The sequence below is a fragment of the Mauremys mutica genome, chromosome 21, assembly GCF_020497125.1.
Source record: "Mauremys mutica isolate MM-2020 ecotype Southern chromosome 21, ASM2049712v1, whole genome shotgun sequence".
Classification (NCBI taxonomy): domain Eukaryota; kingdom Metazoa; phylum Chordata; order Testudines; family Geoemydidae; genus Mauremys; species Mauremys mutica.
Genome location: NC_059092.1, coordinates 22,167,753 through 22,238,886, shown reverse-complemented (window position 1 = coordinate 22,238,886; position 71,134 = coordinate 22,167,753). Strand labels below are relative to the sequence as shown.

Here is a 71,134-nt window from a genome sequence, read left to right as displayed (position 1 = left end):
CTATGGGAAAGGAGGGTGCTGCAGTTTAAAACCATTCCCACATGTTATGAACGCAGAAGCCAACCCCACGTACCCTTTGGCTTACCATGGCTGCCTGGAAACTGAACTCTGTTGCCCAGCCGTGAGTGATGTGTCACCATACCAGCAGGCGCTCAATATAAAAGGCAAAATGCGACCTTGTACCTAAAACATGTGCTGTCTGCTGTGAATTGCTTGATTCACTGTGAAAGAGTCTCCCTTTTGTTCTCAGAAATGTATCATCTTAAATTCTACTCTCCCTTTTTCCCCCTCTGCAGCTGCAAATGTTTCTGTGCTCCCCGTATCAACTCCGTCCCTGAGGTTATCGCAGATTAGAAAAAACGCACTCGTGATGACATGTTTTCAGAGCTCATGCAGTCCTCCCGCACTGATAGGGCACAGCTGAATGCATGGAGGCATTCGGTGGCAGAGGCCAGGAAAGCATACAGTGAGTGTGATCGGAACACGCAGGAGGAGATGCTGAGGCCAATGGGGAAGCAAACGGACATGATGAGGCATCCGGTGGAGCTGCAGGAAAGGCAACTAGAGTACAGACCCCCACTGCATCCATTGTGTAACTGCCTACCCTCCTTGCCAAGTTCCATAGCCTCCTCACCCAGACGCCCAAGAATGTGTGTATGTGTGGGTGGGGGGGCTCCAGGCACCCAGCCCTCAACTCCAGGGGATGGCCCAAGCAACAGAAGGGTGTCATTCAAACAACTTTGATTTGTAGTATGGCTAGAATAAGCAATGTGGCCTTGTCCTTCCCATCTCCCCCACCAGGGCAGGACTCAACTTGGTATTCCTGTGCTTCAGGGCGGGGGACAGCAAGTCACAAAGTTCCATGAAAGTGGCCTTACACATGCGAAAGTTTCACAGCCATTGGGAATCATCCCAGACCTGCAACACTATGCGGTCCCACCAGTCTGTGCTTGTTTGCCGGGCCCAGAATCGGCGTTCCACTGTATCAACATGCCCCAATGCCACCATGATATCCCAGTCACTACATCCCATGCTTTCAGGAACATCTGTGTCCATGTCCTCCTCACAATCTTCCTCATGCTGCCAGCGCCTAGCTAGGCTCTGCACAGGATAGTGCGCGAGGTGTTTACAATGCTCACAAAAGCAGTGTGCAGCTGAGCGGGCTCCATGCTTGCCGTGCTATGGCGTCTGCAGGGGTAACCCAGGAAAAAAGGTGTGAAACGATTGTTTGCCGTTGCTTTCAAGGAGGGAGAGAGAGGAAACTGACGACATGTACTCAAACCCACCCGCAACAATGTTTTTGCCCCATCAGACACTGGGAGCTTAACCCAGAATTCCAAGGGGCAGGAGGCCTGTGGGATAGCTACCCACAGTGCACCACTCTGTGAGTCAGTGCTAGCCACGGTATTGAGGATGGACTCCGCCGACCTAATGCGCTCGGTGAGGACACGCACGATTGACTGTATAAAATCGGTTGCTAAAGATCGAATTCTATAAAATCAACCTAATTTCATCGTGTAGACATGCCCTAAAATGAAGCTCCCACCATGTAACACCCCCACTACACCAACTTAATTCCAACTCTGTGAGGCCTTGTCTACACTACAAGACTATTTCGAATCAACTTAGTTCGAATTTGTGGATTCGAGCTTATGAAGTCGAATTTGTGTATCCATACTAAATACACTAATTCGAATTTCTGAGTCCACATTCACGGGGCCAGCGTCGACTTTGGAAGCGGTGCACTGTGGGAAGCTATCCCACAGTTCCCGCAGTCCCCGCTGTCCATTGGAATGCTGGGTAGAGCCCCCAATGCCTGCTGGGGGGAGAAATGTGTCGAGGGTGGTTTTGGGTAACTGTCATCATAGAACCGTCAATCACGCCCTCCCTCCCTCCCTCCTTGAAAGCGCCTGCGGGCAATCTGTTCGTGCACTTTTCTGGTCAGTGACAGCGCGAACGCCACAGCACTGCAAGCATGGAGCCCGCTGCGATCATCGCCGTTTTCTCCTCCTCGCACTTTATCGTCCACCTCTTCCACAGTCAGCTGCTGAGAAATTGGGCTACTTTTCAATGGTGCTGCAAGCACTGGGGGACCATAGGGGACGTTTTACAAACATCAACGTCGGGTGGCCGGGCAAGGTTCATGATGCGTGTGTTTTCAGGAACTGTGGGCTGCTCAGACGCCTGCAGGAAGGTAGTTTCTTCCCGGACCACGAAATAACTGTTGTGGATGTGCAGATGCCTATAGTCATCCTCGGGGACCCAGCCTGCCCGCTAATGCACTTGCTCATGAAGCCCTATACAGGCGCCTGGGACAGCGACAAGGAACTCTTCAAATACCAGCAAGCAGCGAGCAGCGTGACCTGTGACTGTTCAGTTTCTTTACAGAGAAGCTGAACCTGCCCCTGTTTCTTTACCCAGTTACTGTTGACTCTCCTCTTCGGTTACATACCCCGTTCACCCCGTTTCCCCCAGTTCCAACACACGTGTAAAAATAAAATACATGTCCCATTGTTACTTAAGAAAGGTTTCTTTATTCATGACTTTGCATTAAAGGGTTGAAACTGGGAGGCAGACTGTGCTGGGTAGGGTGTGCGGTGATGTAAAGACCGCCTCTAAACTCAAGGAATGACAGGCTCCTGCTCCTAGAGCGGTCCGCAGTGCCGGAATGCTTCTTTCAACGGAGCCTGCCATCCCTCTTTATGTAATTCTGTGTGCGGGCGGATATGTGACCTTGTGGTGGAGGAGGACGGATACAGATTCCTCAGCTGCGTGACTCAGCGGTCCAGGACAAGGACCGCTGTATAAGATCTGTAACCGCCCTCCCCCGCTACAAAGTCACATCTCCCCCGCCCACACAGATCCTGGAAACCACCTCCCATACCGACCAGGGTGCCTACTGACTGCACCGTGTGTGTGACCCGCTGCTGATCCTGCCCCCGTGTCTGTACCCTGGGAAAGGTGACTGTCCTATGCAATTAACCACCCCCTTCCCCACGCCCCCCATTCAAACACAGTCTTCTTTGAAAAAACATAACGGAAACAGTAATTAACAGCAAAGCATTTTTATTAATTAAGTAGACAGTTAGGGGATGGGACTGGGATTGGGACTACTGTGAGTCTGGAAGTGAAGGACTTCGGCAAATGTAGGGTATGAGAGCTTTTGGGTACTTGAGCACTGTGCTGTGGTGCAGTGACAGTATTCACGTCCCCGGCCGCCCCTCCTCCTGATTATTTTCGGTGAGGGGGGTATGGGACTTTGTGGCGGGGGAGTGCGGTTGCAGATACACTGCAGGGTGTCTCTGTCCTCCTGCGGTCCTGCAGAACATCCACAAGGCGCCTGAGCATGTCCGTTTGCTCCCTCACTAGTCCAAGCAGCGTTTCAGTCGCCTGCTTGTCTTCCTCACGCCACCTCTCCTCCCGTTCGCTGTGTGAGCGCTGGCACAGAGAGACGGTCTCCCTCCACTGGCTCTGCTGGTCCGCCTCTGCTAGGTAGCAGCCCATACGTTCCTCGAACATCTTGTCCCTTGTCTTTTTCTTTCGCCGCCTAATCTTTTCCAGCCTCTGCGAGGGGGATGCTGTGGCAGGTCTGGAGACAGTGGAAGCTGTGAGATGGGAAACAGGGAGTGAATTCCTTGCAAAGATACATTTTTGCGAACAATTAACTGAGTCTAGGCTGTCTCTGTGAATTCTGGGTTGAGACCCTTGTGCCTGCTGGGGCAGAAATCATTTTCGCGGTGGATTCTGGGTAAATGTCGCCAGTCATTACTTCCTCCGGGAAAGCAACGGCAGACAACCATTTCAAGCCCGTTTTCCCAGAATTGCCCTGGCATACGCCATAGCGTGGCAACCATGGACACTGTTTTGCCTTTTGTGTATGTCACCGTATGTGTACTAGATGCCGCTGACAGAGGCGGGCCAGCAGCGCTACACAGCAGCATGCTTTTGCTTTTGCATGACAGCAGAGATGGTTACCAGCCATATTGTACCATCTACCATACCATAAATTGGTAATAAGATGGTAATAAGATGGGCATGGTTACCTGTCCTTTTGCACTGCACCATTTGGTGCTGTCATAAGTGCCCCTGGCCAAGCAGCCAGGGGCGCAAAAGCAAAAATTGGGAATGACTCCCTGAGTCAATGCCTCCTTTTTGGTATCTAAAAATAGAATCAGTCCTGCCTAGATTATGGGCAAGTGTACTAGAGAACCACTGTATCATAGAACCAGAGAGCACAGCTGCTCTGTGTCCGATCCTGCATAAATTTGGAGCTGTATGCTATTCACAGGGGGTGCTCCTGCAACAACACCACCTGTTCATTCCGTTCTTACCCCAGCCTTCCTGGGCTACCATACCATTGTCCCACCACTTGTGTGATGAAGTAATAAAGAATGCAGGAATAAGACACAGTGACTTGTTTGTGAGAAATGAGTGGAAGGAAGCCTCCAGCTGCAATGATAGTCCAGGCAGGACATTAAGGAGTGTGGATGAAGGAGCCCATCATCCCTATGCTAGTCCAGGGGCAATCAAATCTTTTATTTACAATGAAGGGTTGGGGCTGATGGAGCTCAGCCCCCTGTTGCAATGATGAGGACGGTTACCAGCCATACTGCACCATCTACCATGAAAAATTAGGGCCAGGCGCCCTTGATCGACCTCACAGATGCTAGTCGGCATGGTTACCAGTCCTTTTGCACTGCCCCATGTGCCAATAGGCTGATGATGAGGACGGATACCAGTCTTTTTGTACCATCAGCCATCCATAGCGTGGGGGGAGCAAGGATGTTGGTGTTGAGTGCTGCACCATCGCGTCTATCTGCAGCATTCAGTAAAGATAGGGTGACATGTAAAAGAGTCAACAGAGGATTGTTTTCACTTCTGGTGGTGGGTGGGGTGTGTGCGCAAATTGCCGAACTATGCCCTGACCCACCGCAGACACTGTGTTTGACCCTAGAAGCATTTGGAGCTCATCCAAGAATGCAAATACTTTTCGGAGACAGCAGGAACTGTGGGATACCTTGCGTCCTCATTCCCCCCCCCTCCTCCATGAGCGTCCATTATATTCTTTGGCTTTCCGTTACGCTCGTCACGCAGCTGCGTGCTGAGTCTGTGCTATGCCGTCTGTCCGTAGATTTTTTAAAAATACTTTGGACCAGGCATAAAATTACAGTAATTACCCTAATTAGATGCAGGAGTCTCCGAGCGAGATCACCCTGAGGACGGTCACTGAAGGAGATAGAGAGCGCATGCTGCGTGAAAGCTAGCACGAACCAGGGCCCGATGCAGCCGTGCTCGGGGAGGCAGTGCTCCCTGAGTACCTCATGAAAGCCTTGCGCGGAAAAGTGTGCTACCACGGAGCACCCAATAAGGCAGCTCTCCCCAGGAACCTCCTGCTGATGCTTTTCGATTAACGCAAGGAGAGCTTCGTGGAGATCTCCCAGGAGGATTTCTGTTCTATCCCCATATATAGAGAGCCCTCCTTTTCACACAGTTAAGATTCCTGTTATATTAAGAATAAAAGTTAACATGGTTAAAGCACTTACCGACTGCTCCTTCCCCTGATTCAGGGTCCGGGTTAATGGCCGGGGAGGGTTGTTGGGGGATCTCCGTGACGGTGATGAATAGATCCTGGCTGTCGGGGAAACCAGCGTTGTAAGCGCTCTCGCCTGCCTCGTCCTCCACAAACCCTTCCTCATCTTCCCCGTCCGCGAACATCGCCGAGGAACTGTCCGTCGACACTGTCCCATCGTCAGAGTCCACGGTCACTGGTGGGGCAGTGGTGGCAGGCTCCGTAGTGTCCGTTTGCCGCTTTGATTTTTTGGTAGCCTTGTCTGGGGTCCTTGATTTTCACGCGGCGCTGCGTTGCATCCCGCCTGTATCCTCTGTCTCTCATGGCTTTGGAGACCTTCTCGTAGGTCTTCGCATTCCCTGTTTTGGAGCACAGCTCTGAAAGCACAGACTCCTCGCCCCACACACCGATCAGATCGAAGAGTTCCCAGTCAGTCTATGCTGGGTCCCTCTTTCTATTCACAGATAACATGAACTCCTCTGCTGGAGAGCTCTGCATCGTTGCAGGTGCTGCGGAGCTCGCCCCGATGTCCAGCCAGGACGTCAGATTCAAAGTGCCCAGACAGGAAAATGAATTCAAATTTTCCCGGGTCATTTCCTGTGTGGCTGGTCAGAGAATCCAAGCTCCGACTGCTGCCCAGAGCGTCAACAGAGTGGTGCAGTGTGGGATAGCTCCCGGAGCTACTAAGTTCGATTTGCATCCACACCAAGCCTAATTCGAGCTAGCCGTGTCGAATTTAGCGTTACTCCACCTGTCGGGGTGGAGTACCGAATTCGAACTAAAGAGCCCTCTAGGTCGAATTAAATGGCTTCCTGGTGTGGACGGTTGAGCGGTTAGTTCGAATTAACGCTGCTAAATTCGAATTAAAGTCCTAGTGTAGACCAGGCCTGAGAGGTGCAGCACTTAGGTCGATGTAGTGAGGTTGATGCAGTGTCAGGGCTAGTCTACACTGGCTGCTGCGGCAGCGCTTTAATGTGCCTTGTGTGGTCGTGGTGCAACACTGGGAGAGCTCTCCCCACCTCAACGAGGGGGCGCAGCTCCCAGCGCTGGGGCACTGTCTACACTGGCTGCCGTGGCAGCGCTTTAATGTGCCTTGTGTGGTCGTGGTGCAGCGCTGGGAGAGCTCTCCCCACCTCAACGAGGGGCGCAGCTCCCAGCGCTGGGGCACTGTCTACACTGGCTGCCGTGGCAGCGCTTTAATGTGCCTTGTGTGGTCGTGGTGCAGCGCTGGGAGAGCTCTCCCCACCTCAACGAGGGGCGCAGCTCCCAGCGCTGGGGCACTGTCTACACTGGCTGCCGTGGCAGCGCTTTAATGTGCCTTGTGTGGTCGTGGTGCAACACTGGGAGAGCTCTCCCCACCTCAACGAGGGGCGCAGCTCCCAGCGCTGGGGCACTGTCTACACTGGCGCTTTACAGCGCTGCAACTTGCTGCGCTCGGTGGGGGGGGTTAATTGCCAGTGTAGACAAGCCCTCAGTGTCAACACTGCGTTGCTTACATCGACTGGTGCTGCCTTTCAGAGGCCGTCCCACAATACCCCCTGCTGACAGTTCAATCGGTGCAAGTTTGTAGTGTAGACTTGCCCTGGGGTCTGTCAGTACTTACAATTCTTCCTACCTAGCACTGTCTATATGGGGACTTAGCTCGGCTTAGCAACACCACTGCGGGATGTGGATTTTTCACATCTCTGACCGACGTAGTTTAAACGGAGCTAACTTGCTAGTGTAGACTAGGTCTGAGATGGAAGCGTGAACGGTGGGTTCACTGTTCCCCTGGCTGGGCCCTGGGCTGGGCTGACCAGCATGGGCTGTGCTTTCACCTTCAGGTCTCTGGGCTAACCTGGGGCTTCCTATGCTGGGCTCCAGCTGCTGAATAAACCCGACTGATGTGACAGCGCTGGCTGAGGGACGTTAATGCCTGCACAGCGCACAAGTCTCCACGGGAGTCTGGCTCAGTGGGACTCGCTGCACAGAGCTCCCAGTGTGAGGCAGGGGGGCTGCAGCCCCAGAAGTCCAGTCTAGGAGGTGATCAGGCAGCGGGCCCTGCCCTGGAGGAAGAGTGAGACCCCTGGGGGGGGTCTAGCCCACCGAACGGTTCCTCCTAGAGACTGTTCCAAAGCTGGGTCTGTAGCACCGATCCTCTGGATCCATGACACTCCCAGCTCTGTCATTTTTTTTTTAACACTGCATTATATTTTCCTTAAAGCCCCAGCTCCAGGAGTCACATGAATACATCAGAATCTCAGCCCCTCCCCCTCCCCTCCTTTAAAGCAAGTTGCTAGCTCACTTGGCTGTGAGGAAAGCTTGAAAATGTGATTCCTAAAGGCTCAAAACCAGAAGGTAAACAAAGAGAATCTAACACTGATTCTCTTAAAAAAAAATCTCATGATTTTGGGGAGCCTGACTCGTGATTTTTGAATGCTGATTTTTTTCTATACTGTTCCTACTGGGAGCCACATGGCGGAGATGGCGCTGCCTGTATTTTCGCTGTAATTTTAAAATTCACTAATGCTTTGCCCTCCCTCTTTCCCCTTGCAGAGTTCTGACCTCCCGGGGATGCTGTTCCCAAGCGGAGGTGCTAGCTCTGAGCCGTGCCCGAGGTGGGTTAGGGCTAATAAGAGCCGTACATGGCTTTTAAGTGATAAATTACCTACTCGTGTTTTTTCTTTGCATTTGTTCTGGGAGGGCTGAGTTAGTCCAGCCAGACTTGTCTTCTGGTTCTTGTGCACTGCTTGTCCTGGCCTTTGTTCCTATTAGTACCGGTAATTAGTGCATTAGTGTGTCAGGCCCAGTGGTGAGCTGGAGCCGGTTCGCAAGAACCGGTTGTTAAATTTAGAAGCCAGTGTAGAACCGGTTATTAAAGGGGCCGGCGGGTTGGCAAACTCCGGTCTACGGGCCACATCCGGCCCGCGGGACCGTCCTGTCCGGCCCGCCTGAGCTGCCAGCGGAGGAGGCTCCCCCGGCTTCTCCCCCACTTCCCTTCCCCACCTTGCAGAGCCCCAGTGCGCCACACCGCCGGCGCCAGCGCTCTGGGCAGCTCTGCAGCTCCTGCCGCTTTGAGCGGCATGGTAAGGGGATGTGGCTGCGAGCTCCAGCGGGTCATGCGGCATCCATACACGCTGCCCTGAGCAGCATGGTAAGGGGGCTGGGCCGGGGCTGGGAGGAGAGGTTGGATAATGGGCAGGGAGCGATTGGAAGGGGCGAAGGTTCTGGGGAGGCGGTCAGGGGATGGGGAACAGGGGGGTTGGGTAGGCGTGGGAGTTCCAGGGGTCTGACAGGGTGGTGGTGGATGGGGTCAGGGCAGTCAGGGGACAGGTAGCGGGGTGAGTTAGGTTGGGGGTGGGCTCCTGGGGGGCAGTTAGGGTGGGAGGTCTTGGGGGTGGTGGTCAGGGGACAAGGAACGGGGGGGGGTTGATGGGTTGCAGGTTCTGAGGGGGGCAGTTGGAGGCAGGACGTGGGTTGGGGTCGGATGTGGGGGAGACAGGCACGTGGGGCTTGTACTCACCGCACGGTTCCCTACCGGGTCTTCGGCGGCGGGGAGTGGGTGGGGTGTCTTCACTTGCTCCGGGTGAAGGACCCGCCACCAAAATGCCGCCGAAAACCCAGAGCGAGTGAAGACACTCCCCCCCCCCCCCCGCCCGCCCGCGCAAAGTGCCGCTGAGGACCCGGTAGGGAACCGGTTATTAGGATTTTGGGAGCTCATCACTGGTCAGGCCTGTTGCTGGAAGACCCTCTGCAGACAGCTGGGCGACACTTCAGCTGCTATGGGGCCTGCTGGAACCCAGGATGGGTAGTTACGCCAAGCCACGCCTCTGCTGCTGTTAGGCCCACTAGACACGCACACTGCCTGACGCGGGCTGGTGAGCAAGTGAGGACAGGAGAGGACCTGGAGCCTGGAAAGTGTCATCTGAAAAGGTGAATGTCGCAGTGAGTTAAAGCTGGTTAATTATTACTGTAGCACCAAGGAGCCCCAGTCATGGGCCACGCTGCCACTGTGCTGGGGGCTGTACAAGCACAGAACAAAAAGACCATTCCTGCCCCCGAGCTGCCACGCTCAGGACCGCTTTCCCCGTGGCTAGCACTGGGGAGCTGCCGCAGTCGAGGATTCTGGGTTCCAGTTTCCCAGGGCAGGCCTGGCCTGCATCACCAACATTATTTCTCTGCGTCAGGGGCTGGCAGCAGCGGCCTAGGTGCTAGCACAGGCAGGGCCTGGGCGTTTTACCATGACAGGGTAGCTGTGTGTGAGACCGCGGTAGCAATGCCTGCACCGGGCCTACCTAGTGCTTACTGTGTTGCTAGCACTGGAGCAGTGCATAGTTGCTGGCAGTTACTGAAATACGAGCAGTGGCTTTGCTAGGGCAGATGCTGCTTTTCAAACTCACCTTGTATCTCACTCAAGTTAAAGCCCAAGTCCACAGAGGAGCATCAGATCAACAAGTTCAGCCTGGGGTGGATCGACAAGTGTCCTCTGCCAGGAACCTCCTGCTTCAGGGCTATTTAAAAGCCAAGGACAAAGCATTTACTGTGTGTTCTGTTGCAATGTGCATGACTGGTGCATTTAGTCCCCTCATAAACCATGAATCAATCTGGGTTTGGCTGGATTGGACACTCGTTATGGTATTTACCTGGGAGCTGGAGGTACAGCTTTATTACCCTGGCAGGCTAGCGAGTGGCCAGAGCAATCTAGTACGTACGTGTGTCCTGTACAGCGAGCGGCCTGCCAGCTCATGCTCTGCTGAAGCCATGGCAAGACACTAGGCCGATTCCCGGTTGTTGGGTCACCCGTGTTGTGCCATTTGCAGCTGCACAAAGTGGATGTAGAGCACTGCCATTCTGCCAGGCTGGTAGCGGTGTGACACAAGGTGCAGGGGCGCAGAACTGGGCCCACTGGCTGCCGTGAGAGCAGGAATGGGGACAGCTGGAGAGGCTGACAGGACTGCATGAGATATTTGACACCACGTTCAAAAAGCCTCAGCATGATTTATTTTAATATAGAAATATTTGGTCCAGTTTAAAAATAAAAACAAAAACCTCCCAAAGGCCCTGCTGTTTTGCTGCTTGGGGTCGTGTTTGAGAATAGCAATGAGACACTTTTCACCCAGTAAAAACCATGCCGTATAAGAGCTGGTGGGAAAATGTTTTTGTTTGGTTCTTCCCCTGGGGGGAAATTGTGACAAATGGAGGAGGGGGGGAATCCCACTGAAAACCCCCATACTCATTTGTGGGTTTTGGTTTTTTTTTAAACTTTTGAGCCACAAACAGAATAATTGTCAAGTTTGAGATAAAATTTTTCAGCTTTGAGGTATTTTTTTTTTTAATGAAAATGTCAAAGGGAAGGAGACATTGTCTGTGGGAGACCTTTTATTTACCTGAAATCTCAAGTTTCTATTTTTTTTTAAAAGGACAGTTTTTTTATCAGCTTTACAAGCCCCGTGTACAGTGGGGTTTTGCCCCAGTTCCAGGTATGATTGTAACCACACAGATACGAGCCCTGAGTGCAGACAAAGGGCTGCTCCACCATGAACACTTTTTGCTGGCATAGCTGTTAGCCAGGGTGTGAATTATTTTACCAACAGAGCTGCACTGGCAAAATCCCTAGTGTAGACACAGTTATGTGAGCACAGACTCCTTCAGCCAGTATAGCTCATTTCATCTGGGGAACCCTTTTCCCAGAATAAGCTACGTCTAATTAGCTGTACCAGCAAGCCTGTCTGATATAGACAAGGCTAAAGGAAACCACCGATAGTCACCATTTGCATCAATGCCCTGATTCTCCACACCCTGCATCCAGTGTTGTCATTGAGACCAGTGCAAAGTGAGTAGCAGTGGCACCACTTTCTACTCAGTTTACACTCAGCACAGGTGTCAACGTGGATACAGTTGGCTGACTCTGCAAGGCAGGGCAGGTCAAGACTGGGGCAGTTTTTGCCATTCACACATTGCAATGTGAAAAGGGCCTTTTAACAAAAATGCCTCCAAGTGAAAGTGTGGTGGACTGCACAATTACAAATCTGTGGAAGTTAGTGGCACAAACATTGCCTGTGTTCTGGTAGTCTAGAACTTACTGTAACCAGGGACCTGTCCAAAGCCCCAAAGCGGGACTTGGGCACCTAACGCTGGAGTTTAGGCTCTGATGTCGCATCGCGGATAGCACCCTAGTGATTAGCATGCCCTAGTGCCACACAGATCCAAGGGAACATGAGATCAGCTAAGTGCCTGGATAGCGCAGGCCATTACATTTCACCCAGCTACCCTAGTGTTGAGCTCAATAGCTTGTGTTCAGCTAAAGCACATTCCAGAAAGCCAGTCTGGAGTGAAAGCCATCAAGAGATGGAGAATCCATTGCTTCCCTGGGGAATTTGTTCCAGGGGTTAATCCCTAGGGGTCTGCTTAAATCACAGAGAAATACACATTTTTCTAGGTGTTGGGAATAGCATAAATAGCACATTTTGCTGATCACATCAATGACATTTGCTATTTATGCTGTGACCAACCCATGAAAAATACGTGATTTCGCCACAGTGTTTCTCAAACTGGGTGCCCTGACCCAAAAGGGGGTCGCAAGCCTATTGTGGGAGGGTCACAGTATTGCCACCCTTATCATAGAATCATAGAATCTCAGGGTTGGAAGGGACCTCAGGAGGTCATCTAGTCCAACCCCCTGCTCAAAGCAGGATCAAACCCAACTAAATCATCCCAGCCAGGGCTTTGTCAAGCCTGACCTTAAAAACCTCTAAGGAAGGAGATTCCACTACCTCCCTAGGTAACCCATTCCAGTTCTTCACCACCCTACTAGTGAAAAAGTTTTTCCTAATGTCCAACCTAAACCTCCCCCTCTGCAACTTGAGACCATTACTCCTTGTTCTGTCATCTTCTACCACTGAGAACAGTCTAGATCCATCCTCTTTGGAACCCCCTTTCAGGTAGTTGAAAGCAGCTATCAAATCCCCCCTTATTCTTCTCTTCTGCAGACTAAACAATCCCAGTTCCCTCAGCCTCTCCTCATAAGTCATGTGCTCCAGCCCCCTAATCATTTTTGTTGCCCTCCGCTGGACTCTCTCCAATTTATCCACATCCTTCTTGTAGTGTGGGGCCCAAAACTGGACACAGTACTCCAAATGAGGCCTCACCAGTGCTGAGTAGAGGGGAATGATCACATCCCTCGATCTGCTGGAAATGCCCCTACTTATACAACCCAAAATGCCATTAGCCTTCTTGGCAACAAGGGCACACTGTTGACTCATATTCAGCTTTTCGTCCACCGTAACCCCTAGGTCCTTTTCTGCAGAACTGCTGCCCAGCCATTCGGTCCCTAGTCTGTAACAGTGCATGGGATTCTTCCGTCCTAACAGTCTAGAACAGTCTAGATCCATCCTCTTTGGAACCCCCTTTCAGGTAGTTGAAAGCAGCTATCAAATCCCCCCTCATTCTTCTCTTCTGCAGACTAAACAATCCCAGTTCCTGATCTTATTACATGGGGTTATGTCAGATTTACAGAAATTGAAATCATTGAGTTACTCCAGCAGGTTGACACCAGAGTAATGAGATCAGAATCTGGCCCAGGACATTTGTAAAGGCAGAGAGAAAACAGTCACTGTTCTACTCAATTTTGCAATTTCAGGTGGCTGCGTTTCATCCTGATGATGTTTAATGTAATCATTTTACAGTTCCTCTTTCTCTCTTGTTGGCCAAAGGCCTGCGGCCCCAAACATTGTTTTATGCATCATTATAGTGCTTACTATAGAAATAAACGAGCTCTAAACCCCTGTTACATTCCAAGTGCTTACATGGTTTAAAAACAAGACTCTACTTCCATTACTCATCTGCTTTTTATAGGTGCTGTTAGTGCCAAGAGATTCTGGAGTGATGACGTTTCAGTGGCCACCACCTTTTCAGCAAAGAACGAGGCATGTCACTGCTGCTGTTAAAGGCCTGGCAGTGACAGTGCTTGCCAGGCAGTGCCCCGAGCTCTGGGCAATATCTTAGCAGGCTGTGACGCAGGTGAGGTTTCACCCAGCTAACCGTGCCACTTCATGCTGGGACTGGAGAGCACTAGAAAAGGTTCAGAAAAGGGCAACTAAAATGATTAGGGGTTTGGAGAGGGTCCCATACGAGGAAAGATTAAAGAGGCTAGGACTCTTCAGCTTGGAAAAGAGGAGACTAAGGGGGGATATGATAGAGGTATATAAAATCATGAGTGGTGTGAAGAAAGTGGATAAGGAAAAGTTATTTACTTATTCCCATAATACAAGAACTAGGGGTCACCAAATGAAATTAATAGGCAGCAGGTTTAAAACAAATAAAAGGAAGTTCTTCTTCACGCAGCCCACAGTCAACTTGTGGAACTCCTTGCCTGAGGAGGTTGTGAAGGCTAGGACTATAACAATGTTTAAAACGGGACTGGATAAATTCATGGTGGCTAAGTCCATAAATGGCTATTAGCCAGGTTGGGTAAGAATGGTGTCCCTAGCCTCTGTTTGTCAGAGGATGGAGATGGATGGCAGGAGAGAGATCACTTGATCATTGCCTGTTAGGTTCACTCCCTCTGGGGCACCTGGCATTGGCCACTGTCGGTAGACAGATACTGGGCTAGATGGACCTTTGGTCTGACCCGGTACGGCCGTTCTTATGTTCTTAAACTGAAAACAGGCAAATCAAGTGGCAAGACACTTTTCTTGCGAAATCAGCTGGCCTGGGACTAAGGCTATGTCTGCACTTGGAGCTCGCACTGCGAGCCCCAGCTCGAGGAAACATCCACACCGACTCTGAGCGAGCTCGCGCACCAACCCCGGGGGGTAGCCACAGCAGGGCGAGCAGCAGGAGGGGTGTCTGTGGTCTCTGGCTCAGGGTGGCTAGCACCTCCTACCACTCACGCTGCCATGGCTAATTTCCACTTGTAGAGCAAGTGAGATGGGAGTCGCACCCCCAGCTCCAGGCCTGACGTACTCTCAGGCTGGGCCATCTCTTCCAGGGCCGGTGCAAGGATGTTTCGCACCGTAGGCAAAACTTCCACCTTGCGCCCGCCCCCGTCCCCGAGCCCCCGCCCTGAAGCGCCCCCCCCGTGGCAGCTCCCCCCCTCCGCCCTCAGGCACCCCCCTGCAGCAGCTCCCCACCCCCCACCCTCAGGCACCCCTCCACGCCCCAGCTCACCCCTGCTCCGCCTCCACCCCAAGCACGCCATCGCTACTTCACTTCTCCCGCCTCCCAGGCTTGCAGCGCCAATCAGCTTAAGCATCGCAAGCCTGGGAGGCAGGAGAAGTGAAGCAGCCGGGGGGCGGGGGTTAGCTGTATCCCCCAGCCCTGCTGTAGTCCCAAGTTGATCAGAATCCACCATACATAATTGCCAGTGCAGGTCCCCAGTGCTACCAAAGGTGGGAGCACTCAGCTAGAACGGGCCGTGACATGTTTACCACTGTCCCATCCAGACCTAGACACCAAGGGCCAGCCTACACGGGCGGTTCCACCTGCTAACACCGGACCGTAACCCTGCCCTTACCTCCGGAGCTTTGCCAGCCTGTCAGTGGATGATACGGCTCTTTACGCATGGGCTCTGGGCACACCAGGGCTGCTGTTTAGTCAGATGGTGTCCCCCATTGCTGCAGGAGTGGAAGGGAAATATCACCTATATGGATGGCCCCAAAAGGCTGCATTGCCTTGCAGTGCGTGTGCTAAAAGAGAGCACAACCTTTGCCTGCAATTCTTTTATCTCATCTGTAGATCAGCTTGCAATGCACTGCAAAGCAAATACATCTTTGCAGGAACTGGTTTGCAGTAAAAAGTTAACAGCACTGAGGCACTGATTAAAAATGCCATGTGCAATTCCTGTGCCTAATTTTGGCAATTTACCTCATAAAATGTAATTGTAGCTGGAATTGCTCCAGCGATGGCGCAAGGTGCCCTTTTCTGTCTCTGTTCTGCTGCCGCAGGACACCTGCTTGCCAAGCAACCTGTCTGTGATGCCCTCCACTTGTGTCTGGGGAGGGTGGGGGGCACAGTCCAGGCTGTTTGCAAAAGGGGTGTGGACGTGACACAGGTGGCCTATGGTTGTTGGGTTTTGAGGAAAATCAAATCCTTATAGTTTTCTGTCGCCAGTGCACACAGCATGACGAGCGCAGGTGGGGGTTATAAGCCGGGCAGGTGGAGAGGGGTTCCTGGCTCCGCTGGCATGGCAGCAGGCAGCCAGCACCTGGAAAAAAGTTGTTAGACTCCTGCTATGCAGCTGTATTGCCGTACAGCACGTCATGCTGACGGGCAGAGCCTTTTGGCTGCCTGCATTGGGTTCTTGTGTAATCGCCGAGTGCCATGTCGTTCAGGCTGGCTCTTGGGGCCCATGCCGTGCGGAGCAGGGAGCTTTGTGGAAAACCATCCAGCACATCATTGTTGGGTGGAGTGGTGGCACCGCCTCTGAAGTGTGGTCCAGGTGTTCAGGGTAAGGGCAGGAGGCAGTGGAAGCATTACCAGAGGCCCTCAGGTACCTCTGCTGGAGCTCTTTTGATTTTCCTCGGCCCTGGGACCGTGGCCATCGTCTCCATGTGCTCTCACGGCGTCTTGTCGACGTCAGTATTTCAGTGACTCTTTGGTAGGTGGGACTGGACAGGCAGAAATCCAAAGAGGGCATTCGAGTCCAGGAGCTCCGCCGGGCTCCATGCAGATGTGGGGTGGGGATGGCTGCTATAATGGGTATATGACTCCGGCTGTCTGTAAACCATTCCCCGGTATTGAAAAGGGGCACACATGGCTGCATGTCAGCCTTTAAACAGTGAGCTGACATCCAGTCAAGATGACCCCAAAGCAGTGGAGGGCACCCAGCTGGACAGACAGGCCAACCCAGGTGGGATAGCAGTGGGAGGATTAAGAACATAAGAACAGCCATACGGGTTCAGACCAAAGGTCTGTCCAGCCCAGTATCCTGTCTTCTGACAGTAGCCAATTCCAGGTGCCCCAGAGGCCCCTGTCCCCCATTTCCAGCTTCTGGCAAACAGAGGCTCGGGACACCATCCCTGCCAGCCTGGCAAATAGCCATTGATGGACCTGTCCTCCATGAACGTACCTAGTTCTTCTTTGACCCCTGTTTTCGTCTTGGCACAAGTGGAGTAGATAGGAGTGCCACCCCACACACTTTACCGGGAACAAACCCCCGTGCAGGGGAGTTTCTCCTCTCCTGATCCTGAAGGGGATTCATTACTGCGACCTAAAATGCCAAATAATTCAGTGTAAAACGTGTGCGTGGCTGCAAGGCACGTTAATCCAATCTGGAACATCCCGTAGACATTTAGCCAGCCACACCTTAGTACTTGTGGCATTTCCTCAGAAGTCAGCCATTCGGCTCAGCAGCCAGTGAGGCCAGGAACCCAGCAGGGAGTCGTCCAGCCAGCCAGCCCTCCCAGAATGACCTGGCTTTTGGATGGAGACAGTAGCTCTGGGCTCAGATCTCAGGCTCTTCCCACATCCCTACTCAAACCTGGCTTTCCACGTGGCTCTCAGACATTTTTGCCCAAGCTCGACGTCCTGCCGGCCACAAGGGCCCATGTCCCAAGCTGCTGGGTGGTGGGCAGGAGTGGAAGGGAAAGCTGGCAAGCTGGGAGCTGCAGCCGGCTGTCGGGGGACACAGTGGCAAACAGCGGGGAGCTGCAGAGGAGCCTCTGCTTTTCCAGCTGCCTCTCCCCAAGGAGCTAAAGCAGAGTCCCCTCCCTGCTGCTGCCAGCTGTTAGCTGTGTGGAGAGGCAGCAGCAAACACCTGGGAGCGCTGGGAGGGTCTGCTGAGGATAAGAAGGGGTGTGTGCCTGGGGGGGGGGGTGATTCAAGCTATTGGGGTGCCCAAACCTTTACATTGTGCCCCCCCCACACTTTAGCAGGCACCAGTTGTCTCTGGCAGAAGCCCCTAACCCCACCACCCCACTGCAGGGCAGAAGCCCCAAGTTCCCCCCCACCCCCGCCCAGTCTGGTAGGCAGAGAATGGGGGGGTTGCTTGGGGGCTCAGAGAGCCGCAGTTTCACTGTAAAAAGCAACAAAGAGTCCTGTGGCACCTTATAGACTGACAGACATATTGGAGCATGAGCTTTCGTGGGTGAATATCCACTTTGTCAGACACAAGACGTCAAAGGGCTGCAGTTTGGCCACCTCATCATAGACTGTAAGGCCAGAAGGGACCATCGTGATCATCTAGTCTGACCCCCTGCACGTTGCAGGCCACAGAACCCCACCCACCCACTCCTGTAATAGACCCCTAACCTCCGGCTGAGTTACTGACATCCTCAAGTCATGGTTTAAAGATGTCAAGTTACAAGAGAATCCACCATCATGATTTAGTTGGGGCTTGGTCCTGCTTTGAGCAGGGGGTTGGACTAGATGACCTCCTGAGGTCCCTTCCAACCCTGAGATTCTATGATTCTATTCACCATTTACACTAGTTTAAACCTGCAAGTGACCTGTGCCCCATGCTGTAGAGGAAGCGACCCCCCCCCCGGATCTCTGCCAACCTGACCCAGAGGGAAATTCCTTCCTGACCCTAAATATGGCGATCAATTAGACCCTAAGCATGTCAGCAAGACACCCGGGAAAGAATTTTCTGTAGTAACTCAGAGCCTGCCCCACCTAGTGTCCTCACTGGCTGTTTGGATTTTTGCTACTGGCCACGTGCCATCGTAGGTATAATGAGGATGTTTTCCTTTTGGAGAGCCTAGTCACAAATTATGGCACTCTGGGGAGGGAGAGGCAAAGGGTGGCTCAGGATGGAGGGAGGGGCTCTCAGGAACTCAAGGTGAAGGAAAGGAGACAGAGAGGAAAAGGGCAAGAGGCACAGATGTGGGGCATTAGCCGCAAATATGCAAATCATATGCAAATATCAAACATTAGTTCTCCAGTATTTTCATGGGGCAGTGCAGGCAGGTCTGGTGCCAGCATTCCCAGCCACCAGTGAAGGAGCCAGGAAAGGAAGCTGCCAGTCCATGCTGGAACCCAGCAATCCTGCCACTGGCGCTGGAGCCAATGAAGCTTGGGGCTGAGCCATCCATTTAGGTAGGAATTGCAGCTGGCCAGCCCCAGAGCCAGTGAGCCCCTCAGCCAGCCCATCGTCAAGGTTTCAAGAGGCAGGGTGAAGCCTTTGTACATTCACTCTGAGATGGGAGGTCAGAGCTGTCGTGGTGAAAGAAGAGGAGCTCGCAATGTAAAGCCCACCCCAGGCAAGGCATGCTTGTGGGTGAAGACGGCTGTGAGCTCTGAACAGGAGCATGGTGATGAGGAGCAGCCCAGTGATAATGGGTCCGCCCGTGTAGAACTGGATGTGAAGGTTAGACACAGCAGAGGATCTGTGACTTGAGCGAGCAGCTGAACTGACAAGGCATTGTTCCAGACCCCAAGCTTGCGTGTCCTTTAAAGCCAAGGGCAGCTGCTTATGCTCAGCACCTCTGAAAATCAGGCCCTAAACCCCCAGATCCGTGGCCACTTTGGAAAATGTAGCTACATGTGACCCAGCAAAAGCTGCAGGGAGAGTCTGTGTCCGAGCTGGTGTCAGGATACCCAGCCCTCTTCTGGAGGCTGCCAAGGCCAAGCCAGACAGGCTCCAAGCGGACAGTTTGTCATCAGCTGTAGGTGTGATCAGAACATGCCTCTGAACAGAACGGAGCGTGAAACCCGAGTCCCGTCACAAACGCTGAGCTCATGCAGTCATTATGCAAACAACTGCCTCCCTCCATTTAGTGTTGTGAACCCAGCCCGGGGGAGTGACTCTGCGTGTCGATGGTGGAGCCCCCAGCCATGTAAATACCCAACAGGAGCCATTTTTAGACATGATTTAAGTGCCCACATAACCTGAATGCCCAGGCCAGTGTGTACGGTCTGTGATACTTCTCAAACAGAACATGAGGCCTTCATGTTACTGCCTGAGCGCTCCATCCAGAGGGGTGTGGAAGAGCAGTGCGGGGCTGCCTTGCTGGTCTTCTTGCTAGTCTGCAACTAATCTGTCAGATTCTGCCCCTTCTGTGGGAGATCACAAAGCCAAGGAGGTGAAAGGGGCCCACCTGATGTTGCACTGCTAGGACTCCCTAGGGAAGTCCAAGTCCCCATATTTCCTGTATCAATCACTGTCCCTTTTTAATACACCCTTAGTATGTGGTGAATAAACCTTCATCCCCAGAGTGCTCCAAGGACAGTCCCATTTAATGGAAGCAGCTCCTGACTCCTTGGGCCAGGATCCTGCCTGCCTTGTCTGAGTGATTCCCAGCATCTAATTATCTCCAGCATGGTCCCTAGGTTAGCTTCACAGTCACTCATGTGCAGCTTTCTATATGTGCTGCATGCTCTTAGCCATGAGACTGACGCACTTATCGGGGGCCCTCAAAGCTGTGAGCCACCTCGAGATGCTGCCTGGCTCGTGGCAGGTGTTCACACACATTGCCCCGAGTAGGGCTGGGGGTTTTCCCAGGACATTTTGAAATTTCAAACTTTTATTTCCAAATTTCCTTTGAAAAATTGTCTGCAACTATCTGGGGCTTCCCCTCCCTTTCCGAGATGGAGGGAAAAGGGTTTGAAAAACCCAAATGATGCCCATTCCTATGCATGTTGATAGAACAAGGAGTAATGGTCTCAAGTTGCAGTGGGGGAGGTCTAGGTTGGATATTAGGAAACACTATTTCACTAGGAGGATGGTGAAGCGCTGGAAGGGAGGTGATGGAATCTCCTTCCTCAGAGGTTTTTAAGACCCAGCTTGACAAAGCCCTGGCTGGGATGATTTAGTTGGGTTTGGTCCTGCTTTGAGCAGGGGGTGGGACTAGATACCTCCTGAGGTCCCTTCCAACCCTGATATTCTATGCTTCTGGGTTTTAAAAGTGATACATAATTTTTCAATAGGAAACAATCTGAAATTTTTCCTTTAGTTGAAAAACTGAAAATCTTGAAATACATCAAATTTGTCCTTGAAAATTTTGTTTCTTTCAAAAACCATTTTGCATTGGAAGAAAACATTTTGACAAAAGTTCTCCACTAGCTCTGACCCGATGCCATAAGCTGGGCATCCTCTGCACTGAATGAACTGCAGCTGGCTAGCTCTGTTAGCCTCTTCCAGCTCCATGTGTCATTTCTCACACGCTTCTTTGCTGCAGGACTAACTAGTCACACCAGTGTTGACTTAGAGACACCAAGGAAATCACAACATCCGAACAAGAACAGGCAATACCATTGGGACGTCTGGATTTTACTTATGCTCTGTAAGCGCCCCCGCCACTGTCAACACTTCTATTCTGCCAAAAGGGCCAAAATAGCACAGGGCTCTAGCTTGTATAGCAGATCTTAACGTTTCAGGGGGAGCCGTGTTAGTCTGTATCCACAAAAACAACAAGGCGGCCGGTGCAGGGCCGCCCAGAGGATTCCGGGGGCCCGGGGTCTTCGGCAGCGGGGGGGCCTTCCGTTCCGGGACCCGCCGCTGAAGTGCCCCGAAGACCCGCGGCGGGGACCCCCTTCCACCGAATTACCGCCGAAGCGGGACCCGAGCTGAACTTCGGCGGCGGGTCCCGCTCCGTCTTCGGCGGTAATTCGCCAGTGGTGGGTCCTTCCGCCCCGGAGCGGAAGGACCACCCCCCCGCCCCGCCGGCGAAGACCGGGAGCGGAAGAAGCTCCCGGGGCCCGGGCCATACAAGAGTTTTCCGGGCCCCCCGGAGCGAGTGAAGGACCCCACTCCAGGGGCCCCAAAAAACTCTCGTGGGGGCCCCTGTGGGGCCCGGGGTAAATTGCCCCTCTTCCCCTCCCCCTGGGTGGCCCTGGGCCGGTGGCACCTTAGAGACTAACAGATTTATTTGGGCATAACTTGTCATGGGTAAAAAATGCATGGAGTGAAAATTACAGATGCAGGCATAAATATACTGACACCTGAAGAGAAGGGAGTTACCTCACAAGTGGCGAATCAGCTTGACAGGGCCAATTCGATCAGGGTGGATGTGGTCCACTCCCAATAATAGATGAGGAGGTGTCAATTCCAGGAGAGGCAAAGCTGCTTTTGTAGTGAGCCAGCCACTCCCAGTCCCTATTCAAGCCCCAATTAATGGTGTTAAATTTGCAAATGACTTGTAGCTCTGCAGTTTCTCTTTGAAGTCTGTTTTTGAAGGGTTATTGTTGAAATATGGCTACTTTAAAATCTGTTATAGAATGTCCAGGAAGATTGAAGTGTCCTCCGACTGGCTTTTGTATGTTACCATTCCTGATGTCCAATTTGTGTCCATTTATTCTTTTACGTAGAGACTGTCCGGTTTGGCCAATGTACATGGCAGAGGGGCATTGCTGGCACATGATGGCATAGATCACATTAGTAGATGTGCAGGTGAATGAGCCTCTGATAGTGTGGCTCATGTGGTTGGGTCCTCTGATGTGCCGCTAGAGTAGATGTGGGGACAGAGTAGGCAATGAGGTTTGCTACAGGGATTGGTTCCTGGGTTAGTGTTTCTGTGGTGTGGTGTATAGTTGCTGGTGAGTATTTGCTTCAGGTTGGGGAGCTGTCTGTAAGCAAAGACTGGCCTGTCTCCCAAGGTCTGTGAAAGTGAGGGATCATTTTCCAGGATAGGTTGTAGATTGTTGATGATGTGCTGGAGAGGTTTTAGCTGGGGGTTGTATGTGATGGCCAGTGGTTTTCTGTTATTTTCCTTGTTTGGCCTGTCCTGTAATAGGTGACTTCTGGTTACCCGTCTTGCTCAGTCTGTTTCCTCACTTCCCCAGGGGGTATTGTAGTTTTAAGAATGCTGGATAAAATAGGCCCACACAAATTAGGCCCATACTTAAGGGGGTGCTTCTTCTCAGACTGGCCCCACATCAACAGCTACCTAGTAGCAGGAGTTGCCAGGTACCAGCACTGTCTTCACCCAGGACTGCTAGCTCCCCGAGGCAATGAGGAATCAAGATGAACTCACCTGTGCATAACATTGCAAGTCCCGCACTTTGTCCAAACTGCCTTAAGCTCCTTGCCCATCATTTACCAGCTCAGCTACGGTTCACTGCTGGCGGTATTTTTCGGTTCCTCTGAGATTCCAGGTCTGTGATTAGCACTACACAAGAGGTAGGTGGTGGTATTATTATTACATAGCTACAGTTACAGAAACTCACCCAAGGATCCCAACAGCAATCAATAGGAATCCACTCACTCCTGGGCTTTGTTTAGTAAAGCTCTTGATAAACACACAGGACAAGGTGGCAGAACCTCGGCCTTTTGTGTTCAGGGAGCTAAGGCCTCACCAGCTCAGTTTAACATCTACACACTCCACAAACCTCACCAGATGGTCTCAGCCTGCCATCAGCAGGAATGTACTCAGGCAATCACAGTCAGCAAAAGGCAGCTGCTCACAGGTGGTCCCAATTCAGAGTCAATTTACATTCTCTCACTGGGGAGATGGTCCCAGCTGGGAGTCAATAGGCTTCCATTTATTTACAGGTTTGGTTTGGTAAAGTGCTCTGGTGAATGCTTAGCCGGGTGTTGCAGTCCTGCAAAATGGGGACATTCCCAGTAAGACTCATTGCCCTTGAAGCTGACATACCTTTTGGAGTCAAATAATTGTACAAGCTGTTTCAGTTCTCAAGAGCAAGTGATCCATCTGGGTCCAGCAGCACTCCTTGCACTGGAACTCTACAAGGGAAGGGCCATTTTGTCCTGCTAAAACTGCAACAGAAAGGGGTCTGGGAAGCAGAGTAAATTCTGGGGTCTCTTGAGTGATTCCTAAGATGAACCACCCATCCAGCAGACAGCTGGCACTAAGCGAGGCAGACGGTTGTGTTCAGCACAACATACCCCTGTAGGAGAAGGGGAAATTTTGCCTAAGGACACTGTGGCAAACACATGCCCTTACAAAAAGGGCCAGGAGAGCTTTAATATCCATGCAGAGCAGCCAGTTTTTCAAGATCTCACTCAAAAGAGCTCCACAGAATAAATTGCATGGAGATCAGTTTTCCTGCTTCAGAAAGATGAAGGGCTTAGTTAGCCCTGCCACATAACAGCCTGTCTATGTATTTTCAGACCTGAAGCTTTGGTCCCTAAGTTGTCCCCTATGGCTTAATAATCTAAAATACTTTCATTTTCCTAGCTGTATTGGCAAGGACTCTCCGGGTGCATTTAAAAAACAATCTGGCTGATATTTTGGGGTTCAGAGAAAGAAATTTCCCCATCTTGGTAAAGGCACATTATGTTAGCTGATAAAAAAAAACCTGTGAAGAATGGAAACACTGACTGTTCCTGGTGGATGGAATGAATAATGGAGATGGTTTGGGAAGTTCACCATCCATTTTTGAAGTGGCTCAGACATCACCAATCCAGATCTCAGAAGTTACATAGGGTTTAGAGAAAAGGAAGTGAGGTCTCCTCAGGAAGTGACCATGACATGGTCGAGTTCAGGATCCTGACACAAGGGAAAAAGGAGAGCAGCAGAATATGGACCCTGGACTTCAGAAAAGCAGACTTTGACTCTCTCAGGGAACTGATGGGCAGGATCTCCTGGGAAAATAACATGAGGGGGAAAGGAGTCCAGGAGAGCTGGCTGTATTTTAAAGAATCCTTATTGAGGGCACAGGAACAAACCATCCTGATGTGTAGGAATAGTAAATATGGCAGGCAACCAGCTTGGCTTAACAGTGAAATCCCTGCTGATCTTAAACGCAAAAAAGAAGCTTACAAGAAGTGGAAGATTGGACAAATGACCAGGGAGGAGTATAAAAATATTGCTCAGGCATGCAGGAGTGAAATCAGGAAGGCCAAATCACACTTGGAGTTGCAGCTAGCAAGAGATGTTAAGAGTAACAAGAAGGGTTTCTTCAGGTATGTTAGCAACAAGAAGAAAGTCAAGGAAAATGTGGGCCCCTTACTGAATGAGGGAGGCAACCTAGTGACAGACGATGTGGAAAAAGCTAATGTACTCAGTGCTTTTTTTGCCTCTGTCTTCACAAACAAGGTCAGCTCCCAGACTGCTGCACTGGGCAGCACAGTATGGAGAGGAGGTGACCAGCCCTCTGTGGAGAAAGAAGTTGTTCGGGACTATTTAGAAAAACTGGACGAGCACAAGTCCATGGGGCCGGATGCGCTACATACAAGGGTGCTAAAGGAGTTGGCGGATGTGATTGCAGAACCATTGGCCATTATCTTTGAAATCTCATGGCGAACGGTGGAGGTCCTGGATGACTGGAAAAAGGCTAATGTAGTGCCCATCTTTTAAAAAAGGGAAGAAGGAGGATCCGGGGAACTACAGGCCAGTCAGCCTCACCTCAGTCCCTGGAAAAATCATGGAGCAGGTCCTCAAGGAATCAATTCTGAACCACTTAAAGGAGGGGAAAGTGATCAGGAACAGACAGCATGGATTCACCAAGGGCAAGTCATGCCTGACTAACCTAATTGCCTTCTATGAGGAGATAACTGGGTCTGTGGATGAGGGGAAAGCAGTGGACGTGTTATTCCTTGACTTTAGCAAAGCTTTTGATACGGTCTCCCACAGTATTCTTGCCAGCAAGTTAAAGAAGAATGGGCTGGATGATTGGACTATAAGGTGGATAGAAAGCTGGCTAGATCGTCGGGCTCAATGGGTAGTGATCAATGGCTCCATGTCTAGCTGGCAACCAGTATCAAGTGGAGTGCCCCAAGGGTCGGTCCTGGGACCGGTTTTGTTCAATATCTTCATTAATGATCTGGAGGATGGCGTGGACTGCACTCTCAGCAAGTTTGCAGATGACACTAAACTGGGAGGAGTGGTAGATACGCTGGAGGGTAGGGATAGGATACAGAGGGACCTAGACAAATTAGAGGACTGGGCCAAAAGAAACCTGATGAGGTTCAACAAGGACAAGTGCAGAGTCCTGCACTTAGGACGGAAGAATCCCATTCACTGTTACAGACTAGGGACCAAATGGCTAGGAAGCAGTTCTGCAGAAAAGGACCTAGGGGTTACAGTGGATGAGAAGCTGGATATGAGTCAACAGTGCGCCCTTGTTGCCAAGAAGGCTAACGGCTCCTCAAGCAAACTCATAGACTCACAGACTTTAAGGTCAGAAGGGACCATTATGATCATCTAGTCTGACCTCCTGCACAATGCAGGCCACAGAATCTCACCCATCCACTTCTATAACAAACCCCTAGTCTATGTCTGAGTTATTGAAGTCCCCAAATTGTGGTTTGAAGACCTCAAGCTGCAGAGAATCCTCCAGCAAGTGACCCCTGCCCCATGCTGCAGAGGAAGACGAAAAACCTCCAGGGCCTCTGCCAATCTGCCCTGGAGGAAAATTCCCTCCCGACCCCAAATATGGCGATCAGTTAAACCCTGAGCATGTGGGCAAGACTCACCAGCCAGCACCCAGGAAAGAATTCTCTGTAGTAACTCAGATCCCAACCCATCTAACATCCCATTACAGACCACTGGGCATACTTACCTGCTGATAATCAAAGATCAATTGCCAAATTAATTGCCAAAATTAGGCTACCTCATCATACCATCCCCTCCATAAACTTATCAAGCTTAGTCTTAAAGCCAGATATGTCTTTTGCCCCCACTGCTCCCCTTGGGAGGCTGTTCCAGAACGTCACTCCTCTAATGGTTAGAAACCTTCGTCTAATTTCAAGTCTAAACTTCCTAGTGTCCAGTTTATATCCATTTGTTCTTGTGTCCACATTGTTACTAAGCTTAAATAATTCCTCTCCCTCCCTGATATTTATCCCTGTGATATATTTATAAAGAGCAATCATATCCCCCCTCAACCTTCTTTTGGTTAAGCTAAACAAGCCAAGCTCTTTGAGTCTCCTTTCATAAGACAGGTTTTCCATTCCTCAGATCATCCTAGTAGCCTGTCTCTGAACCTGTTCCAGTTTGAATTCATCCTTCTCAAACATGGGAGACCAGAACTGCACACAGTATTCTAGATGAGGTCTCACCAGTGCCTTGTATAATCCCTTAATCCTATCAATGAGGGGAGACGCGTGGAGGGGCCCCTGAAGGGTGACATGCCCCTCCCCAATCGCCTGGGGGGGAGGGGCAGCGAAAGGCCCAGCAGCACCCAGAAGTCAGAGCTGGGGAGTTTCTTTATAAACAGAGGCAGGGTGATTAAGATAACAAAAGGCTTGTCATTAAATTAAATGAAGGACAGTTAGATGATCCTGAAAGCATCACCAGGCTTTCCAGTTAAAAGACAGGAAACAAAAGGCAGGAATAAATGGCCCAATTTCAGAATTTTCAGTAAATAGAGGTGTCCCCAGAGGTCTATACTGGTTTGGGACCAGTGCTGTTCAACATATTCATAAATGATCTGCAAAAAGGGGTAAACAGGGAGGTGGTAAAGTTTGCAGATGATACAAAATTACTCAAGATAGTTAAGTCAAAAACAGACTGCAAAAAGTTATAAAAGGATCTCACAAAACTGGGTGACTTGGCAACAAAATGGCAGATGAAATTCAATGTTAAATGCAAAGTGATGCACATGGCAAAATATAATCCCAACTATACATACAAAATGATGGTGCCTAAATGAGCTGTTACCCATCAAGAAAGAGATCTTGGACTCATTTTCAGTACTCTGGAAGCACTATGTTTCCAGGGTACTGCAAATGTATAAGAATCCTTCTCACTGTGCCTGTATCATCTGAACTCATTCTCCAGCTTCAGAAGACTTAAAAATTATCTCCAGTCATCAATGGGACAGACGCAACTGACCTGTAGCTGTCCTTAACGTGCAGGTCATGTGCCCCCCCCCCCCGTTAGCTGGTGCCCCCCTTTGTGTCTCTCCAACATGTCACCACTGATGGAGTATTGTACTGAATGAAAATGAGGAAGGGGCTCAGGAGTTGGTCCAATATGAATGGACATATACCAAGGGTCAGATAGAGAAGCCAAAATGGATATACATCTCCATAGTAACCTCAGAACAGAGGCTACTGGTGAGCAGTCCATGAGAACAACAAGCCTCTGTAGCACTCCATGGGAGCAGATCTGACTGCAGCAGAAGATCATGAGGTGTTGGTGAGAGAAAGTGGTGAAGACACAAGGACCTTAATATGATAGTCCCATGATGCTGAAGTAGTCAGCACAGATTTCTCCCAATACTGAACCCAGAGAGCTAGGATGTGATGCTCTAACTTATCCTGAGTAGTAGCAAACTTCTCAAATAGTCCAGGTGATATTCATGAGATTTCTTGAGAAGTAAACTGTGTAAGGTAACAGTTTCAGAGGGGCAGCCGGGTTAGTCTGTATCAGCAAAAACAAGGCTAGATGAAGTGGGTTCTAGCCCACGAAAGCTTATGCCCAAATAAATGTGTTGGTCTCTAAGGTGCCACAAGGACTCCTCATTGGTCTGCTCCACAGGAAGGACTTATGCTGGAGACTTCACTGTGCTGTGAAACTACTAGAAACCAAAGATTCATTACCTTCATTTCAGCTCATCATCACCCACTTTTCAAGACCCATGGAGACAAAAGGATCTCACTGTCATTTTACAGTTTGTCTAAAATCCCCATTCCCAGGTTACATTTAAAATACACAAGGTCTGATTCTCCCCTTGTGTACGTTGTTCTGTATTAGGAGTAATTCCATTTAAATCAACAAGCCCAATTTCCCTGCCTTGCAACCCAGGTAGCTACTTATATCTGTGCCAAATGAGTGTAAAATCCTACCGCTGATGTGCATGGAGAGTTCTGAGGTGGTAGCATTTTACACAACACCTTTATACAGGTATAAATGATAACACAAGATGCCAGGCATGGGGAACCAAGCTAGCCGAGTTACGCTGCTGCAAACCTGTGTAAAATACACAGAGAATCAGGCCCAGAGCTTTATCAAAAAGCCAATGTACTCTGTCTGCCTCTGTCTTCACGAACAAGGTCAGCTCCCAGACTGCTGCACTGGGCAGCACAGCATGGGGAGGAGGTGACCAGCCCTCTGTGGAGAAAGAAGTGGTTCAGGACTATTTAGAAAAGCTGGACGAGCACAAGTCCATGGGGGCTGATGCGCTGCATCCAAAGGTGCTAGAGGATTTGGCGGCTGTGATTGCAGAGCCATTGGCCATTATCTTTGAAAACTCATGACGATCGGGGCAGGTCCTGGATGACTGGAAAAAGGCTAATGTAGTGCACATCTTTAAAAAGGGGAAGAAGGAGGATCTGGGGAACTACAGGCCAGTCAGCCTCACCTCAGTTCCTGGAAAAATCATGGAGCAGGTCCTCAAGGAATCAATTCTGAAGCACTTAGAGGAGAGGAGAGTGATCAGGAACAGACAGCATGGATTCACCAAGGGCAAGTCAGGCCTGTCTAACCTAATTGCCTTCTGTGAGGAGATAACTGGCTCTGTGGATGAGGGCAAAGCAGTGGATGTGTTATTCCTTGACTTTAGCAAAGCTTTTGATACAGTCTCCCACAGTATTCTTGACGGCAAGTTAAAGAAGTATGGGATGGATGAATGGACTATAAATGGATAGAAAGCTGGCTAGATCGTTGGGCTCAACGAGTAGTGATCAACGGCTCCATGTCTAGTTGGCAGCCGGTATCAAGTGGAGTGCCCCAAGGGTCGGTCCTGGGGCCGGTTTTGTTCAATATCTTCATTAATGATCTGCAGGATGGCGTGGACTGCACCCTCAGCAAGTTTGCAGATGACACTAAACTGGGAAGAGTGGTAGATACGCTGGAGGGTAGGGACAGGATACAGAGGGACCTAGACAAATTAGAGGATCGGGCCAAAAGAAACCTGATGAGGTTCAACAAGGACAAGTGCAGAGTTCTGCACTTAGGACGGAAGAATCCCAGGCACTGCTACAGACTAGGTTTCGAATGGCTGGGCAGCAGTTCTGCAGAAAAGGACCTAGGGGTTACAATGGATGAGAAGCTGGATATGAGTCGACAGTGTACCCTTGTTGCCAAGAAGGCTAACGGCATTTTGGGCTATATAAGTAGGGGCTTTGCCAGCAGATCAAGGGACGTGATCATTCCCCTCTATTCGACATTGGTGAGGCCTCATCTGGAGTACTGTGTCCAGTTTTGGGCCCCACACTACAAGAAGGAGGTGCAAAAATTGGAAAGAGTCCAGCGGAGGGCAACAAAAATGATTAGGGGGCTGGAGCACATGACTTATGAGGAGAGGCTGAGGGAACCGGGATTGTATAGTCTGCAGAAGAGAAGAATGAGGGGGGATTTGATAGCTGCTTTCAACTACCTGAAAGGGGGTTCCAAAGAGGATGGAGCTAGACTGTTCTCAGTGGTGGCAGATGACAGAACAAGGAGCAATGGTCTCAAGTTGCAGTGGGGGAGGTTTAGGTTGGATATTAGGAAAAACTTTTTCACTAGGAGGGTGGTGAAGCACTGGAATGGGTTCCCTAAGGAGGTGGTGGAATCCCCTTCCTTAGAGGTTTTTAAGGTCAGGCTTGACAAAGCCCTGGCTGGGATGATTTAGTTGGGGTTGGTCCTGCTTTGAGCAGGGGGTTGGACTAGATACCTCCTGAGGTCCCTTCCAACCCTGATAGTCTATGATTCTATGAAGACAACTGAGTCTTGATAGTGCTTTTCTCAGGAAAAACTGTCAACCATGAAGAGAAGCCATGAAACAAAGCACAGGGAAGAAGAGCTGGACGAACCTGGCAAACTGGTGTACAAAGAAAACGAAACAAAGGGATACAAGACAAAGCTGTATATAATGTCACCAAAAACTATGATTATGAGAATGAAATTTTAGCCTGTGAAGAAATGTCAGCCTCTCAATAGCCAGCAAACAGAAAAATATGTATGGGCCTTAATTACACACTGAACTACAACCAGGATGAACTGCATCAGGAACTAATGAATAACAAAACAGATTGCTTGCATCATCATAAAGCGTGGAACAGGTAAGAAGATGAAGTAGCTTGTTCTGATTACCAGTTTATTTCACATCAGGCAATTGAAATGCCAAAGAATTGTACTGAATGTGGCAAATCTGGGAAGAATCAGTGTGGCACCAACATAGATTCTGTACCGCTTTGATCAATCCTAGCAAAATATGACTTCTAAAAGACTAATGATACTGAAGTCCTTACTGGCAACATTCTCATGGACTTTGACTTCAGCAGGGATCTTTGATTAAGGACTTCCGCAATGGGATCTTAATTTCTGATGAGTTTAAGCAATTAAAACCTGAAGCCATATACATATTTTCACTGATTCATCTTCACAGTGCATTATCAACCAGCAGAATTAAGAGAAATTACCAAGACCTGAAGTGGAGGAGAACATCCACTCTTCATAGAATATCATAGAATATCAGGGTTGGAAGGGACCTCAGGAGGTCATCTAGTCCAACCCCCTGCTCAGAAGTAGTGACTGTGGAATAGTGATCTCAATAGCACTGGTCAATAGGCAAACTTGGTTCACAACATCAGAAGGGGAGATCCACCTGGTTCTGATGAAAAATAGAACATTTCCAAAATATGAGTGGATGTTTCTCTGGCTACCTGCTCAAAGATCAATCAAACAGACACTTGGATTCAGATTTTCAAAGGAGTCAAAGGGAGTTAGGTGTCCAATTCTCATTAATTTGGGCAGCTAACTCTCTGGCTTCCTTGAAAATCCCAGACTAGCATTTTAACCAGGGTTCCTGAAGCAGTCCTGAAAACCCTTCAGGCTAACAAATTTTAGTTGCACAACATGGATGGGGCCAAAGGAAGTTAAAACCCTTTTGACTTGAAGTATTTTTTAAATTATGTTTAATAGCCACTGCAGAAAACATGAATTAAGCATAGATGGGGCCTTAAATAGTCCATAGTAATTTGAGCTTTACACCTCTCATCCCTCAATAGTCAATGTATTTGGGCTAGAGTCACAAAAGAACGTCAGCCCCACTGAGATCCTCAAAAACCCTGCTCAACTGGTACCTAAGGTTCCAAGGTGCTGACATTCAGCCATTAAAGTCTCATAGGTACCTACATTTCTGCTAGTGAACAGGTGGACAGCTGCCTTGGTCTAGGCACTCTCCTCACTCCTAAACCCCAGCATGATCCTCAAACTAGGCCTATCTCATTCACAATGGTGGGGGTAGGGGCGTGTACTAAACCCACACAAAGCCACCAGAGGAGGAAGCTCCCTGTTAGAAGAATGTGAAGTAAATAGGGTAAAGTCTAAACAACCATAATCTTGCTTCTGGCCTTGCTTTTAATTTAAACAGGCTGAATAAGCAAGCAAGAGAATGTAAGTGAAAGCACAAGGCTGCACACACACACCCCCCCACTACCAGCAAACGAGCTAATAGCCTTGTCTTTCAGTAATAAGAGAAGATAAGGGGACCCAATCGAGCAAGGGGCTGCTATGGTAACCAAGCAGTTGGAAGGTGTAAGGAAGAGACATTGAGTCTGCGAGATAGTGACCATGGCCAAAAGTAACCCCGCTCCTTTCCCCTCCTGTCAAGTACGAAAGAGATGGTCTTATTGCCCCTAGACTCAAGACTCCCCAGAACAGAACATGACCATCTACTGAAAGGGGTGGTACCAGGGCAGGGGCATTACACGTGTCATCCAGTTTGCCAAGAAGAGGGAGCTCCGTCGGGTACGGAGCTAGCGGTCAGGAGAAGAAGGGGCTCTATCGGCGTATAGAACTGTAGTTGGGGGAGGGGAAGAGGAAAACTCTATCGGCATATACAGATAAGCCCTACTGGTGTGAAGGGCTTTGGAATATGCTTGCTTGTTTAGCCCCAGTAAACCCATCGCATTGCCGCAGACTGGACTCTGGACTGTTATTTACTGGCGAACCGTGTCTGGGAACTGAGAGGGAGGAGGGAGCTGGACCCCAGCCAACACCCCCCTTTATAATGTTTAGCTCAGTGGTTAGTGCTCTCACCCAGGACCTGGGTTCATTTCCTGCCTCTGCCTGCTGTGGAGAAGGGATTTGAAGGTGGGTCTCCCACCTCCTCAGACAGTGCCCTCAGACAGTGCCTATGGGGTATTCTTGGGCCAGGGCTCCTCAATTGCTTCTGTTGACACAGTTCCATGGTGCATACACAATTAAATATGCCTTGAGGCATGGGGATTGGAACCCAGGTCCCATATCCTGGGTGAGTGCTCTGACCCCTGGGCTAAAAGTTCTAAGGGGAGAAAGTAACAACCCCCTGCCCGTTTTTTGCAGGAAGGGCTTAGGCACCTAACTCCAGGAAAGGGCTCACAGCCGAGAACCCAAAGTAGAGATGGGCGCTCCCTCTGATCTACACACACACTCTTTGAGGGGTGGGGCTTAGGCCAGACCCCTCTCTGGCTAGCACACTGGCTTCTGTGGATCCCATTCCTATGCACTTAACTCTGCCCATGCATTGTCTAGGTGCCTAACTGGGGGCTGTGGGTTCCACGAGGTAGCAAGATACCTAAAAGTTAGGCACTGCAACACTGAGCATGGCAACCCCCAGGTCCCCTTTGTGAATAAAAAGGAGGTTGTTTGTGAGCAGAATTCTGTGCTGATGTAGATGGTCTCTGAGGTTTTCTCCTCGCCCTTGGAAATGAAATAAGACCTGCGAACAAACAGAAGACTTTCAAGTAGCTGCTTTTCACCTTCTTTATCTACAACCACCTGTCCTTAAACAGCAAGTTAATACAATTTCAGTGCTAAATTAAAAAAATATCATGGGCAATTCCAATTTTTTTTTAAGCAAGGGAGCTGGCTCAGGAGGGCTGTTGTGGAGGAATGAAGGGGGCTACCTCGGCCAGACTGAGTATGGGAAGGTTACCTATAGAGCGATGTACACAGGGCTGCTTGTCAGGCAGTACAGAGATTGTATTGGAGGGTATATAAGGAGATGTTGGGGCAGGATGGGAGATTAAATAGGGGATGTATAATTGGTTGTTAGGGGTTGTATGGGGGCAATATAGCAGGCTATGGGGGTGGCATGGGGGAGTATAAGGGGCTGCTCAGGGCAGTATGGGAATGCTTGAGGGCAAGATAAGGGATGTATAGGGGACTATTGGGGTGATATAGTGACAGGGTTGATTGGGGGCAGCCTAGGGGGTGTGCAGAGGTTCCTGGGGAGGGTCTCTATGGGGGGGGCTGCGGCCAGTACAGCAGGGGTGTATAGGGGCTGCTGGGGGAAGGCACAGGAGATGTGGGGGACACAGTGCCGGCGTACAGGGGCTCTAGGAGCTGCTGGCAGGCGGTGCAGGGGATGCTGGGGCCGGTGCAGGGGGCTGCTTCCCCTCCCTCTCCCGGAGGCCCCGGCCGTCACTTCCTGTGGAATTTTCCCGGGGATGGAGGGGGGGAGCGGGTATAAAAGCGAGCGCGGGGCCGCCGGGAGCAGCAGCTGGAGCCCGAGCCACGTCCGAGTGCGGAGCCCCGCGCCCCTGGTGAGTGCGGCTGGGGGCCGGGCCGGGCGATGGGCGGGTCGGGGCTCCGCGGGCGCTGTCCAGCTTCCCCAGCGTCTGCGAGCCCCCGTGCGGGGGAGCCCTGTCCGCCATCCCACCAGCCAGCCCTGCCCCCCGTCCTTCCCCCATCCCCCCAAGCCACGAGCCCTGCACCCCCGGCTTGCCCGCATCGCCCCCAGACCTGCACCCTCGGCCCTCCCAGCTAGCCCCGCACCCCTGCCCTCCCCCATCCCTCAGCCCTGCACCCCCGTACTGCCCCTATCACCCCAACCCTACACTCCAGTCCTGCCCCCAGCCTCCCCTGTCCTGCCCCCCCATTCTGTCCCCATCACTCCAACCCCCCAGCCTGCCCCACATCATCCCTCCCCGCGCCCTCCTGGATCCCCCTCCACCCCGCCGCAGCCTGTCATCTCCCTAGGCCCCACCAGACTCAGCCTGTTGTGCCCTCACCCCCATGGGACCCACTCAGCCACCTTGGTCCCCCTTAGCAGCAGCCTATTGCCCCTCCCTCGCACCCTCCGGCACAGCGTGCTCCCCTACGTGATCTTAGCGGCAGGAACTGCCTGGGCCTTTGCCCCCCCCCCCACCTCCCTCCATGTCTTTGTGCCAAGTTATTCCTCACCCCAGCCTCTGAAGGGTTAAATCTAGGCCCCCTGGGAACGCCACCTCTCAGCTCCCACCAAAATTGTCAGCGCTGCAAAACTGTTCTGTGCATATTCAGAACTGACCAAGGCATTACAGGTCTTGCCCATTTCGCAGGGAAAAGATTTGCTTCTTTCCCCGCTCTGCCCCAGGCACAACCACCAAACTGCACCTAAACCGACACAAACCGAAATCCGCACGGAAACCCTCGGCGGTCCTAGCATCACCCAGCGCTACGACAAACTTCAGTCCTGTTCAATGGAGGTGGCCGATCTCACCCTCACTGCGGATGCAGCTGGGTGGATGGGAGAATTCTTCCACTGATCGATCTACCGCGTCTGGAGTGGGTGGGTTTACGGCAGCGATGGGAAAACCTGGAGTGTCCACACGACCCCAGTGTAGCGGCGGGGCTGGGGCTGGGGCTGTGCCTCTGGTGCAGGGGTAGCGTAAACATACCTGCGGTCTCAGTGCCCCAGGATCTTCCCACTTCTGCAGCTCCAGCCCCTGGGACCGGCCCCGTTGTGGAAGGCAGTAAACCTGGTCCAACCACTTCTCCCGCTATCTCCAGCGCTCCTCCCACCCCGCTAATCCAATGTGTTTCGCAAAAAATTCTGTCCTGTGAATTAGCCCCACCCTGGTCCATGACTCAGAGCATTTATGAGAAGGGGATTGGTTATAAAATAAAGAAGTGCGTCAGGCTGGTGTTGTCCGCACAGGGCTGGGAGCAACGAAACGCTTAATTCGAATCCTGGCTCTGCCACTGATTTGGGTAAGTCACGTCTCTGTGCCTCGGTTTCCCATGCCTGGGTGCTGGATGCGGTGTCGTGAGGATGCGCCTGTCTTTGTGGACAGTGCTTGGATGCAAGAGGGGCAAGTGTGGGCGGCGGGTGGAGCCACCCTTGGGGAGGCGAGCCCCGAGAGCCCCTGCCCCTCCCTCGCGGCCCCAGCCCCGAGTCCCCCCGCGGCCGGAGGAGGCCCGGGCCAGCCGCGCCGCGCCTGGCCGCGGAGCCCGAGCAGCTGCGGGAAAAGCCTCCCGCTGCGTCCGAAGCAGCGTCGCTATGCCCCATACAGGTTCCGGGGCGGTCTGTTTGACTCAGCTTCCGGGGCCCAGCAGTAGCTCGCCGGAGGGCAGGGAGATGACCCGGAGCCCGGGAAGCGGAATGGCACATTCGGCCGCCCCGGAACCTGCATGGGGCATAGCACAGCGCCAGCCCGCGCCGCCCCGGCCTGTGAGCGGCGCTAGCGGCATCGGGGCAGGCGGAGCCGAGCCCGTGCCAAGTTCTCTCGCTGGAAGCTGGCGGGCAAAGCGAGGGCCAGATTCTGCTCTGCCGTCACCGCATTTACACCCGTATCGCGCCAGGAGCTTTGGTGCCGCCCCCTAGATTTACACGCGGGGAACCGGAGAACCCGGCCCAGGGTCCGGCGTGGTCCCGGGCTGCCGGGCAGTGCTCGCTCCGCTCCCCGGGACGGTCCGGGCTGCGGTGTCTGCAGCAGGGCTGCCTAGCCCGGAGGAGCAGATTTCTCGGGATACGTCTAGGCGGGGCGAGCTAGAGCCGCCTGCGGCACTTGCTGATTGTCCCCCATGGGGGGGGGGGGGTCCCGGGGGAAACCTGCGTCTGTCCGCCGAGCTCGGCGTGCAGACTGAGCCGCAGCAGCATGTCAGGCCCGGGTGAGGAGGTCAGAAAAGATGGGCCCAGCCAGGCACCTCCTTTCCCTGCCGGGGCAGGAGCTGTCTCATGCCGCCCAGGCCGGAGTGCTGTCTGGGTGACTTGCAAACGGATCGCTGTGGTCCCTTACAGGCAGGGCCGTTCCCCTCCCGGGTCCGTTGCCGTGGCCACTGGATTTGCTAGTGACTCTTACAAAGGAAGGGGCGCTCCCGTGATGGACTAAGCTGCTCAAAGGGAGTTAGTGGCTAAAAATCGACCCCCCCATCCCCCATAAAAAATGGCGTGTTCATGTTCTGAGAGTGTGTGTGTGTGTGTGTGTAAGAATAGCCCACAGCGTGGCTCCAAAGTTTTCTCTGAACTGCACCAGCCTTCTGAGCCTCCTTCCATCCCCAAACTCCAGCCCAGACCTTCCCTTTCCCTCTAAACTTTTGAAAAGCTGTCACATGTGCAGTCTGTCCTCGCCTAACATCCAGCCCTTCTCCACACCACTTTTCCAGATCCATGTGTATGGAGACTTAGCCGCCTGCAGCAAGTTCCCCCTTTCCCATTGCCCCGTCCCTGCTGCCTCCCCTACACCCACTGCCTCCCTAGGCCTCCCCCCCATCCCCCCCATTGCCGCTGTCCCCGCTGCCTTCACTGGCCCCCTACCCATCCCCCCATTGCTCCTGGCCCCCATTGCCTCCCTGGCCCCCACCCCCATCACTCCTGGCGCCCACTGCCTCCCCCATTGCCCGATCACCCTGGCTTCTGATGCCTCCCCACCCTCCTCCCAATCCCCACTGGTCCGCCGGGCTCCCCACTGATCCTCCTTGGTCCCTGCTGCCTCCCTGGGCTCCCCATCACCCTTGGGCCCTGCTGCCTCCCCCAGATTGTCCTAATGTCCCTCAATTCACTCATCCTTGCACTTTAAAACTTCCCCATTTCCATGCTCTAGAATAACATTGCACTTCCGAAACCTCAGAGCCGTCTCTGCTGAACTCTGGGATTTCAGAAATGCAATGCACTGCGGGGTGTAAATACCAGGGAAGTCGCCGACTGCAAGGAAGTGTAACTGGATCCAGCAGAGGGTAAACTTTTCTTCAGGCTTAAACCTTGTTTTCTGAACAGGTCCTTACAGCAAAATCACTTTTAGTTCATCTACGCCACTTAATTAACATATAGATACAGTAAGAGTAACAGTTTCTGTAAAGGTTTTCTCTGTAAGAGGGAAGGTGTTTTTTTTTCTTTTACAGTATGTTTCTAAGCTTAGTAAATTGTCTTTCAAATCTCAGGGATTCTCTTGTATAAGCAAGTTTGGTCTTGAAATTGCACAAGCCCTGATCTTCCTTTCACAGTACAGAAATTACTGTAATACCCTGTGGGATTGTCCCCGGATCAGTCCTAGGAAGGTTCATTCTCAGCCTACTGCAGGCTGGGTTAGGAATTCTGCTCCCACTAAATATCAGTGGGATTTAAACCCCCAACTCGTCTAGGCTCGTTGGAAGACCCAGCTGGGTTCCAGAACCAAATGCTCCTACCTGAAGCCCAGGGATGGGGGGCGGGCTTGCACAGGAGACAGGAAAGCAATCAATCTATTTGCTAGTTGAGCCTGCTTCTGTCAGCTGATCTGGAGTCTAGCATTGTTTATTGAACAGTGTGAAGCAAGCTTGGTCCTACTGGTAATGAGTGTTGTGCAAGTAAGCAGAAATGCTTAGCTGTGTCGTTCCAAAGGATATGCCCATCTCTGGCTTGTAGCTTTTGTACTTCCGGCCACTAGGGAAGTTTGGGTATTTGGTACAACGGCACTTCTTGAAGGTGTTTTTTGTTTTGCTTTGATAACAAGTCACACACCAAGTGGGTGTTTTTAGATGCTGGCAGAGCCTTCCCCAGTTAATTGGCCTTTTATAATACCCTGAGATGAGATGAGCAATTTGGGCAATGATAACTAGATGCTGTGTGCATGATCTAACCTCTCTCTAAATGTGTTTATTAGTCTTCAGTAGTAGAAGAGTGCAGCATCCCATAATAATTCAGCAAAGATGTGGATGGTGTCGCCTCCTTCTGGTGAGTACTTCTTAGCACTTTGAGCATGTTTTACTCCTTTTTGCATACTGATCTACTGATCTGACTGTTTTTTCACTGAAAACACAAACCAACCAACCAACCAGCGTCCATACAACTTGGGGACCAGAGAGGAAGCATGGAGCAGATGTTCCATTTATCATGCAAAGATGTTTAGTCGCCAGAGGTGTGTTAGTGTATAGATTAGGGCGGGGGGAGAAAAGAAGATTTCATTTTAGACCACAAACTACAAAGACAACAACGAAGCTTGTCCAGAAGTTCTTGCAGCTGATTGGAAAATGAGGGGAATCTGAACAGTTTTGTGTGCCCCCTGCTCATCACTTGTTTTGGGGTTAGAATTTCAAAACTTTTCACCCACTTCTGGTCATTCTTGGCAAGTTGTGTTGCCTTTCTTAATGGGACCCTTTTTCTGGCTTTGATTACAGTTTGAGCTGAGGGAAGGAGTTGTAGCCTGAAATCCTGCAGAGCTACCAGACTGCAACTCCACAGATCCTGGGACTGTGGCCTAGGCAGACAGTGGTCCCAGGGCTCCTCATTCCCCAATCCTGCAGAAACCATTCTGCCACTGTTTCTGCACCTCCCACACATTCAGCCCATACTGCCCTAGACAAGGAATTGAAGGGGAAGCTGGAGTTCTTCTCAGAATCCACCAGCTTAACGTGGAGCATCTGGTCCCAGCACACCCCATCGCACTCCACAGAGCCCCAGTCCTGTGGATGCTTGTGAAGGGCCTGTGGCTAGAGGAAAGGAGCACAGAACAGAGTCCCTGCGCCCTGCTTTCCACACCCTTTCTTCCTTCCTGTTCCTGGTGACTTTAGTTCCCCTCCCCCCGCCAGCCAGCCCTGGGCTCCAGCGGGGCCTACCAGGCTTAGCCACACACACAACTACCCAACATGTAGCTGTAAGATTTAATAATGACTTGTGGTTAACAATCCACTGGCTTTGGGGTTTTTTTACTCTGGTACAACTGAGACAAGGTGTAAAAAGATGAATTCAGCCAAAAGTCATTCCCCTTCTTTTCAGTACTTCATGGAAAAAATAAAACTTGACCTCTTATTAATGGTGGTAGCATCCAAAGGCTCCTTTCATCCCAAGAGCAGAAGACTTGATCTCTGCCTCAAAGAGCTTAAAATATTAAACATAATCATTTAACACTCGGGCCAGCCTGGCCTGCTGGGGTCGCAGTGTCATTTTAACGTGTGTTAAAATACCCCCCCGCCCCCACCCCAGTGCAATGTAAGTGTTGGTTTGACAAGGAACAAAGCCTGGAGATTGAAAGTTAAGCCTGACACTGTTCGTGAACTTGAGGCCCAATCCATTTCCTGTTGGAATCCAGGAGAATCTTCCCATGGAATTTAATGGCTCTTGGATCAGGGCCTTTTCTGTCTCAGTTTGTGATAGGCTGACCAAGGAGCCAAATAATTACATCCTGCGATGGATGGGTGCATGCGAATCTTACTGAAGTCCTTAGGAGCTGTGCATATGCATCCAAAGGCAGAATTTGGTCTGTAATTTTTAACATTAATGTGGGTGATTCTGTGATGTCCATAAAATTCCTTCCTTGATATTGCTGGAGGTTTGTTTGTTTGTTGTTCTTTTAACATAGGTTTGAGTGTTCTCTTTCCTTGCTGGTCTCCCATGTCTGTGTTCTAGAAGGTTTTTCACACAACCATTCCTGGGCATGATCCATCTTTATTTCTGAACTTTAACAATCTGATTTTAATGAACTGGTTTTTTTAATGATCGTGTAACTACTAATTACCAAACAACTCCCCCAGTACAGTTACCTACCAAGATCGCAGTTCCCTATGCCGTAATATGCTGCCCTCCACATAATGAGGAAACAGTAGGAAAACACAGGTTCTGAATTAGCATTTCTCCAGCTCTCCTAAAACACAGTCTGTGGCCAAGGGAGCATTTTTACTTTGAAATTCTTCTTGAATGGGCCCTACAGTATCAGGATTGCGTGATATTGCTAGTTTTTAAATGTCTGAGTATTTTCTTTTTTTCACAGTCACTGGACTGGAGGTATACAAATAGAGAGGCTGCCGTGTGCTTCTTATGAGAGAATCTAGCTGGCTCATGTAATAACTGCTTCTCTCCTACTATCCTTTTTTCCCCTGCTAGCCTAAAGCAGACTGCAGTCCGCTTGAACTAGCAGTTGTGTACTCCTGTGCAGTTGGTAAGCGTTGGGCTCAGTCTGCTTTGAACTAGAGAGGTGATTGCATTGGGAAACAGGAATTGGATCCTATTTTAAATACTTCCCTCTCACGGCCAAGGAATACATTTGATGTAGCTGAGTCATGCAAAAACACTGTCTTTAAGGTTTGAATAGAGTGAGGTTTAAATTTCTTTAAAAAAATGTAATTCCGGTTTTGCTTGATTGCAGAATGACTGAAATTGGATTTGGAGCATGAGATTAGCATTCACAGTCTCTCAGTGCAGCAGTTTCTCCATTGGGTTAAGATACCTGCATCAGGTTATACCTGCCTTCTGAAACTAATCATGGGTGAAATTCCCCACCCCACTGCAGAAGGATTACATGAGAGCAATACAGCCGTGCTGGCCTGTGTGCCTGGGATGTAATTTTGAAACGTGTCCTGAACCATTCTTTTGACCTTGAGCCCAGACTGTTCTCTCTGGTAGTGATGTCAATCAGGGCAAACTCCACTTGAAGTCGATGGCATTATGATGGTATAAAACCAGGATAAGTGAGATCAGAATCAGGCCTTGAGTGTCTCCCCAGTCTCAATAGGTTTAATTAGACTGATCGATTTGACAGTGTCACAGAATCTGTCCCGTGCCACAGAACTGTATTTCGGTTTTTGAAAAGTGCTAGCCCCTGTGTTTGCCAGATAACTTTCTAAGTGTGAACTGAGCCTACATCAATGCAGAATCGTCTTGCTGATTATGCAGCCAGCCGGGAACAACATCTGAGAGATGGTGACTAGCCCCATTCATGTCAGTGTTGACTATAAATGGCTGATGATGAAAATTCAGATGCTCTTGCTGTTAACTCTTTCACTCTAGCAAGTTAATTCAGCTAATATGTTCAGCCCATGCCAAAACCTCAGCTTCTCCCTGACATCTTCTGCACTGCAGTTGAGTTGCCCATACACAGTGCATTTCACAGTGCATTGCAAATGTTGTGGGAGTGTAAAACAAATTCATTTTAATGTAGATATAAATAACGCAGGAGCTATCGTAGTGATTGTGTGAAGCATTTTCATATGTAAATGAAAAAAGCCTTTAAAAGAAACCATAACATTTTCCTGAAGCTGCTTCAGAATTTCTACTTTTTGGAATTGGTGTCCCAGAGAAATCAGGGGACCTTGCTATAGAACGTAGCAGAACAGACAGTCTCTTAATTATGTCCCATTCACATCAGCATGAACAACGAAGTTAGCAGAGATAGTGTTTAAATCCTGTGGAACTGTTTCTGATTGCACTTAAAGTGGTGAAAAGCTAGTGTAATGCCATTAACTTCATTGGCGTTACTGCTCATTAACACTAGTTTATGTGAGTGAGAAATTTAGTGTTTTCCACCCATTTGCATAGGTGTAAATGACTGCGCAAGATGTAAGACAGTGAAGAGGCAGGTCCTTGGGGATGATAATGCAGGCAGGGAATGAAAATTAGGCTATTGTCGCCTTGCCACTGTATTATTGGAGAACAGAGGTGCGATGTGTCTCTTTTAATTGTGGCTGGAAATTGATAACTTGCATTGTAAGCAGCACCTTTCATGCTTTCGTGAACAGGTGAGAGAGGGGGAAGCACGTTCATATTTTAAAGGTAACTTTGCTGAAAGGCTTTTGCTTGGTAGACTGAACTAATTGAAGTCATACAAAACTAGTTATAGTGAGACGAAGGACAATTTTACTGCAAATCTGTCCTTTAAAAGGACACTGAGGTTTTTAAGTCCCATTTTTCTTCTTGCTGCTTAATCACCCTTTGGGAGCTTGATGCTGAAATTCCCGTATCAGAATTATGTTCTCTAAAACTTGCATGCATGACTGCTGGGTGACTTGCATGGGTTTTTTCTTATCTGAGAAAAGAGCATTTAAGTATGGAGCTGTTAATGAATTGTGTAGGTTTTTGCAAATACAGGTTAGCTCTTTGGATCTACAACCTTGATGTCCCTTTTAATGGGATTAACTGAAGGGAGATGTATTGATCATAGCATCTAAGCATGCTGGCTTGTCTGAGTTTAGCTCTCCAGATTGGTGGGAGGAGTTACTTTAATTTAGTCTGACCACAGTTTCTAGGGGTTCGTAGACTCAGCCTTTGCATCAACCCATGCCAGCTGTCATAAAGCTCCGATGCTTCCATAAAAAACCTCATGTTCTGAAATCTAGACCACTCTTTTCAAGTACAAGGTGGTGATCAAGAATCTGGTAGGTCCCTAACGTGCAGGACGGCCCTTCTGGGTTGGTAGCACAAACAATTGCTTCATTGGAGACAAAAATATCAGTTCACCACTTAATAGGAGTGTACTGCAGCAACATTATTCCAAGAAGCAAAATCTCCTGCCACTTACCTATGAGACAGAGTTCCCCTATTCCTTTGCAAGTCACTCAGATTCCCTCTTACCTAGTGGAGAATTGTCACTGTCAGTATAAAATTGAGTGAAGGGGACCAATAAGGGATGTGTGTGTCACCTTAACAGGCATACTTTGTGTCTGAACCTGTAAGTGAGGTAGGTCACCAATCATTCATAGACTATAAAACTACCACCTGCGGGGCCAGGATTTCAGCTGGTGCCAATTGGCACAAAGTCATTGGAGCTACACCTGTATACATCACCTGAGAGTCTGGGCCACAATGGCTTCCTGGCAGGTGAAACTGCATGCTCTTAGAATTGACCTCCCCTGCTCAATGGCACCACTTTGAGCATGCCCAGCAGGGACACTGGAAAACCTTCTAGAGCCTTCCCCGCTCTCCTCTTCGTTTGCAGGGTTTCCCCTAAGCTCTAAGGAGGGGTTGGTGACATCATTTTCTGCACCAACTCCACCCATTCATCTCTGTTCCTTAAAGCCCTTGTTCCCCTCTTAACCAGCTCTAAACTAACTCCACAGAGAGCCACTTATGCTCTGTTGGACATTTGGGGTTGCATAGTCAGACATCTGGGAACTTATCCACACCTTCACCTAAAATCTTGGGGGAAACCCTGCATTATCTCTTGTCATTTCCTTTTCAATATGCCAATGTGTAAATTATGAGAAATAACTATATTCATTTCAGCCAGAAGAGTGCCTCCTGCTAGATTTACATTGAGTTTGAATACGATCTAAACTTATCCTAGAACTATTTTATTGTTTTAAACATCTTTCTGACTCTTCCACTGTGGATCATCTGAACTTGGCCATCTTTGTTTTCAGTTTATACAAAGAGGCATGTTTGCTCTCTGTCTAGCTGTCCCTGCAGGAAGCCACAAAAAGCAACAATTTTTAAAGCCACGTTAAAACATGTCCCAATTAAAATAAGCCAGCCGTACAAGAAGCCCACTTGCATAGTACTATGTGTGCTGTGCACAAAGAACCCCTGCTCCCTTTTTCAGACACTTTCTTGGCACCCAATGAGTGTTAGCTGGATGGAGACATAAAGAATTTTTCTTCAGATTCACCAGGGTTTCCCTGAGCATTTTTAATATCATTTTGCTGATCTAACATTTTGGGGGCGTTTTTTAATTCAAGATTGGAAACTCAGAGAAAGGAATATTTTAAGTGGGCATTTCCACAAGAAGATTTTTCTCTGTAGAAGGGTAGAGGTAGGCATTGTGTCGTTTGCAACCCGGATGACTTAGTGAGGATTTGCCTTCTTGATCTTTCTTGGGACAATTCCTGTATAATGAGCTCATTGACGTGGAAATGCTCCAAGAAACAGGCATTGTCATATCTCTAGCAATGGTGTTCTGTGTTCAGAAATACAGGAGCCCAGAGTTCCCTCTAAGCTGCGTGGCCACACAGCAGGCTATAAAGGGCCGCACACGTGCACAGCCACAAGGGCCTGGAGAGGAGAGAGATAAGGGGGAGGGGAGCAAGTTGGGGCATGCAGGGATGCTGTGGGCCTCTCCCCTGGCCCTGGAGCTGCTGTCAGCAGGGAGAGGCACTGTGACCTCTCCCCCTGGAGCTGCTGCTGGTGGAGAGAGGGCTGGGGGGAGTCCTCTGGCCCCAGCCCCAAACTCCTCATCTCTGGCCCCACCCAGAGCCCACACCCCCAGCTGGAGCCCTCACCCCAACGCCCTGCCCCAGCCCTGAGCCCCCTCCCATACTCCGAACCCCTCGGCCCCAACCCCACCACACATCACCTCTATATTGGTGCACATAACAAAATTCATTCTGCACATGGATATAAACAATTAGAGGGAAGTTGCAGGAGCCCAGCATGCTTTGGCCTATGCTGAGAACGCCTGTTGACCTCCACAGGAGAGGCCCATGTGGCATGAGGACCTGATCCGGCCTCCATTGGAAAGACTCACTGACTTCAATGGGAGCTGGATTGTGCCTTAAATGTGGGGAGGCTAGACTGCCTCACACCATGCCAGATACACTGAGCCTGATCCTCCTGTCACACTGGGGAAACATTGCTGAAGCCAGTGGAGTCTCATTGATGCGATAGGAGAATCAGGCCCTGTGGACATGGGAGTGGGATGTTGATAGTTAACACTCATTGGTTGAATGTTTTAACCTCCTTCCCCCAAGTAATCACAGTTGATGCAAGTGTACACAGGTTATTGTGAAAGACACTGCTCAAAAGTGGAACAAACTTGCCTTACTGGAGGCCAGTGGATAATCCCCTTTTTACAACAGAAAGGTAAAGAAATGCCAATTTCATACTTGGTTTTTTTTTGTTTTTTTTTTTGTAAACCCTTTGAGCACCCTTTCTCCATGTTCTGTTACTGCTGATGCTAGCAGCCGGCCATTGTGATGCCAAAAGCATCGTTGGGTATCAAGATTCTAATCTTTTTGTTGCTGCTTTTCTCTGTTTTCACTGATTGTTAAAATCCAAGATTTCTGCTGGGGAGGATTCCTGTCTGCAGCAACTCTGAGGTGGTTAGTAACCGCACAGTTCATATTGGGCCAGGAGTTTTCATTAACTCGACAGGGCTCTTCAGAAGAACTAAGTTTTAACTCTCAGGGGATGGGCTATTTCAAAAATACACTTCTGTGGGCCATATCCATCAGCCCTTATTCTGACAATTGACGTTAATGAACTGGATTCGGATCTAATTCGTCTGATGTAAATTCAAAATGACAAGTAATCCTGTCAGAGTTACTCTGGATCTACACTGGCAAAACTGAGCTAGAATCCAATCAAAGGGGAGTTTGGAGTAAGGATTTAGCTTATTTAAACTAAATGTCTGTCCCTATTTTGTGACATGGCTGAAAGAAGTTAACATAAACCCATGGGCCTGATTCTCCTCTCACTTTCATCCGTTTTACAGCACTGTAACTTGACGTCAGTGGAGTTACTTTTGGTGTTTGCTCGTACTTACACCAGAATGACTGAGTGACACTACTGCCGTCAATGGAAGTTAGACTTGTGTGCATCTGGGGTGAGATGAGAATCAGATCCTATAACTTAAGGGCCCAGTCCGGTTCCATTAAAGTCAATGGCAAAACTTGTACTGACCTCCATGGGAGCAGGGAATGGGAGGGGAGGAAGAGGACAAATAATTTTAAAACTTACACTTGGAGTCCATTCTCTGTCACGCTGTCAAGAACTCCATTGGCGTAATGTACGTGCGCAAGGTCTGTCTCATACATCTAGTGAATTATCAGTTTTGATGGCTGCTTTGTTGGATAGCAGCTACCAAGAATATCTATCTAAGCATCTTGAAATTCACCAGGTAGCCCTCAAAGGTACTCACTTGGGATCTGACTGAAGACCATCAAGCTGGCTGCTAGTGTGGAGCTGAGGAATATATCCTGCTATTTTTTCCTGACACTTCTTTCCAGATGTTGTGGGCTGAAGGAGGGTCAGTGGTGACAGTTGTGAGGCTACTTTAATAAGCAGGGCTGGCTTTAGGAACTGCGGGGCCCGATTCAAATGCCCGGCGATGGTCCGGGTCTTCGGCGGCGGAGGGTCCTTCTCTTGCTCCAGGTCTTCCGTGGACCCCCCACTGCCAGAATGATGCCGAAGACCCGGAGTGAGTGAAAGACAGACACACACACACGCTGCCCCGAAGTGCCGCCGAAGACCCGGACCGCCACTGGGTGAGTACAAAAAATTAAAAAGGCGCCTAAGGTGCAGGGCCCGATTCTAGGGAATTGGCCTAAAGCCAGCCCTGTTAATAAGCCTGGATTTCCATTGATGTCACCGTACAGGCTTATAATAGGTTCAGAGTCCTTTATTTAATGGCCTGACTTAACTAATCCCCCTATAGCTATGGAGTGATGCAAAGAATTAATCTATATAACAACCCTGCTAAGCCCTCCTTTTTAAGACACATCTCCTGAATGCCCTAATTTTGGTTTAGGATATTCTGTTTTCTCAAACTTATCTTGTAAGAATGAGGTTATAAACAGTGACCGTCATCCCAGTGTAGATGGTCTAACCAAGGCCCCTCGTTAGGGTCTAGTGGTGTACTGGAGCTTAGACAGGCCCCCTTGGGACTGGGGTGACATTCATCCCAAGAGTTAGTCAGGTTTAGTGTGCAAAGGCTGCATCCTTCAGGGCTTTCTTCTGCAAAGCTTCATTAAAGTCAGTTGGAGCCTTGCCTGAGTAGGGAATGCAATATCAGGCCCTAAGTGAGTGTAAGAGAATGGAAACATCTGACATGGTGGATTTCATGTATACCCACTTTGCCCGGGTGTGAAGGATTGCACAGGGCATGATTCTCATCTCATCTATGCTGGTGTAATTCCACTGACATTCGTGGAGTTACTCTGGATTTACACCAGCATGACTGAGGGGGAAATCAGGCCCGTATGTCTTTGATAGGTTTCCATTAACACTCAGTCAAGACCTTGTTGTATGCGCCTTATAAAAATAACTTTCATAATAAATAAAACTTGAGCCAGTATCAGTGGTAGAATTAAAAAAAACCCAGCAAGGAGCTGCCTGGCAGATTCAGTTCAGAGGTTCTGTTTTCTTCTGAAGAAGCTCATAATGTGGGAGAACAGCTATTGTACATCAAACCATAATAATGAAAAAAATCCCAGCAGAGATCTTGGATGTTTTTAAATTTTGGACTTGTAACAGTATTGGCATCTAAGCAAAAGACACCTGCAAGGCTCATTCTGGGAATTTTCTAGCATGAGCTAGATCCACCTGTGTGTATGAACACAAAACACTTTCATGACATTTGCAATAATTTTTGGCCTACCTCTCAACTGTGACAGAAAATCATAGAGATGGGGAAAGGTCCATTTGGTGTGGGGGAGAACAGCTGTCCCATCAGGGATTGTTCCTTAAATATATTTCTTAAGTGTTTTGTTTAATTCAGCTGGAAAAGCTAAAGGAATAAAACTGGATATCAGTGGTTAGATTTTTAAATTTAAGACTCTGTGAGGGTCTCTTGTTAAATGTTGCATTTGGTTGCTGAATTCCAACAAAAGCATCAAATAAAATCAGGCGGGTGGTGATTATTGAGTAGGGGAAGGATTGTGTGAATGTTCAGTGTTCAATACACTAGGAATTCAAAAGCAGAGGGAATAGTACCTGATGATGGAATAATTTATAGGCAAAGAAGTCTTTTTTTGTCTTTAAACATCACAGATGTGTTCCATTTGAGAGGTATAGTATGAATTGTGATGTCCACTTGTTGCACCAAACTAAGGAGTTGTTAACTGGTGTTTTGGGATATGAATGAAGAGAGCTGTTCACTTAAAATACCGTTTTAGCACATAAAACATGCACTATATTATGCCCATCTTGCAAAGTATGTTCCTAAATAGGATCTGGCTGGGACAGTACCTGGATAGGAATCCTCCAAGGATCACCTGAGGTTCTTCTGCAAAATTACATAGGGAAGACAAAAGTCTCACCTTGGGTAGACACCAAATCCAGCTAGTGCAAGCTTGGGATGTTTTGCAGCACTCCCTGCAACCTGGCTGCACTGTCCTCACAATAGAGAGGAAGAACAAGTTCCCTTCTAACTGATAGAGGAAACCAAGTCCCAGTGCTAAAGGTTCCTGCTGGAAAATATAGAATGCAGGTGAATTAACATAAAACAAAGCAAACGGGTACAAAGCAGAATGTGTGTAACCCAGGAAAACACTCTGCAGGCTGGAATGAATGGGGCTCAGCCTGGCACTCTGGGTACGGAGGGCTGCTTGCAAGGCACTGTGGTGGTCTTAAGCCCTCCATAAATGCTATTTTCAAGGGTTGCAAGGGGCTATGTACCATTTAAATCCCATTCAAGTGGGCCTTCTGCCCAGGGCTGTTTCAGTTGCGGGAAACCCGGAACCCCAGTTCTTTTCAATGGGCTGCCCAGTAAAACAGGACCTGATGCCAGGTCACTTGTAACATACGAAACTACACTCATGCCTAGTACAAAGCCATTAAAGTCAATGGTGTTACATAGGGATGAATTTTGCCCCAGAGAATAAAATGAGTGAGTGAACAAAATGATTGAAATGGCTTCTTACCATTGGCTATTTTCAGTTTCCATAGTTACACAAAGGTGGACAAGTGAGGGCAGGGGTGTTTTTTCTTTTGTTCCTGCCCTTCCCTCCCGTTTTTGTAGGGGGGGGGAGGGTGTTTACGTATAGGTGGCCTTCTATTCCTTTGATAAACAGTAATATTGAAGTCTTTAAATTACTGAGATGAAACGTTAAAGTGCAATTATAATATATTTAAAACTGTTATTTCTCTATTGCTGTTCCCAATCTCCAACCAGCAGCACAATTTAAAAAGCACTCGAGATAGAGACAAGACTCTTCCCTTGGTTGCATCTGGTGAATTGTGTGGGAGTGCATGGGTGTAATCCTGTAAACAGCCTTATCCCTGCAAATATAATGAGCCAGTATCACCAGTACACATTGCATCACCACAGCAGCATAAAGGATCTACGTGGCTGCAGACTTGGTTTAAATGGTTGTTGAAGATGGGTTTATTGCTGCTTTTAATCATCGTAACAATACAGAGCTGCCAAAGTCAGGTGGCATATTTGATCCCAAATCTACAAATAAACATGCATTTAATTCATATGGAAATCACCTTGATTTCTTGTATGTTACTTCCCTCTCTTTCCATGGTGTCTGTGATCTTTGACATTTCTCTTAGCTTGTGGTAAAAGAACACGACCTGCAAAAATGGAACAGATGTTAAAAGAACCAATAGTCCAGCTGTTCAGCTTTTGATGGTTACAAAAGAATCTGTCTGTTCTTTAGATTTCATGTTACTGAATATTTTTCAGCCAGTTCATTTGAAAAGTTGGATGTAATTGACTGCTCCCCACAAGCCCTGAGCACAGGAAACATTCCTGCATTTTCACCTTGGGAGATTTGTTAGTAGGACTGGTCCAGCTGTTTTTTAAGCAGGTATCTCATTTCAGTGATTCATGCGCACTAATTTGACAATCAGTTTGGTTTTAGTCAATTAAAACATTTCAAATGCGCCCACTGATGTAAATGGTGCCTCTTCTAACAACCTTTTTGCTGTGTTTTATGTTAATCCAAATGGGATTGTTTGTAATGTGGGGTAAATAGACTTCATAGTCCTCCGGGTGCATGTTTTATCTGCTCAAGTATTACGTTTAAGTGGACTAAACGTACTGTTCCTCTGACTTTGCCTAGAATGGACACAGCTTTACAGTTTTGATGGGATGTTTAACAGTTATTTTTAAAAATAACTTGTGCTTTTGTACAAAGAGCAAACAAGTGAGCAGGTCACTGAAGTTTAAAAAGAATAAGCCTGGCTGCAGATGGTACCTTCAAATGGGGGCCCATGGCTGCCTCGTGGGAAATCTGTTTTCACAAGAGCAAGTGCTAGTGAAACTTGGATAAAGATGTGTCTTACAAGATACTGGCTGTGACTGTATTGTCCCAGTATGAGCCTTGGGAGGGCTTGACGGGAGGGCGGTAAAGCCGGGTACACCAATCTGACTCGTTTCACATTGATGGCTTTTGCTCTGACATGCTGTTTTCTTTCAGATGAAGAATCTCATGAACTTGCCTGGCTTTGGAAACACGTCAAGGGCAGGGTGCAAAACACACTAGTAGGACATGACCCTTAACCTTTTCTCTAAAGAGTAGCCCTATAGGTATATAAGATAAATAGAGCTTAAAACGTGGGGTTGGTTTTATTGTAAGTTTGGTTTTTGGTTTTTTTTCCTAAGTAAAAATAATGTTTGTTTTAATGGTTGGGTGTGGGGGAGTAAAGCAGAAACAGCTTTAAGAATTTTCTGATAAGCTTTTTAAAAAATGCATATTCAATTGTATAATTGTGGCACGTGGTTATAGAATGGGGTGAATGAAAGCTAATGGGGCGACTGGGCTGAACATCTGAAGAGTGAATTGCTTTCATTTGTGATGTTATCTTTGGCTGCAGTGGCCTAGAACTCAATTGATGTGTTGCCCCCAATTTCTTGCAAAACTAACGTGCACAAAGTCCCATCACTTTCGGCCAGCACAAGCCCTATGCTCCATTTAAACCCAGTTTTGATGCCTTCAGTGGTGCGTAGGCTTTGTGCTAGCCCCCTGCACAGGAATGTCACCTCCTATGAATAAAAAGTCTCTAGAGGTAGCAATTCTTCTGGGCTACTACCTGAGATAACATCTGATTGTTGCAGTCTTTCCTCCCCTCCCTCCTGTGCTATTCAGGGGAGGGGGGGCTAAAGGGAGCGAGGAAGGCAAAAGGCATCCATCCCTATGAACATATACACGTGTGTGTGTGTGTGTGTATAAGAATGCAAAGGCTGCAAATGGCCAGATCATGGCAAGAGCTGAGTGAGTGAGGACATGCAGTGCCTAGTCATTAGGCAGGTGTGAAACGATAAGGCTGAAAGTGCATGAAAACACTCTGAGCAGCGTGTATGGTAACAACACCTCTGGGAGCTAATCTCACATTAGTCGACTCATGATGTGGGGCAGAAGGGCTACAGCCAGGCTGGCATGTTAGCACTGACAGCTGCCAAAGGAAGCACCGAGATGAGTGCTGGCCCCTTTTAATGGCAGAGGAACTGCCGGCTGACTCAGGTCTCCCCACGAAGAACAACAGTCAGGTACTAATTTACACACCAATAGCAGGAAAACTCCCCTCTTTGTAAGGCTGTCCCAAAAGCAAACTTCTGAAGGAAGGACCTCAATATAGAGTATTGGAGTTGGGGGGCACTAGTCCTTGTCCCCGTTCCACCACTTTTGCATCAACTCTTTTTAAAATCCAGACTGGGCCGCGATTGGGATTTAGTGTTTTATTGGCTTTACTTTTGTTTAAGGAAAAAAACCTATAAGGCCAAGAAGCTCCTGTCCCCTTTTCACAGCAGTTCTGTGTCCCAGGACACATTGCAGTAGGATCTCCATTAAAAACCTAGCTCCATGTTCACACAATAAAATCGGCCCTCTCTAAGGCTCCCTCAGCTTGACCCTAGAACGGATTCACAGATACTTGGGGAATTTAACTATAGACTCAACGCTGATCCATTGGGCCTTCTCCTGTTCTTCAAGGATCTATGCTTAAATAATTTCCTCTTGGAAAGGCAGCGGCAAAGGTCTTCTCGTCCTGACTGTCTCCCCCTGCTGGGTTCCAGGTATATTTCACCACTTTAAGAAGCTGTTCCTGAGTGAGCAAGCAGGCCGAGCCCAGGCTCTGGAGTTTGTCCGCAAGAATGTCGCCAATGCCCTCTCTGTGGCTAACCTGATCATGGGTCTGTCTTCCGTCCTCTGCAGCCTAAATGGGTAGGTCTGGGGCTGGGGCTTCACACACTGGTGTGGTTTCATGGGAGGGACTGCTTAAAAATTGGCAGGGGTGGAGGGAGGGACAGGGAATCCTCATTATAATCAATGGCAAAACTTCCGTTTGCTCCACTGGGGGAAGAGCCAGGGCCACTAAGGCCATGGTTACATTTGAAAAGACGACAGGGGTGTGAATGGCGGAGCGCACCAGAGAGCTGCACACTAACTGCCCTGTGTGGACACTCCTGCTGCAAACCAGTAGGGACTTAGTGCATGTGAATCCAGTTGTCTTTCCAACTGGACTCTGTTAATGTAAACTAAGAACCTTTTAGTTCATGCCCACAGTGTGCACAGGGGACAGCTAAAGCGCAGCTCTGGTGCACGCTGCGGTTTGCCCCCCTTAGCTGCACTGCGGTGCTGTGTAGACAAACCATTAGCTAACACGGGTGCATTTCAAAACGTGACACTTTGCCCTCGGGTGGGCGTGGCCTAAGGTGACCAGCTTGCAGTTTGTCCCGACATCTCCAAGGTGACAGCTATCAGCTGGTGAGGGATGGCTGTTGCCTCAAGGAATTTCTGTGCTATGTCCTGCCATGATTTACACCCTCTGCCCCCTGGTGGACTTCAGTGGAATGCCTGGACCGTAAATCAGGATAAGAATTGGCCCATGTAGCATAAAATTTCTCTGCACTGCATTATCAGTGAGCTGCCAAGGTACCTCCTCCAGGCTAAGTAAGCAACACTGGCGGTAGGAAAGAAAAGAGGCCTGGTGAGGTAACAAAGCAGCGAAGGGATTGAAGAATGTTAAACCAGGCCCAGGGGAATATATTCAAGGTTGTCTTCCACCCATCTGAGTAGGGGTTTCCATAAATTTCTGCAGGATGCCAAAAGGACCTTTCCTTATACAATGTCCTGTGAGGATACCCAGCTAACACTATTCCCTGGACTTAATCACTTGTTAATTTACACGGTGCTGGAATGGAATGGCCAGTCCTGCAGCCCTGCTCAGATACCGCTCCTGTTGACATCACTGTAGGGATGTGCCTCCATTCAGACTGCTAAATCGGGTCTGAAATCTCATCGGGGCTTGTCAAACAGGGAATCACTTCTGCTCATAAAATAGAATAAAAAGAGAAGAGCTGATCATCCCAGACTTTTATCCTCCAGAGACACATTTGAAATAGTCTTTAAGAGAACAACAGATCGCTCATGGCTCAGGAATTATTTCCACATGGTATCACTTGTGTGCTGTGTTTCGTTCAGGAGGATGAATCACAGGGAGACATTTTCCTGGAGCAAAGCCAACCTGGCAGTCTAGTGTGTCGTTATTGCTCTCCTTAGCTTCACTTTAAGCCTGTCTACCCTACCGCTACCAAAACAGAGTTGGAGGCTCAGTAAAAGGGCTGGTTTCGCATTAGTGTAAATTGGCGTAGCGCCACTGCTGAGAGTAAGGTTCTGTAATTGAGCCTTGGTCACGTGCCAGGCTTTAGTGTCGTTATGTGACCTGGCTACAATATGGCAGGCTCCTGTGCACACTACAGATCTGATCGTGGTGCACATGACTCTGCTGTGGTAACACAGATGGCTCCCTAAGGCACTATTTATGTTAATGTTAAAGTGAGGGGGGAAGGGAGATGCCAAGCAATATAGCCCCAAAATTTAGGCTTGGGCATTTTTTAAACAAAAAAGTAGTCTGTAAAGTCAATAGAAACATTTTGTTATTTGGCACTTAGCTCAGGTGGTAGCAGACTCTGCTTTCGTACATGGAGAAGCCGAGTTCTAGCCTGGCTGGTACTGCAAACTGCCAGGAGTTGGTGGTGTGCAGTGTAGTGAAAACGATGAAATTACAGTACAAACATTTTGATCCATGGTGCAAACAAAAATTGTGCAAGAAAGAACAGAATAGGACACCCCAGGACCTAATTTGGGGATATTTCTGTAGCATCCGTTACTGTTGTTTCTAAGTGGTATGAAACCATACAATTTTGGGTCTGCACCCAAATATCCCATTTCTCAAACTGGAGGTCCTGACCCAAAAGGGGTCTCAAGACTATTGTAGGGTGGGCATGTGGGCAGTGGCGGCCACTGGCCAGGCACCCCGCTCTGAAGGTAGCGCCGCTGCCAACAGAAGCACAGAGATAAGGGCAGCACTCTTTTGCGGTGCTATCAGCAGCAGCACTGCTTTCAGAGCTGGGTGCCCAGCCAGCAGCCACCGCTCTCCATCCACCCACCTCTGAAGGCAGCGCAGACGGAAGGGTGGCAATACCGTGACCTCCCACACACACACAATAGCCAGTTTTCACGCAGGAGACCAGATTTCATGGTGCATGACTTGTTTTTCATGGCCATGAATTTGGTACAGCCCTTTTTATGAATCATATCTAGGAACCTCTGTGATCATCGAATACCTGCAGGGAAATGTATTAACTCGGTTTGGACGAGAGATGCTCACTCTTTCTCCCTCAAGGTGAAGTGAACAACAAATTAGGTCCATGGGGATGATGGATGAACTGATACTCCTTGAAGGACAGGGATTCTGTTGCCGTGTGGATACCACCTTGTACCCGTTCACAGCAACCAAATGGAGCTGTACTACAGCAGCCTAAGGGATGTGCCTGGCGCACAGGAATTAAGAGGCGGTGCTTATGAAAGCAGTGATGCCATGGGTGGCGGATGGAGCCCCACTTTGGGGAGGCTAGCCCCCACTCCACCCCTTCCCCTTGCCCCCCTCCGTGGCCAGAGCTCCGAGACCACCCTGCCCCCACCCCCTCACCAGAGGAGCCCCAGGCCAGCCCCACCTACTTAGAGGAGCCCTGAGCTGGCTAGAGCTGCCCCCAGAGACCCCAGGCTGCCCTGCGGGAAAAGTCAAAAGCTCTTCTCTTCTTCTCTCTTCCAGAAGACGAACCTGAGCTTTTGCAATGCCCCATGCAGCTTCAGGGGCAGCTGAGAGGCAGTATGTGTACTAGGTTTGTCAGTAATCTCCCTGGAGTCCAGCGAGTTACTGATGAACCCAGGAAGCTGAGTAGCACATCCCGTTGACCCGGAACCTGCATGGGGCATCATACAAGCAAAAACTTCCCCACCAAACCCGCAAGCAGGGTCCGGCGGCAACGGCTGCTCTAGGGGAGGCTGCGCCTATTCTACCCACCGCTCATGAGTCGTGCCTTGGCCAGGTCTTACAGTAACTCGCAGAGCACAGGAGGCCGCAGCACTGTACTGCTAGTCAGCATCCTGTTGTTCAGTTGGACCAAATTCTGTCCTCCTTTTACACCCGGGAGGGACAGAGGCACAACTTGAATAAAAATGGAGGGGCCCTTGGAATGACAATGCAGGAGATCCATAGGCACATTGAGGGGGACATCAACAGGAGAGTTGGGGAGGGACTTATTTTGCACTGCAAAAATGATTGCACCTCTGCTGAGGCATCTTAGAACACTGGTCTACCAAATTTGTTTTGGCTGCTTGACCTCCCTGTGAAGCTCTTATGCACGTTAATCTGGTTTGGTCAAGGCCATGGCATCCCAGACACACTACTGACTTCCCTCCTCCTCCTCCTCTCCTGTGTGATTATCCTCTAAGGGGGGAGGACTGTACCTGATTCCCTATTGAAGCCCATCAGCCCCTGCCTGTGGTCAAGGTCAATCAAGTCACCTTCCTCCAAGGCTGAGCAAGTGGCACGTGTATGGGCCAGGACTTTTGTCTCCCCCACATCACAGAGTGGAATTTGCTCCTCCACTGTAAGTGCTGCTTCCCTTTCCGGAGAGCCTGTGTGAACAAGGCACCAGGAGGTGCAGGCCTGGCCCCTCGGGGAGCTATGGCCTGGGAGGTGGGAAAGGCAGAGGCGTAACACAACATCTGGGAGTGAGCTCTGGTTTCAGGCTCCTGCACTGATGCAGAGCCATGCACATTCCAGCTTCACAGGGTGTCTCCCAGCAACCCTGAAGATTAATGCTCTTGTTACCTGTTAAAAACCTCAGAACCTGACGTAGCCATGGAGACACTAATGTCCTTCCCTTGCTCTTTTCCTCTAGGCAATACCACTGTGCTTGCTGGCTGCTCCTGATTGGATTCCTGCTTGACCTAGCTGATGGAGCGGTTGCTAGGCAACTGAATGCTTGCTCAGCCCTGGGTGAGTTCCATCTTGTCCTCCTCTAGAAGCTCAGAATACTAGGCCTGTTACTCAGGCTGTGAGACAGGCAATGTCCATCTACATAATGAACAAACGAGACATACCAGGTCCACTCATCCCTGATGGGCAGGATAAACTGCGCCTAAGGATAAAATTAGCCCACAGACTGTATTGCTACCCCCCTCCTCCCCACTGCACTGGTTGCAAATTAAAGACCCAAGCTCAATAGCCATTAAACGTTGTGCCTCCCCTGGTAGCCAGGCAGCAGCAGCAGTTTTCTCCAGTAGTTCTCGTGAATGGTGGCACTGCAGAGAGGCCGTTAGGAAGCACTAAAACAACCATATCAGTTTGACCTGTAGATATGAAAAACACAGGTGGGGAGCAAATTCCATGTGTGTGTGGGGAAAATAACATAGGCCTCAACCCTTGCCTGTGGACAGAGGAAACGTACTGCATCCCTGTCCAGAGGCTGTAGAATGGAGGCCTCTGCTGCACTGTTCCACTTCCAGTGGGGATCCACATATGTGGATGGGAGCTCTCCATTCATCTTCCACCATCAGACTGACTGCAAAGAGCCCTTCTGGCTTGGCCCAAGATCTGTGTGAAACACTGGGAGTGGTGAGTTTTGCCAGTGGGTGGGTTTAAAACCCTTCTAATTCTGCAGGGAGGCAGCTTCCGTGGATAACCTATACATGATCTGGTGGGGAAACTGAGAGGAACCTCCCTTGGTTTTCTATTGCCACCTGTTTTTTTCCCACCCAGCTATTTGGGCCATAATATCGATTGCTCTACATCAGCTCATGCAGCATGCTAGTGGGAGAGTCTGCTTGGAGGCAGAGAGAAATTGTATATTTGATCCAAATTTCCTGTGCAGTCCGGCTTCATCTGTTATCATCCTTCAGAGCAGAGCGAAGAGCGCATATATGGTGTGGTCCTAGGTTTCCCAGACCTGCATTGCCACAGGAATATGTGAACACAGGATCAGCCTTGCAAGGGCAGAGGGCTAAATACAGTATCCAAAAGAGAAGTTCATGAGATGAACAGGGATCTGGGGCCCAGTGCTACGTTTTTAGCCCACCCTAAGCCTCCACTGCAGTCACTGGGCTCAGGTTCACCATTGCCCTGCACTTGGGGGAGTCATTTACACAAGTGCAAAGTGAGTATCCGAATGGTGGCACTGCACACCTGTGTTGGACTGGTGTGAACGATAGGCCCATGGCAACACCGAAGGGGCCTTGGGAGTGCAAGGACTATACATCCAGGCCCCTGGACATTCCCAGGTTGTTTCTCTGTGATCGACTCTCTGTGCCCCATGTAGGAGTGTTCCTGTGCATGTAGCCAGGGTAAGTCCATGTTTGGGACTGGAGCAGTTTGCTTAGAGTTGAGCTGGGACACTGCTTCCATCTGAGCAGCTCGGCCTCTGGCCCTGCTGCCTCATAGGAAAAAGGCTTTGTGGTGCTCTCCAGGTTTGTTGTCTCTCAGTGACTCAAGATCAGGTGCGCTTGGTTTATAAGCAGCATTTTTCTAACTGGCAGCCCTGCAAGGTGCCTTTGGGAACCAGGAGTCAAGCTAGGTTGTACCATAAGGCTCGGGGAGTTAACGGTTCTGACGGTTCACAGGCCAGAACCGACTCTTGCTCCCTCTGCTGTAGCTTGGCTCTCCGGGGCCAATGGGAATAAAACCAACAACATTTATTTTAGTCAGTGAAGTTGGCAGATGAGGCTCTGATACACCCAGGGAGCATAGAAGAAGGTGCCAATTTTAAAAGAAAGGGTCTTCAGGGTCCCACTCCCCCTGCACCTAAACCAACCCAATGAGCCACCCACATCCGGATCCCCACCCTACTGAGCCCCAACCAGCTGCACCTGGATCCCCATGCCACTGAGCCCCACTCCCCCAGCATCTGGACCCTCCCACTGAGCTCCTCACACCCAGACCCCACTGTTAAGCCTCAACCACCTTCACCTGGATCATAGAATATCAGGGTTGGAAGGAACCTCAGGAGGTATCTAGTCCAACCCCCTGCTCAAAGCAGGACCAATTTCCAACTAAATCATCCCAGCCAGGGCTTTGTCAAGCCTGACCTTAAAAACCTCTAAGGAAGGAGATTCCACCACCTCCCTAGGGAACCCAATCCAGTGCTTCACCACCCTCCTAGTGAAATAGTGTTTCCTAATATCTAACCTAAACCTCCCCCACTGCAACTTGAGGCCATTGCTCCTTGTTCTGTCATCTGCTACCACTGAGAACAGTCTAGACCCACGATCTTTGGAACCTCCTTTCAGGTAGTTGAAAGCAGCTATCAAATCCCCCCTCATTCTTCTCTTCTACAGACTAAACAATCCCAGTTCCCTCAGCCTCTCCTCATAAGTCATGTGCTCCAGCCCCCTAATCAATTTTGTTGCCCTCTGCTGGACTCTTTCCAATTTTTCCACATCCTTCTTGTAGTGTGGGGCCCAAAACTGGACACAGATGAGGCCTCATCAATGTCGAGTAGAGGGGAACGATCACATCCCTCGATCTGCTGGCAGTGCCCCTACTTATACAGCCCAAAATGCTGTTAGCCTCCTTGGCAACAAGGGCACACTGTCAACTCATATCCAGCTTCTCGTCCACTGTAACCCCTAGGTCCTTTTCTGCAGAACTGCTGCCTAGCCATTCGAAACCTAGTCTGTAGCAGTGCATGGGATTCTTCCGTCCTAAATGCAGGACTCTGCACTTGTCCTTGTTGAACCTCATCAGGTTTCTTTTGGCCCAGTCCTCTAATTTGTCTAGGTCCCTCTGTATCCTGTCCCTACCCTCCAGCGTATCTACCACTCCTCCCAGTTTAGTGTCATCTGCAAACATGCTAAGGGTGCAGTCCACACCATCCTCCAGATCGTTAATGAAGATATTGAACAAAACTGGCCCCAGGACCGACCCTTGGGGCCCACTGCTTGATACCGGCTGCCAACTAGACATGGAGCTGTTGATCACTACCCGTTGAGCCCGACGATCTAGCCAGCTTTCTATCCACCTTATAGTCCATTCATCCAGCCTATACTTCTTTAACTTGCTGGCAAGAATACTGTGGGAGACCGTATCAAAAGCTTTGCTAAAGTCAAGGAATAACACATCCACTGTTTTCCCCTCATCCACAGAGCCAGTTATCTCTTCATAGAAGGCAATTAGGTTAGTCAGGCATGACTTGCCCTTGGTGAATCCATGCTGACTATTCCTGATCACTTTCCTCTCCTCTAAGTGCTTCAGAATTGATTCCTTGAGGACATGCTCCATGATTTTTCCAGGGACTGAGGTGAGACTGACTGGCCTGTAGTTCCCCGGATCCTCCTCCTTCCCTTTTTTAAAAGATGGGCACTACATTAGCTTTTTTCCAGTCATCCAGGACCTCCCCGATCGCCGTGAGTTTTCAAAGATAATGGCCAGTGGCTCTGCAATCACATCCGTGAACTCCTTTAGCACCCTTGGATGCAGCACATCAAGTCCCATGGACTTGGGCTCATCCAGTTTTTCTAAATAGTCCTGAACCACTTCTTTCTCCACAGAGGGCTGGTCACCTCCTCCCCATGCTATGCTGCCCAGTGCAGCTGTCTGGGAGCTGACCTTGTTCGTGAAGACAGAGGCAAAAAAAATCATTGAGTACATTAGCTTTTTCCACATCCTGTCACTAGGTTGCCTCCCTCATTCAGTAAGGGGCCCACACCTCTCTGGAGGTGAAAGGAGTTGCACCAGAAAGTGGAGGGAGTTTAAAATGTGCCTAGCTGACTCTTCCAAGTGATTTGTAAAATCAAAGATCAAAACTAGCCTCTTCCGATCTGCCAAAGCTGGAACATCTTCCCCGCCATCGCCTGCCTCACTGGAGCCCAAACCAGAGAGTAACCCCCCCCACACATCCCTTACTTAGTTCTTCCAGTGGTTCATTATTAGGGTGACCAGCCAGCAAGTGTGAAAAATCGGGATGGGGTGGGGGGTAATAGACAAAGCCCCAAATATCGGGACTGTCCGTATAAAATTGGGACATCTGGTCACCCTCTTTATCTTCACGGTTACACAATTGGGCCTTATTTCCACTTGAGCGTAACTAGCTTCTGCTTCCAGCTAGTTTGGGGGAGGGATAGCTCAGTGGTTTGAGCATTGGCCTGCTAAACCAAGGGTTGTGAGTTCAATCCTTGAGGGGGCCATCTGGGGCAAAATCAGTACTTGGTCCTGCTAGTGAAGGCAGGGGGCCAGACTCAATGACCTTTTAAGGTCCCTTCCAGTTCTAGGAGATAGGTAATAATTGGAGATATACCATTTATTACCTTACCTAGCTCTTGGCTCTTATTCTGCCTTGGCTGGACTGAAGAGCCCCCTGCTGTCAGAAATCCCCCTGTCTAGACACCTATGGGTCATGAGCAAGGCATGGATGTAGCTCTTTAGTCTCTGTAAGGGACATGCTGTGGTGGGGCGACGGTGCTAGTTGTGTCCGGCCCAGGGAGTTCCCTAGTGGGTGATGCTAGACTCACCCCAAGAGCACTGCTGGGCTTGGGAAATCCATCTGCCCCTTCCTGCCATTTGTGGTGCTGGTCGCTGAGCAGCTGCTTCTCACTCACTGCAGGTGCCAAGTTGGATGACTTTGCTGACTTCACTTCATTCGGTCTGGCCACAGCTCTGCTGCTGCAGGCTCACGGGATCCTGGATGGCTTGCTGGCTATCGTCTATGTGCTCGCAGTCTTTTCCCGCTTGTGCTTCTTCTCGAGTGGTAAGTGTGTGATCTCCCTTTCTCTGCGTGGGGCTGGAGCATGGCTACAGCCAGTAATAAGGGAGTGTAAGTAGGCTGAAAAGTCCATCACCTCACCTTCTAGTTGTAGGAGTTTATTCAAGGTTCTGTTCTAATCTCTGCTAACATGGGCCAGGCAGCACCTCCTGCTGGGAGGAAATGGAATCAGACAAAAGTGCTGGTCCTGCTTTTTGAACTCCTGTAGCTGAGAAGTATCCGTGCCCTGTGAGTTTCTAAACAGCACAGACTCATTGGTTCTATTTCATATCCACTGCTGCAAGTGATGGCACCTGTGTGTGTGACAGTGCTTGGAGGTGTGGGGGGCCCCAGTCATGGATCTCTGCCACTGGGAAGGAGGGAGAGCAGGTCAGCATCTGGCAGCTGGGCAGCAGTAGGAAGGGTTCAGACTCGCAGGGCCACCATGTTCTCCTTGTGGAGTTTCCTGGTTTCTCTGTCCCACTCCAGCAGAAGATCTAGTGGGAGAGTGTGGGTGAGATGCTGTGTATGTGTTAGAGACTTTCAGCTTTAGTGTCTCTCTTTGTTGTTAACAACACATTAAACTTTCAGACCTGTATCAGTGACCTGTCCCCTTCATTCTTTACTACTTGCCCAATTTTTGTGTCATTTGCAAACTTTATCAGTGATGATGCTATGTTTTCTCCCAGGTTATTGATAAAAATGTGGGGGCAGGGCCAAGAACCAATCCTTGTTGGACCCCACTGGAAACACACCCACTTGATGACGGTTCCCCATTTACAGTTACATTTTGAGACTATACATTAGCCAGTTTTTAGTCCATTGAATGTGTCATGTTCATTTTATATTGCTCTAGTTGTTGAATTAAAATGTTGTGTAGTACCAGGTCACATGCTTTACAGAAGTGTAAGTAAATTACATTAGCAGTGTTATAAATTTGGTTAATAAAAGTAGTCTCATCAAAATATCAAGTTAGTGAGACAGGATCTGTTTTCCATAAGCCCATGTTGATTTGCATTAATTACATTACCTCCTTTTAATTCTTTATTAATAGGGTCCCATATCAGCCACCCCAATATCTTACCTGGGTCGATGTTGGGCAGACAGGCCTACAACTACCTGGGTCAGCCTGTTTACCCTTTTTAAAACTGGCCCAACATTGGCTTTCCTCCAGTCATCTGGGATTTCCCCAGTGCTCCAAGACTCATTGAACATCTGCATTTTCCCTTCCAATAGCTGGAGTGAGAGAGCAACAAAAGAGAAGGTAGAAGAGAGGAAAGCAAGAGGGTGAAAAATCTGTTGGGGAGTAGAAGAGAGGAAAGAAGAAAACAAATGTAGCCCTGATTGGCTAATTTTCCTCCCTCCTTCCCCTCGAGCAATAACCCTTTTTTGGTTGTGATGCCTTTTCTCAGCATTGAGATACTGTGGTGATGGACACAGTAAGCATTGGCCTGCTAAACCCAGGGTTGGGAGCTCAATCCTTGAGGGGGCCATTTAGGGATTTGGGGCAAAAATCTGTCTGGGAATTGGTCCTGCTTTGAGCAGGGGGTTGGACTAGATACCTCCTGAGGTCGCTTCCAACCCTGATATTCTATGGTACAGTATGAACTCCTAGATAGTTTGGTCCACTGTCTAGTCATTGATGTTTTTCAGCTGAGGGAAATGAAAAATACACATAGTAAATGGTGAAACGTGATTTTTAAGTTTTCATTTTTCTTATCTCAGGTGTTACAAATAAAACAAGGGAAGAACTGTTCACATTTTTGGTTAACCTGTCCATGTCCCTTTTTAGGGCTGAACCAAGCATTCTTGTTTATTTCCCAGAATCCTCTGGCTTATAGCTTTGTGGCAATTTGAAAAGGAAAAGTCACCCATTCCTTCCTCTTCCTTGTAGGAATCCCTTTCATGTACCGAGGGCTGCCCTGTCCCTATGCTTCTTCCCTCCTGACTGGCACATACCTCTTGACCGGGGGCAACCTTGTGGTTCTACGGATTGTGGCCATGATAATGATCCTGTTCATGGTTGACCAGGGCTTCTATCCCCATGACAAAGTATTGGAGTCCCAGCTCTGGAAAAAGATGGTCTATGCAGGGGGTAAGTTTTAAAACAAACCAGCACAAAACCTTGGCTCAGTTGTTTCTGATAATACACACAAGGGGTGAGGGCATAGTGCTTGCCCTTCATTATCTAGTCCCTTCTTTGACTTCATTCTTCAGGCCAGCTGACGGAAAGGGTCAAGCTGTCATGGGATAAAAGGGAAGGTCCTTTCATGGATTGAGAACTGGTTAAAGGACAGGGAACAAAGGGTAGGAATTAATGGTAAATTCTCAGAATGGAGAGGGGTAACTAGTGGTGTTCCCCAAGGGTCAATCCTAGGACCAATCCTATTCAATTTATTCATAAATGATCTGGAGAAAGGGGTAAACAGTGAGGTGACCAAGTTTGCAGATGATACTAAACTTCTCAAGATAGTTAAGACCAAAGCAGATTGTGAAGAACTTCAAAAAGATCTCACAAAACTAAGTGATTGGGCAACAAAATGGCAAATGAAATTTAATGTGGATAAATGTAAAGTAATGCACATTGGAAAAAATAACCCCAACTATACATACAACATGATGGGGGCTAATTTAGCTACAACGAGTCAGGAAAAAGATCTTGGCGTCATCGTGGACAGTTCTCTGAAGATGTCCACGCAGTGTGCAGAGGCGGTCAAAAAAGCAAACAGGATGTTGGGTATCATTAAAAAGGGGATAGAGAATAAGACTGAGAATATATTATTGCCCTTATATAAATCCATGGTACGCCCACATCTCGAATACTGTGTACAGATGTGGTCTCCTCACCTCAAAAAAGATATTCTAGCACTAGAAAAGGTTCAGAAAAGGGCAACTAAAATGATTAGGGGTTTAGAGAGGGTCCCATATGAGGAAAGATTAAAGAGGCTAGGACTCTTCAGCTTGGAAAAGAGAAGACTAAGGAGGGACATGATAGAGGTATATAAAATCATGAGTGATGTTGAGAAAGTGGATAAGGAAAAGTTATTTACTTATTCCTATAATACAAGAACTAGGGGTCACCAAATGAAATTAATAGGCAGCAGGTTTAAAACAAATAAAAGGAAGTTCTTCTTCACGCAGCGCACAGTCAACTTGTGGAACTCCTTACCTGAGGAGGTTGTGAAGGCTAGGACTATAACGATGTTTAAAAGGGGACTGGATAAATTCATGGTGGCTAAGTCCATAAATGGCTATTAGCCAGAATGGGTAAGAATGGTGTCCCTAGCCTCTGTTCGTCAGAGGATGGAGATGGATGGCAGGAGAGAGATCACTTGATCATTGCCTGTTAGGTTCACTCCCTCTGGGGCACCTGGCATTGGCCACTGTCGGTAGACAGATACTGGGCTAGATGGACCTTTGGTCTGACCCGGTACGGCCTTTCTTATGTTCTTATGTTATGTTAACTAATGTGAACCAGAGTTCTTGGGAGCTGTATGAAAATATACATTTCTTTTTTGTACTGTGAACCTAAAATAGATATCTAGTGTACAAGTTCTTCAACATGTGTTTGAAACATGAGGGGGTTCTTACTCACCTGACTACAGGGTGTGCCTCTTTAAGAGAAGCAGAAATAAGAATACGTGGAAGGCCCATAGTGCCTGTCATCACAGACGTTGTGAATGCACGCTACAAAACGGGGAAGAGCATTTTCTCAGCTTTTAGGGATCAGCAAACAGGCAGAGGCACAGAAGTCACTTGTGTAATATTACGCAGTGGCCATGTTTTGACTAGGAATAGAACCAGTTTCTCAACTCTCAATTGCTATGATCAAACTCTTAGGTTGTGCTCCCTCCTACCTGAAATAAACCTGGATGATTCAGAAGCATAGAAAGTGTCACGCCAGATCCTATCAATGGTCCATTTAGCTCAGTTTCTTTCTCTGGGAATGGCCAGTACCAGATGCTTCAGAGGAAGGTGTAAAACACTCAACGGCTCATACTGGACAATTGCATTTTTCATTCACAGACGTTTTATGCAGTGTAATTTTGTGAGCTCTATTTTTGAAGTACTTTTCCTCAAGAACGTCTAGTAAGAAGGGAATAAAAGAGAATTCAGTCTTCAGAACTGTGCTGTATTCCTGCTAGTTGATTGTACTCCAACATATCCAGTCAATACCTCTATAAATCTCCACCTGAAACATTAATTCTGGGGTTTTACCAGCCACAGATAACAGACCGTGGCTTGTTTTGTTTTATAGAACCCCAAAATGGAGCCATGAAAGCAGCCAGACAATTATTTTGTCTGACTTACAGCCATGGCATGGAAACTGGTAGAAGCACAGAATTTGTGTGTATACAAAGGTGGGGTCATGAAACTAGGTCACCAGGCTGGCAGCTGCACTGAACACAGTGCTGCAGGAAGGCAGTGTGACAAGAGACAGTTTAACTGATAAATCTTTGATGAGTAGCTGTATGCTGCACAGCAGAGAATCTGAGATGAGAATGGCATTACATCTGCTTCTAGCAGCATCATTTTCCATGTTCACTGTCACAATCTTTAACACAACCTCCTTGAAGGCACTAGGCTTTTGCTTGTGTATAGAAGAGTGTCTCTGGCAGCTTGTACTTTCATGGATTATATATTTCTCTTTTAAGATCATGAAGTACATTATACATGGTGGCAATGGCTCCTTTTGCCACAGAGTTACATGCTGTGAAAGGTGCAAGAGAAGACCAGATCATACTAAACAACCTGTGTCTGGTGTTTTTTAAAAGGACTTATTTCCAGCAGTGAGCAGAAGAATCCTTCAGGCTCAAACCTGCTAGAAAATCTTTCAGTGACAGAAAGGCAGGGATTTGGGGAAGTGCGTGAAATGCATATTTACATTTGTTAACCTTGTCAGTTGTATCTGACCTACTTTTCTGTGCTATTTTCCTGTTGCAGGTATCCTGATGGTTTTGTTCTCTTCCTATTCAATAGTCTCTCTCTACTATCTCGTTTGGTCATCTACTTACATCTTCTTCCCGGTTGCCTTGTGGAGCTGCAAAGTTTAACTGCACGCTTGGTATCGTGTAGATGATGACAGCTTCATGTGTCACCATGATAACCTGCCAAAGGCAACACCTGTGACCTAAATGAAGACTTATCCTCTGTTAACATCCATGAGTTGCCTAATCCTTACTAAAGGTTTCATCATTGCAATCATCTATACTTGAAAGTAACAGCGACAGGATGTCTTGTCACTTCAAATAACACTTTCAAACTGGAGTGGTAGGAAGTATCTGTGTTAACGCAGCTCCTGCAGTTCCCTTGCGTGTTTCAAAGTGTTCATGTAGTGCCTGCTCTCTGACACCACATGTAATAACTAACGTGAAATTTAACACTTGTTAATGGGGAAACTTCATTTAAACTCTCCCAGCTATTTGAGGGTTTGCTGTAGATGTGAGTGTACATATTCCTTACAAAAAGATACTGTCTGGATTTAAGTTGAGAAATTCATTTTCAGATTTTTATTATGCTTAAAATCATGAATTTACAAAGTTATTTGCTTCTTCTAGAGTTGTAGGGCAGGAGACACCCACGATGGGGGTTCCTCTAACGACCCCACAGGCTCAACCTCGCCTGTGGCTCTGGAAGAAGCCCAGGAAGGCTGAGATCAGTATCAGAAGCACTGAGATTGGTATCTTAAGCACTGAGATGTTGATTTGAAAACTGCTGCTTAACCTCTTGATCCAGTGGGCCCAACCTTATGCGGGAGGGCCACAGGAACTTAAGCACGACCTTGGGTGGGCCAAACAGATTTGACAGATTTTAATCAGATTTCAAGGCACCTGTATTGATTTATATTTGAAGTCCAGCTTGTTTCATATGTATTTAGCTAGGTTGTTTCTATGTACAGTATTGTCTGTTTACACACTTGTGTAAACTAAAATGATGTAAACGACAAAACGCTAATGAATCGGCCATTAGTATATTGTGTTGAAGCAGGGTGTGGGCTTTATGAAATGCTCTGGTGGCCTGTAGGTTGGGCTCCCCTGTCCTAACCCAATGAAATGGCATGAAAATAGTTACAGTAAGTTTATTTGTATATTTGTAATACACAGGAGAGCAGAGCAGATGGCTTTTTTCTTAATGGATCACTGAGGGCAATTTGAAATTGCTCTCAGACCTTCTCAGCAACAGCGTTTGCATTTACACGAAAGATGAAAACGTTCTGCCCCTTTCTAGAGGTGGCACAGTGCAGGGGCACAGCTAGGAAATGTTGGTTTAGAAGAGCCAGTGACTAACTGAACATAAGCACGTGACTTACATTGAACTACCTAGTCCTATATTTTCTGCAGATACTGTAGCTGGGCTTTTATCCTGCTCCAAGGGCCTTGGCTTCTCATCAGAGTCTGGGAAAACAGGTGTACCTAAAACCTAGAGTAGTGTTGACTGTTTTAGATAATTATGAACAGCTCCCCATTGAAATGTGAGATCTGTAGATTACAAATTGTAACCACCGACTACTCTAACACTCACATAGAAGTAATCAGACTAGCAAGATCATCTTGTACTGAAACGTATAACCATACATACATTGTACCAGACCAAAATCCCACTGCAGTGGGACCTTACCATTTCAGAGAATCCTGTGCTGAGGGAAGGAAAGTTCTGACTATCCCACTACAAAGCACCTGCCTCTGAGAAGGGAAAAATGTCTTGCAGACCAAGGGATAAAGAATAACCTCTTAAATGTTTGGGATCCTGGTGTAACTACATTGAAGTCTGTGGAGTTGCACCAGATCTGAACTTGGCCCACGTGCAGCTTTGTTGCTTTTACTGGAGTTGTACCTACTGAGGTAGGAATTTGGCCCACTACCTAAACTTCGCTGGTGAAGGGACTTTACCCAACTGTGAATTGTCTTGGCAATGTGAAAACCTCTCCCTGGACATAACTTGGACTGTCCCTGTGGGTTACAAGTCTGAGGCTCAAAACTTCACTCGATGACAGACCAGGGAAATTGACCAAATACATACGCACCTACGTCAGTCTGGGCGTAGCTACTTCAAAGACTATCACAAAACAGTAAAACAAACACTTGAGACCTGATTCTGATCTCTTTGCTGTGGTGTCAATCTGGAGTAACGCCTCTGAAGTCAGACTAACATCTGGGTAAAGCTGGTGTCAGACCAAAATCGGGCCCTCACAGTTCAAGTTATGGCCTCAATTGACAAGTTATGATCTGAGTATCATTCCGATAAAGAAATTTAATTAAAATAACCATTAGATTAACTAGGTTTTAACATTGGTGTCCTTCTGATTAATGATTCAGTCTGAGAGTGATTTGAAAAGAAAATTCCCAAACTAGTGGGATAAGCTCTTTCTGCCTTAGTTTTTTGACAGACACTTGTTCTTACAAAGGGTGAGCTGTCGGGGAAAGCGGGTCATGTAAGCACCTAGCTTCTGCCTCCCACCTTCTCTCGGGTTGTGGAAATGAGCCTGACCTTCACAGTGCGCCCCCGGAGGAGCAGACTCCTGAGAACTGCTGAAGCAAGTCCTGCACCTTGAAGCTCCCTCTCTAGAGGCCTGATCCTGCGAGGCACAGAACGCCTCCCAGGAGATGCAGCTGACTTCACTGGGAACTGAAAGGTGCTCAGCATTTCACTGTGCCAGACCTTGATATTGCTGCTCCTTTGTGTTTGAGTCTTGAAATGACAAACGAGTCACTTGCGTACCCCAGGAGGGCCCATAGAGCAGTCCTTGCATTCACCAGTGCTAGTCGGGCAGAATAGAATGTGGCAGCTGTTGCAGTGGGTCAAAGCAGAGGTGCACTTGACTGTTTTCAAGCCATTGGGTCCCTAATTCTGATTGCATCAGCATCCTTAGAAGTATCTGAACTCGGTCCTGTCGGCTAGAGGGGGTAAAACTAGCCAGGCTGAACAGTGGCTTCCTAGCTGTGCTCAGAAATGCCTTGTTGGAGCCCTAGTCTCTCTCCCAGCCCCTGGAGGAGGGAGAGCCTAAGCTCAGGCATAGCCGCTGTGGCTGATTTGAGTGGCAGTGTATTGCTGCAACCTCTGCAGCCAAAGAATGGCTCCATTATGAGGCCATGAGTATCCCAGTGGAGCAAGGAGAGAGAGTAGCTAGGAATCAACCCATATGGTACCTTATCCCAACACATGCAAAACTGGGGGGAAAACCAGCAGCTTTCCCATTAGGCATAGCCTTCACTCCCAGAGTGCTCTGGCTCTTCCCAAGTGTTTTTTAAACATGGCACCTGATCTGATGCTGTGACTACACAATGCTACGCATTGCTTCCATGTCACCATCTTTTGTTGGCACAGCTAATGGGTTTGAGAGAGTAAAAGCACCAAGCAAGAAGCCACATGGCAAAGTGGACTGTAGCTCATCTGTAGCTGTGAGGTGCGAGACCGGAGACTGTTGCGAAGCTGTTCTGTTCTGGCAATTGAAATGTGAACAAGAGAACACTCAATTGGCAGATGTATCACAAATGTACATAGTAATTTATTATAAGGAAGTAACTGTGGTGTGGGTTTTTATTGTTGAAGTCCTGAATATATTTTAAAGAGAATTAGGTCCATCCCCACCTGAATACTGTGGGGACAGAACTCTTTCATTTCTCCTCTATTGATCGAATCTTTGATGGGGAAGAAAATCATCTGTACCAGCTCTTTTAAAATATGACCTGAAGTCTTGATGTCCTGGAGTTCTATATTTATTTTTTACTGATCACTGTAGTGAAATGTATTTTATTTCTCCCCCCTGCATTTGCTTTATCTGGGGAAAGGGCACAGGAATGGAAAATTGTACTTGAAATTGAAGTTCAATCTCTGGAAATAAAATTTTGGGGAAAAACATCCAATGCTGTGCTTTGTTTGTAAATCTGTTTGCTCCTGGAAAGCAAAGAAGCTGGAGCCTGAAAACGTGAGGAAAATCTTCCACAGTTCTTTCCTTCAAACACAGGCATCTGTGGAATACAACTCTGCTCACTGTAGCTTGACGAATGTGCGTTCCCTGCGAGGCTGGGTGCTGGCAGAATGGCTTGTTTATTAGCATGCAAAGAGGTACAGCAAACATTCCCATGGGAGACTGGAATTCCAGCGCTGTCACATGACACCACTGCTAAAACCAGACCAGCGAGGACAAGAGAACACTCCGGAAGGTTCCAGTCAGGAGATGGAGCAAAGGATAACCTAGTTGAACTGCTTCCTAGCTCTGCTGCTGACTTGCAGTGTGATCTTGGTGAAGTCTCTTAGGCCAAAAGAATTGCCCCTAAATCCATATTTCTTTATGGATCCAAGTTTGGAAATGGCATTAACACACCTACCCACTACTTTCCCTGTGTATTTAAAAAATAAATCCCTCCTTTTTGTAAATGTGCTTTGAAAAGCCAGTATTTATCAGGCATCAGGCAGTTTTGGCCTGGTCAGTATTTTAATAGCACACAACTTCCACCTTATTGCAGGAGCCTGGTGTTGTTTATCGCTGCACTTACAGCAGAAACAAGGCTGTCTTGAAAAGCTGATCGCAGCCATAACTAAACCGTTGCTGCTACCAAGGAGCAACAACATGACAAACACACTGGTCATAAAGCCAGAAGGGTCCACTGTGGACACCCAGCCTGCCCTGTACAATACAGATCATAGGACGTCCCTGGATTAACCTGTGTTCGAATTAGAGCAGAGCTCAGAAAAACATGCCATCTTGAATTAAAAATTACTAGTGATGTAGAACAGAGGAGTCTTCAATCTAGCAGACAAAAGTATCACCAGATCCAAGGGGGAAGCTGAAGCTAGACAAATTAGACTGGAATAAGGCCCAATTTATTTAACAGTGAGGATAACCCTGTCACAAGGAGAGCTTGCTTCTCATGCTCCCAGAAAGCATTAAGTCATATATGGCACTGTTTGACTTGGCCTCACCTCGGGGAGAAGTAAATGACTTAGCCAAGGAGGAAATCTGCTTTGCCCTGCAGGCATTGTGCTATCAGCTGAAAAAAATTCCCTGCAATGGCTAAATTCCTTCCTAATACTAAAGGCTGAGAAGCATTGCCAGGGATAAATTAGCCCCTTTTGGTTAATGATAAACATCACCATCTCCCTAGCTGGAGGTAATTCATATAGCCATACAGATTTGTCAAAAAAAAAAAAAGGACTTATTGGGCTTTGATAAAAGCGTGAAACTTGTCACAGCCATA

General features: G+C 48.7%; 1 protein-coding gene across 8 annotated transcripts; it reads left to right on the top strand.

Annotated features, from left to right (window-relative positions):
• Positions 1 to 33,807: 33,807 nt before the first annotated feature.
• On the top strand, positions 33,808 to 69,794 carry TMEM269 (transmembrane protein 269). Of its 8 annotated transcripts, none has more exons than XM_044996412.1 (8): positions 33,808 to 33,845; positions 38,145 to 38,215; positions 50,332 to 50,441; positions 51,927 to 52,074; positions 56,103 to 56,200; positions 60,798 to 60,941; positions 62,830 to 63,030; positions 65,880 to 69,794. In XM_044996412.1, the coding sequence occupies exons 4-8, from the start codon at positions 52,040 to 52,042 to the stop codon at positions 65,987 to 65,989; spliced, it is 588 nt and encodes a 195-aa protein (XP_044852347.1). In that variant the 5' UTR covers positions 33,808 to 33,845; positions 38,145 to 38,215; positions 50,332 to 50,441; positions 51,927 to 52,039; the 3' UTR covers positions 65,990 to 69,794. The 8 variants fall into 8 exon arrangements, with proteins under 8 accessions (XP_044852347.1, XP_044852343.1, XP_044852349.1 ...); XM_044996414.1 differs by lacking the exon at positions 33,808 to 33,845 and adding an exon at positions 35,219 to 35,274 and having other exon boundaries at positions 50,332 to 50,396; XM_044996411.1 differs by lacking the exon at positions 33,808 to 33,845 and adding an exon at positions 35,219 to 35,274.
• Positions 69,795 to 71,134: the final 1,340 nt, after the last annotated feature.

Bases quoted from the DNA above. Each gene is read 5' to 3' on its own strand.
- TMEM269 (XM_044996408.1), top strand. From the start codon at position 38,191: ATGTGGATGGTGTCGCCTCCTTCTG. The intron at 38,216-51,926 runs GTGAGTACTTCT...GCTGGGTTCCAG, and splicing joins GATGGTGTCGCCTCCTTCTG to GTATATTTCACCACTTTAAG. The intron at 60,942-62,829 runs GTAAGTGTGTGA...TCTTCCTTGTAG, and splicing joins CTTGTGCTTCTTCTCGAGTG to GAATCCCTTTCATGTACCGA.